General features: G+C 38.4%; 2 protein-coding genes and 1 pseudogene across 2 annotated transcripts; all 3 read right to left on the bottom strand.

Annotated features, from left to right (window-relative positions):
- Positions 1–5,586: 5,586 nt before the first annotated feature.
- LOC132556085 (uncharacterized) lies at positions 5,587–8,161 on the bottom strand. Its single transcript, XM_060220474.1, has 2 exons — positions 7,503–8,161; positions 5,587–6,640 (listed from the first exon to the last, which is right to left on the bottom strand). Exons 1-2 carry the CDS (start codon positions 8,159–8,161, stop codon positions 5,587–5,589), a joined length of 1,713 nt encoding a protein of 570 aa, XP_060076457.1.
- Positions 8,162–8,917: 756 nt separating this feature from the next.
- On the bottom strand, positions 8,918–9,379 carry LOC132556086 (uncharacterized). The gene has a single exon (XM_060220475.1). The coding sequence runs from the start codon at positions 9,377–9,379 to the stop codon at positions 8,918–8,920; it is 462 nt and encodes a 153-aa protein (XP_060076458.1).
- A 1,952-nt stretch (positions 9,380–11,331) lies between these two features.
- On the bottom strand, positions 11,332–54,206 carry LOC132556087 (uncharacterized; annotated as a pseudogene).
- Between the last annotated feature and the right edge of the window lie 17,883 nt (positions 54,207–72,089).

Raw genomic sequence — 72,089 nt, forward strand, 5'->3', positions numbered from 1 at the left:
ATCTCTGATGACGTCCGGGATCTCCGATCTAACGGTAAGATATCTCTGATGACGTCCGGGATCTCCAATCTCACGGTAAGATATTTCTGATGAAGTTCGTGGACTCCGATCTCACCGTCAGATATCTCTGATGACGTCCGGGATCTCCAATCTCACGGTAAGATATATCTGATGAAGTTCGTGGACTCCGATCTCACCGTCAGATATCTCTGATGACGTCCGGGAACTCCAATCTCACCGTCAGATACCTCTGATTACGTCCGGGAACTCCGAGCTCACCGTCAGATATCTCCAAGGACGTCCGGGATCTCCGATCTCACGGTCAGATACCTCTGATGACGTCTGGGAACTCCGAGCTCACCGTCAGATATCTCCAAGGACGCCCGGGATCTCCGATCTAACGGTAAGATATCTCTGATGACGTCCGGGAACTCCAGTCTCACCGTCAGATATCTCTGATGACGTCCGGGATCTCCAATCTCACGGTAAGATATCTCTGATGAAGTTCGTGGACTCCGATCTCACCGTCAGATATCTCTGATGACGTCCGGGAACTCCAATCTCACCGTCAGATACCTCTGATTACGTCCGGGAACTCCGAGCTCACCGTCAGATATCTCCAAGGACGTCCGGGATCTCCGATCTCACGGTCAGATACCTCTGATGACGTCCGGGAACTCCAGTCTCACCGTCAGATATCTCTGATGACGCCCGGGATCTCCGATCTAACGGTAAGATATATCTGATGACGTCCGGGAACTCCAATCTCACCGTCAGATACCTCTGATTACGTCCGGGAACTCCGAGCTCACCGTCAGATATCTCCAAGGACGTCCGGGATCTCCGATCTCACGGTCAGATACCTCTGATGACGTCCGGGAACTCCGATCTCACAGTCAGATATCTCTGGTAACGCCCGGGAACTCCAATCTCACAGTCAGATATCTCTGATAACGTCCGGGAACTCCAATCTCACCGTCACATATCTCTGATAACGTCCGGGAACTCCGAGCTCACCGTCAGATATCTCCAAGAACGTCCGGGAACTCCAATCTGTTATCAAGATATATCCGTATTGCATTGATTGATATTAAGATACATCTGTATCTTATTAATTGGTATTAAGACATATCCGTATTTTATTAATTGATATTAAGACATATCCGTATTTTATTAATTGATATTAAGACATATCCGTATTTTATTGATTGATGTTAAGACATATCCGTATTTTATTAATTGGTATTAAGACATATCCGTATTTTATTAATTGATATTAAGACATATCCGTATTTTATTGATTGATGTTAAGACATATCCGTATTTTATTAATTGGTATTAAGACATATCCGTATTTTATTAATTGGTATTAAGACATATCCGTATTTTATTAATTGGTATTAAGACATATCCGTATTTTATTGATTGATGTTAAGACATATCCGTATTTTATTAATTGGTATTAAGACATATCCGTATTTTATTGATTGATGTTAAGACATATCCGTATTTTATTAATTGGTATTAAGATATATCCGTATTTTATTAATTGGTATTAAGAGATATCTGTATTTTGTATTTTATTAATTGGTATTAAGAGATATCCGTATTTTATTAATTGGTATTAAGACATATCCGTAGTTTATTGATGGGTATTACGACATATCTGTATTTTGTATTTTATTAATTGGTATTAAGACATATATCCATATTTTATTAATTGGTGTTAAGATATACTTAACTACAGTGTCCTACTATGTGTTCAAAAGAGCTTTCAGAAATGATTTAAAAGAAAACAATCTTTAATTCCTTCAACTGACATTCTTTTGAATGGTCTAGATTGAGTATGAACCTGCCTTTTTGGTGACATCTATAATGCCACTATTATGTTTGTGATATCCAGATTACAACTGAATTCCGAAATTCATGGCAAGATTTCATACGATGCAGCAGATGGCAATATCTTACCAAATGTTGATTAATATCAAGCTGTAAGATTGCAGTACATCTTAGTTAGGACAAACGTTAAAATTCATATATATATAGATAATATTTAGAATATGAAAAGTCGTATTTTGGCGAAGTTGAAAAAAGAGGTCAGCCACTTTTGTCTTTCTGTCCCGAGCCAAAAATGCAGTCTATATTGTAAGACACTGACCATGTATTCTATTTATTCTGCAACATTTATTGAAAATCAGATCATCCAAACTTTAATTTACTCCACGCAGAAATATAACTCCAAACTTCAACGGATAAAACAGCGATATATGCATTTTGTTTTAAAATCGGTAATTTCAACAGTTATTTATACTAAACGTAATTTAAAGTAAGTTCTTTCGAATTAGCGCACGTTATAAAATCCGTTTTCTGTCACTGCCGAATACAGAAAAAATATATGTGGCAGGTGCATTCCACAATGGCATCGCCAGTTGATGGACTTATATAGAGAATTCACGGTCAGTGTCTTAAAATATAACTGTATTTTTGGCGTGGGTAAGGAAAGACAAAAGTAGCAAGCTACCCCCCCCCCCCCCCCCCTCTCTCTCTCTCTCTCTCTCTCTCTCTCTCTCTCTCTCTCTCTCTCTCTCTCTCTCTCTCTCTCTCTCTCTCTGTCTCTCTGTCTCCTCCTATCTCTGTCTCTCTTTGACTCTCTGTTTGTCTGTCTGTCTGTCTGTTTTTGGAATATTACTACAACACAACCATCGGATTAATGATCCCGACGTCCACGAACTGTTTTGATGTGCTGGGAAGGCTGAAGTGTAGGGATTTTGATGGGCTGGGAAAGCTGGGGTATAGGGACTTTGATGGGCTGCGAGGGCTGGGGTGTAGGGATTTTGATGGGCTGGGAAGGCTTGGGTATAGAGATTTTGATGGGCTGGGAAGCCTGAGATGTAGGGATTTTGATGGGCTGGGAGAGCTGCGGTAAAGGGATTTTGATGGGCTGGGAAGGATGGGTATAGGGATTTTGATGTGCTGGGAAGGCTGGGGTGTAAAGATTTTGATGGGCTGGGCAGGCTGCGGTTTTGATTGACTGGGAAGGCTTTGAAATAGGAATTTTGATGGTCTGGGAAAGCTGCGGTAAAGGGATTTTTTATGGGCTGGGAAGGCTGGGATGTAGGGATTTTGATGGGCTGGGAAGGCTTGGATATAGGGATTTTGATGGGCTGGGAAGCCTGGGGTATAGGGATTTTGATGGGCTGGGAAGGCCACGGTATAGCGATTTTGATGGGCTGGGAAGGCTGGAGTATAGGGATTTTGATGGGCTGGGAAGACTGGGGTGTATGGATTTTGATGGGCTCGGAAGACTGGGGTATAGGGACTTTGATGGGCTGCGAGAGCTGGGGTATAGGGCTGTTGATTGGCTTGGAAGGCTGCGATATCGGAATTTTGATGGGCTGGGAAGGTTTGGGTATAGGGATTTTGATGGGCTGGGAAGGCTGGGGTATAGGGACTTTGATGGACTGCGAGGTCTGTGGTGTAGGGATTTTGATGGGCTGGGAAGGCTTGGGTATAGAGATTTTGATGGGCTGGGAAGGCTGGGGTATAGAGATTTTGATTGGCTAGGAAGCCTGAGATGTAGGGATTTTGATGGGCTGGGAGAGCTGCGGTAAAGGGATTTTGATGGGCTTGGAAGGCTGGAGTATAAGGGATTTTGATGGGCTGGGAAGACTTGGGTAAAGGGATTTTGATGGGCTGGGAAGGCTGGGGTGTAGGGATTTTGATGGGCTGGGCAGGCTGCGGTTTTGATTGGCTGGGAAAGCTTTGAAATAGGAATTTTGATGGTCTGGGAAGGCTGCGGTAAAGGGATTTTTTGATGGGCTGGGAAGGCTGGGATGTAGGGAATTTGATGGGCTGGGAAGGCTAGGATATAGGGATTTTGATGGGCTGGGAAGGCTACGGTTTTTATGGGCTGGGAAGGCTTGGGTATGGGGATTTTTATTGGCTTGAAAGCCTGAGGTGTAGGGATTTTGATGGGCTGGGGAGGGGGGGGGGGAGGGGGCAGATGTATAGGGATTGTGATAGGCTGAGAAGGCTGTGGTAAAGGGATTTTTATGGGCTGGGAAGGATGGGTATAGGGATTTTGATGGTCTGGGAGGGCTTGAGTATAAGGGATTTTGATGGGCTGAGAGGACTACGGTATAGGGATTTTGATGGTCTGGGAGGGCTGGAGTATAAAGGATTTTGATGGGCTGGGAAGGCTGCGGTAAAGGGATTTTGATGGGCTGGGCAGGCTGCGGTTTTGAGTGGCTGGGAAGGCTTTGAAATAGGAATTTTGATGGTCTGGGAAGGCTGCGGTAAAGGGATTTTTTGATGGGCTGGGAAGGCTGGGATGTAGGGATTTTGATGGGCTGGGAAGGCTTGGATATAGGGATTTTGATGGGCTGGGAAGGCTGCGGTAAAGGGATTTTGATGGGCTGGGAAGGCTGCGGTTTTGAGTGGCTGGGAAGGCTTTGAAATAGGAATTTTGATGGTCTGGGAAGGCTGCGGTAAAGGGATTTTTTGATGGGCTGGGAAGGCTGGGATGTAGGGATTTTGATGGGCTGGGAAGGCTTGGATATAGGGATTTTGATGGGCTGGGAAGGCTGCGGTAAAGGGATTTTGATGGGTTGGGAAGGATGGGTATAGGGATTTTGATGTGCTGGGAAGGCTGGGGTGTAGAGATTTTGATGGGCTGGGCAGGCTGCGGTTTTGATTGGCTGGGAAAGCTTTGAAATAGGAATTTTGATGGTCTGGGAAGGCTGCGGTAAAGGAATTTTTTGATGGGCTAGGCTGGGATGTAGGGATTTTGATGGGCTGGGAAGGCTAGGATATAGGGATTTTGATGGGCTGGGAAGGCTGGGGTATAGGAATTTTGATGGGCTGGGAAGCCTGGGGTATAGGGATTTTGATGGGCTCGGTAGGCATCGGAATAGGGATTTATATGGGCAGGGAAGGCTTGGATATAGGAATTTTGATGGGCTGAGAAGACTACGGTATAGGGATTTTGATGGGCTGGGAAGGCCACGGTATAGGGATTTTTATGGGCTGGGAAGCCTGAGGTATGGATATTTTGATGGGCTGGGAATGCTGTGGTAAAGGGATTTTTATGGGCTGGGAAGGATGGGTATAGGGATTTTGATGGTCTGGGAGGGCTGGAGTATAAGGGATTTTGATGGGCTGAGAGGACTACGGTATAGGGATTTTGATGGGCTGGGAAGGCTTGGATATAGGGATTTTGATGGGCTGGGAAGGCCACGGTATAGCGATTTTGATGGGCTGGGAAGGCTGGAGTATAGGGATTTTGATGGGCTGGGAAGACTGGGGTGTATGGATTTTGATGGGCTCGGAAGAGTGGGGTATAGGGACTTTGATGGGCTGCGAGAGCTGGGGTATAGGGCTGTTGATTGGCTTGGAAGGCTGCGATATCGGAATTTTGATGGGCTGGGAAGGTTTGGGTATAGGGATTTTGATGGGCTGGGAAGGCTGGGGTATAGGGACTTTGATGGACTGCGAGGTCTGTGGTGTAGGGATTTTGATGGGCTGGGAAGGCTTGGGTATAGAGATTTTGATGGGCTGGGAAGCCTGAAATGTAGGGATTTTGATGGGCTAGGAGAGCTGCGGTAAAGGGATTTTGATGGGCTGGGAAGACTTGGGTAAAGGGATTTTGATGGGCTGGGAAGGCTGGGGTGTAGGGATTTTGATGGGCTGGGAAGGCTTGGATATAGGGATTTTGATGGGCTGGGAAGGCTGCGGTAAAGGGATTTTGATGGGTTGGGAAGGATGGGTATAGGGATTTTGATGTGCTGGGAAGGCTGGGATGTAGAGATTTTGATGGGCTGGGCAGGCTGCGGTTTTGATTGGCTGGGAAAGCTTTGAAATAGGAATTTTGATGGTCTGGGAAGGCTGCGGTAAAGGGATTTTTTGATGGGCTAGGCTGGGATGTAGGGATTTTGATGGGCTGGGAAGGCTAGGATATAGGGATTTTGATGGGCTGGGAAGGCTACGGTTTTTATGGGCTGGGAAGGCTTGGGTATGGGGATTTTTATGGGCTTGAAAGCCTGAGGTGTAGGGATTTTGATGGGCTGGGGAGGGGGGGGGGGAGGGGGCAGATGTATAGGGATTGTGATAGGCTGAGAAGGCTGCGATAAAGGGATTTTGATGGGCTGGGAAGGCTGGGGTATAGGAATTTTGATGGGCTGGGAAGCCTGGGGTATAGGGATTTTGATGGGCTCGGTAGGCATCGGAATAGGGATTTATATGGGCATTGAAGGCTTGGATATAGGAATTTTGATGGACTGAGAAGACTACGGTATAGGGATTTTGATGGGCTGGGAAGGCCACGGTATAGGGATTTTTATGGGCTGGGAAGGCTGGAGTGTAGGGATTTTGATGGGCTGGGAAGCCTGAGGTATGGAGATTTTGATGGGCTGGGAATGCTGTGGTAAAGGGATTTTTATGGGCTGGGAAGGATGGGTATAGGGATTTTGATGGTCTGGGAGGGCTGGAGTATAAGGGATTTTGATGGGCTGAGAGTACTACGGTATAGGGATTTTGATGGTCTGGGAGGGCTGGAGTATAAAGGATTTTGATGGGCTGGGAAGGCTGCGGTAAAGGGATTTTGATGGGCTGGGCAGGCTGCGGTTTTGAGTGGCTGGGAAGGCTTTGAAATAGGAATTTTGAACCTGCCTTTTTGGTGACATCTATAATGCCACTATTATGTTTGTGATATCCAGATTACAACTGAATTCCGAAATTCATGGCAAGATTTCATACGATGCAGCAGATGGCAATATCTTACCAAATGTTGATTAATATCAAGCTGTAAGATTGCAGTACATCTTAGTTAGGACAAACGTTAAAATTCATATATATATAGATAATATTTAGAATATGAAAAGTCGTATTTTGGCGAAGTTGAAAAAAGAGGTCAGCCACTTTTGTCTTTCTGTCCCGAGCCAAAAATGCAGTCTATATTGTAAGACACTGACCATGTATTCTATTTATTCTGCAACATTTATTGAAAATCAGATCATCCAAACTTTAATTTACTCCACGCAGAAATATAACTCCAAACTTCAACGGATAAAACAGCGATATATGCATTTTGTTTTAAAATCGGTAATTTCAACAGTTATTTATACTAAACGTAATTTAAAGTAAGTTCTTTCGAATTAGCGCACGTTATAAAATCCGTTTTCTGTCACTGCCGAATACAGAAAAAATATATGTGGCAGGTGCATTCCACAATGGCATCGCCAGTTGATGGACTTATATAGAGAATTCACGGTCAGTGTCTTAAAATATAACTGTATTTTTGGCGTGGGTAAGGAAAGACAAAAGTAGCAAGCTACCCCCCCCCCCTCTCTCTCTCTCCCCTCTCTCTCTCTCCCTCTCTCTCTCTCTCTCTCTCTCTCTCTCTCTCTCTCTCTCTCTGTCTCTCTGTCTCCTCCTATCTCTGTCTCTCTTTGACTCTCTGTTTGTCTGTCTGTCTGTCTGTTTTTGGAATATTACTACAACACAACCATCGGATTAATGATCCCGACGTCCACGAACTGTTTTGATGTGCTGGGAAGGCTGAAGTGTAGGGATTTTGATGGGCTGGGAAAGCTGGGGTATAGGGACTTTGATGGGCTGCGAGGGCTGGGGTGTAGGGATTTTGATGGGCTGGGAAGGCTTGGGTATAGAGATTTTGATGGGCTGGGAAGCCTGAGATGTAGGGATTTTGATGGGCTGGGAGAGCTGCGGTAAAGGGATTTTGATGGGCTGGGAAGGATGGGTATAGGGATTTTGATGTGCTGGGAAGGCTGGGGTGTAAAGATTTTGATGGGCTGGGCAGGCTGCGGTTTTGATTGACTGGGAAGGCTTTGAAATAGGAATTTTGATGGTCTGGGAAAGCTGCGGTAAAGGCTAGGATATAGGGATTTTGATGGGCTGGGAAGGCTACCGTTTTTATGGGCTGGGAAGGCTTGGGTATGGGGATTTTTATGGGCTTGAAAGCCTGAGGTGTAGGGATTTTGATGGGCTGGGGAGGGGGGGGGGGAGGGGGCAGATGTATAGGGATTGTGATAGGCTGGGAAGGCTGCGATAAAGGGATTTTGATGGGCTGGGAAGGCTGGGGTATAGGAATTTTGATGGGCTGGGAAGCCTGGGGTATAGGGATTTTGATGGGCTCGGTAGGCATCGGAATAGGGATTTATATGGGCAGGGAAGGCTTGGATATAGGAATTTTGATGGGATGAGAAGACTACAGTATAGGGATTTTGATTGGCTGGGAAGGCCACGGTATAGGGATTTTTATGGGCTGGGAAGGCTGGAGTATAGGGATTTTGATGGGCTGGGAAGCCTGAGGTATGGAGATTTTGATGGGCTGGGAAGGCTGCGGTAAAGGGATTTTGATGGGCTGGGAAGGATGGGTATAGGGATTTTGATGGGCTGGGAAGGCTGCGGTTTTGATTGGCTGGGAAGGCTTTGAAATAGGAATTTTGATGGTCTGGGAAGGCTGCGGTAAAGGGATTTTTTATGGGCTGGGAAGGCTGGGATGTAGGGATTTTGATGGGCTGGGAAGGCTAGGATATAGGGATTTTGATGGGCTGGGAAGGCTACGGTTTTTGATGGGCTGGGAAGGCTTGGGTATAGGGATTTTGATTGGTTGGGAAGGCTGCGGTTACAGGGATTTGGTTAGGCTTAAAAGCTTGAGGTGTTGGGATTTTGATGGGCTGTGAGGCGGGGTAAAGGGATTTTGTTGGGCTGGGAAGGCTTGGGTAAAGGGATTTTGATGGGTTGGGAAGGCTGGGATATAGGGACTTTGATGGGCTGTGAGGGCTGGGGTATAGGGATTTTGATGGGCTAGGAATCCTGGGGTATAGGGATTTTGATGGGCTGGACAGGCTGCGGTTTTGATTGGCTGGGAAGAATTGGATATAGGGATTTTGATGGTCTAGGAAGGCTGCGGTAAAGGGATTTTGATGGGCTGGGAAGCCTGAGGTGTAGGGATTTTGATGGACTGGGAGGGCGGGGTATTGGGATTGTGATGGGCTAGGAAGGCTGCGGTAAAGGGATTTTGATGGGCTGGGAAGACCAGGGTATAGGGACTTTGATGGGCTGGGAAGGCTGCGGTAAAGGAATCTTTATGGGCTTGGAAGGCTGGGATGTAGGGATTTTGATGGGCTGGGAAGGCTACGGTATAGGGACTTTGATGGGCTGGGAATGCTGCGGTATAGGGATTTTGATGCACTGGGAAGGCTTTGGTATAGGGATTTTGATGGGCTGGGAAGGCTTGGGTATAGGGATTTTGATTGGCTGGGAAATCTACGGTGTAGGGATTTTGATTGGCTTGAACATCTTCCAATAAATAAATTATAGGACAAGTATATGATTTTATACTAAAGTGCAATGGCATATTAACTACATATTTACGGGTATCACATTGCCCGATCGGATCTCACATGTCCCGAGCGAATCTCACATTGCCCGATCGGATCTAACATGTCCCGAGCGGATCTCACATGGCCCGAGCGGATCTCACATGGCCCGAGCGAATCTTACATGGCTCGAGCGGATCTAACATGGCCCGAGCGGATCTAACATGGCCCGAGCGGGTAATTAACCGTTGACGTTGCCTTTGGAAATAATATTCGGTTACTAGATCTAGTTTCGCAAGAATCATTGTGAGAACAAAGTCTTCATTAAAATTGTAACGTGCAATTTCCATAGGCTTTATCGAATATTTCGACTATGCTACGAATTGTAAGTATCCTACCTCTCCACAAACAGCTGTGACCCTACTCATGTCCAACATGACACATTGATACCTAATTACCCACTAAGATGATGGTCAGACTGTATTTCTAAGTGGTCAAGTGTCTCGGTGCGGTCCAGATACCAGCTGCTACATCACTGATTCATTAGTATGTCCAATTTCACTTATAAGGCCTTAAAATGTTTCGAGGGTCTTGAACTGATTAGTCTATATTGGGCACTCCAGCCGCAGTTCATCAATATACCATCTATCTTGATCAGTGGCACGGGAGCTCTGTAACGAGAAACAGATACTTATTTGTTCATAACAAATTAATTGATTTTCTCGCCATAAAGAGTATACGTGACAGTCAGAAAAAAAAACGAGTTATAATACTGTGCATAAAGTCACTGTTCGGAGTCAACGATATTTACATGAAAACGAAACTCATCATTTATCTTAAGGGAATGACATTTCTAATCTCGTTTATAATTACACGTGATGTTGGGAATATGTATAACAAGTGAAACCAAAAGAATTTACCAGGAAATGACATTATCAGAGTCTCTGTATATAACAGAGGATTGCATTGACATGTATTCCTACGTAAAGTAATTTTGAAATTAAAACAGTGGATAGACGAACGAAAACAATGGTTTCGTCAACAAACAGCATGTATACTGAAGCAAGCAAGCAAAAATACAACAGAGGACACTTCAACCTCCAGCAGCTTTCAGCTGCAGATAGGCTATTGACATTTGTAACCCACTATGTATACTTATCATGCATACCGCCAGAAACAAGCGTATACTGAATGAACAACCAAGATCACCTCTCTTCTTTTTTGTGACGAATAGTTGGTGATTCCTTTCTCCATGGTAACCAAACTTTGGTTAGCAATTCACAAAGCTTGGGGAATGTTTTCCAATCTTCTATGCCCCCTGATTGAAAAATCGAGGCCAATTTTTTGTTTTTTTGTTTGTTTGTTGGTCTGTAGTCAACTTTAACCTTGTTCATAACTATTGCATTGCAAGAGGTAGGGCTTTCGTTTGGCATGTGTGTTCCCTGTGTGAAGACCTTTCCGGAGATACCAAACTGTGTTTGACTATGTGATTTTGATATTGTTTCAACCGGTGGCATAGTGTTTCATACACACATCTTTTTTCCTGTTTTTTTGTTTGTTTTGTTTTTTGTTGCATTTAAGTTATAACAATAGCAACTGTCGTTGAAATACTTCATATCCTATATATATTCACTTCACATCGAGACGACAGGTCTTCTGCCAAATTGGTAAAATCGTGTCATCGTGAAAATATTGAAGTATTCAAAAATCAAATGTCACATTATGATATTAGTGTAATCTACATTACTTTTTTGATAATATATCTTTTCACCCAAGCGTCAGTGACAGTGGTATTTCAGACAAGACTGAAAGGATTATAGAATATAGAATACCGAGTGACTGAAATATCAAAAGTATGTACATAAGAGCTGACGATAATGAGAGTCTAAAACGAAAGCTAATGAAATGTCGTAATAGGGACATTTGCCACGTGACATATATTATCATCATTGATCCTACATCAATAAAATTGACTTCGACAAAGATGGTATCAGGGGACTGAAAAAATGGAAAAAAGCATAATTTTTCTACAAAAATGTGAAGAAAAATATAGAAAGGTGAAACCTGCGTTATGATACAAGCGTATTGTAACACACTTTGTTGTATACTGAAAAACGAAAATACACTTTATGTCATAGTTTTTTAAGTAATAGCAAAATTTTAACAAATCTTGGTAGATTGATTTGGTCTCTTTCATGAGTACGTAGCTCGAATAGTGTTATCAAGATTGGCCGAGTTTGATTTTTACAAGTCCCTGATTGGTCGGTTTAGAGTGAAAGTAGCAGAAAGCGGTGTTCGTCCACAGTATAAAACGGAACTTCCTTATAAACCATATAATTCATCACATATTTCACAGTCCACAGAGGAGTCTAAACGACAATTGATATCACAACAAAGAACAATTTAAAATAGCAAAACAAAACTCAACGACAAAAGTTGATAAGGAATTACACAAAGATATCACTGGATTTTATTATTAAAGTCAAAATACCATAACAACAACAGCGAAAAGGTGTCAAATTACCATAACAACAACAGCGGAAAGGTGTCAAAATACCCAAACAACTACATCGGTGTCAAAATACCATAACAACAACAGCGGCGTCAAAATACCATAACAACAACATCGGTGTCAAAATACCATAACAACAACATCAGTGTCAAAATACCATAACAACAACAGCGGCGTCAAAATACCATAACAACAACAGTGGAAAGGTGTCAAAATACCATAACAACAACAGCGGTGTCAAAATACCATAACAACTACATCAGTGTCAAAATACCATAACAACAACAGTGGAAAGGTGTCAAAATTCCATAACAACAACAGTGGAAAGGTGTCAAAATTCCATAACAACAACAGCGGTGTCAAAATACCTTAACAACAACAGTGGAAAGGTGTCAAAATTCCATAACAACAACAGCGGTGTCAAAATACCTTAACAACAACAGTGGAAAGGTGTCAAAATACCATAACAACAAAATCGGTGTCAAAATACCATAACAACTACATCGTTGTCAAAATACCATAACAACAACATCGGTGTCAAAATACCATAACAACAACAGTGGAAAGGTGTCAAAATACCATAACAACAACAGCGGTGTCAAAATACCATAACAACAACATCAGTGTCAAAATACCATAACAACTACATCGTTGTCAAAATACCATAACAACAACATCGGTGTCAAAATACCATAACAACAACAGTGGTAAGGTGTCAAAATTCCATAACAACAACAGCGGTGTCAAAATACCTTAACAACAACAGTGGAAAGGTGTCAAAATACCATAACAACTACATCGTTGTCAAAATACCATAACAACTACATCGGTGTCAAAATACCATAACAACAACAGCGGTGTCAAAATACCATAACAACAACAGTGGAAAGGTGTAAAAATTCCATAACAACAACAGTGGAAAGGTGTCAAAATACCATAACAACAACAGTGGAAAGGTGTCAAAATACCATAACAACAACAGCGGTGTCAAAATACCTTAACAACAACAGTGGAAAGGTGTCAAAATACCATAACAACAACAGCGGTGTCAAAATACCATAACAACAACATCAGTGTCAAAATACCATAACAACAAAATCGGTGTCAAAATACCATAACAACAACAGTGGAAAGGTGTCAAAATTCCATAACAACATCGGTGTCAAAATACCTTAACAACAACAGTGGAAAGGTGTCAAAATACCATAACAACAAAATCGGTGTCAAAATACCTTAACAACAAAATCGGTGTCAAAATACCATAACAACTACATCGTTGTCAAAATACCATAACAACTACATCGGTGTCAAAATACCATAACAACAACAGTGGAAAGGTGTAAAAATTCCATAACAACAACAGTGGAAAGGTGTCAAAATACCATAACAACAACAGTGGAAAGGTGTCAAAATACCATAACAACTACATCGTTGTCAAGATACCATAACAACTACATCGGTGTCAAAATACCATAACAACAACAGCGGTGTCAAAATACCATAACAACAACAGTGGAAAGGTGTAAAAATTCCATAACAACAACAGTTGAAAGGTGTCAAAATACCATAACAACAACAGTGGAAAGGTGTCAAAATACCATAACAACTACATCGTTGTCAAAATACCATAACAACAACGGCGGTAAGGTTTCAAAATACCATAACAACTACATCGGTGTCAAAATACCACAACAACAACATCAGTGTCAAAATTTAGTCCTTTACTGGAAAACTGTTTCACTACAATAGCTACAGAAGTGTATTGGTTTAGTCCTGCGGTGGAAATCTGTTTCACTACAATAGCTACAGAAGTGTATTGGTTTAGTCCTTTAGTGGAAATCTGTTTCACTACAATAGCTACAGAAGTGTATTGGTTTAGTCCTGGAGTGGAAATCTGTTTCACTACAATAGCTACAAAAGTGTATTGGTTTAGTCTTGGAGTGGAAATCTGTTTCGTTACAATAACTAGAGTTATTTTAGTCCTGGAGTGGAAATCTGTTTCGTCACAATAGCTACAGAAGTGTATTGGTTTAGTCCTGGAGTGCAAATCTGTTTCACTACAATAGCTACAGAAGTGTGTTCTTTTAGTCCTGCAGTGGAAATCTGTTTCACTACAATAGCTACAAAAGTGTATTGGTTTAGTCCTGCAGTGGAAATCTGTTTCACTACAATAGCTACAGTTGTTTTAGTTAGTGGAAATCTGTTTCGCTACAATAGCAACAGACGTGTATTGCTTTAGTCCTGGAATGGAAATCTGTTTCACTACGATAGCTACAGTTGTTTTAGTCCTGGAGTGGAAATCTGTTTCGCTACAAAAGCAACAGACGTGTATTGGTTTAGTCTTGGAGTGGACATCTGTTTCACTACAGTAGCTACAGAAGTGTGTTGTTTTAGTCCTGGAGTGGAAATCTTTTTCACTACAATAGCTACAGATGTGTATTGTTTTAGTCCTGGAGTGGATATCTGTTTCACTACAATAGCTACAGATGTGTATTGTTTTAGTCCTGCAGTGGATATTTGTTTCACTACAATAGCTACAGTGGTTTTAGTCCTGGAGTGGAAATCTGTTTCACTACAATAGCTCAAAAGTGTATTCCTTTAGTCTTGCAGTGGAAATCTGTTTCACTGAAATAGCTACAGAAGTGTGTTGGTTTAGTCCTGGAGTGGAAATCTTTTTCGCTACAATAGCTACAGAAGTGTATTGGTTTAGTCCTGGAGTGGAAATCTGTTTCACTACAATAGCTACAGTTGTTTTAGTCCTGGAGTGGCAATCTGTTTCACTACAATAGCTACAGAAGTGTATTGGTTTAGTCCTGAAGTGGAAATCTTTTTCGCTACAATAGCTACAGAAGTGTATTGCTTTAGTCGTGGAGTGGAAATCTGTTACGCTACAATACCTACAGAAGTGTATTGGTTTAGTCCTGGAGTGGAAATATGTTTCACTACAATAGCTACAGAAGTGTGTTGTTTTAGTCCTGTATTGGAAATCAGTTTCACTACAATAGCTACAGAAGTGTGTTGTTTTAGTCCTGAAGTGGAAATCTGTTTTACTACAATAGCTACAGTTGTTTTAGTCCTGGAGTGGAAATCTGTTTCGCTACAATAGCTACAGTTGTTTTAGTCCTGGAGTGGAAATCTGTTTCACTACAATAGCTACAGAAGTGTATTGGTTTAGTCCTGAAGTGGAAATCTGTTTCGCTGAAATAGCTACAAAAGTGTATTGGTTTAGTCCTGGAGTGGAAATCTGTTTCACTACAATAGCTACAGTTGTTTTAGTCCTGGAGTGGAAATCTGTTTCACTACAATAGCTACAGAAGTGTATTGGTTTAGTCCTGAAGTGGAAATCTGTTTCGCTGAAATAGCTACAGAAGTGTATTGGTTTAGTCCTGGAGTGGAAATCTGTTTCGCTACAATAGCTACAGAAGTGTATTGGTTTAGTCCCGGAATGGAAATCTGTTTCACTGCAATAGCTACAGAAGTGTATTGTTTTAGTGCAATAGTGGAAATCTGTTTCACTACCATAGCTACAGTTGTTTTAGTTCTGGAGTGGAAATCTGTTTCACTGCAATAGCGACAGAAGTGTATTGGTTTAGTCCTGGAGTGGAAATCTGTTTCGCTACAATAGCTAAAGAAGTGTATTGGTTTAGTCCTGGAGTGGAAATCTGTTTCTCTACAATAGCTACAGAAGTGTGTTGTTTTAGTCCTGGAGTGGAAATCTGTTTCTCTACAATAGCTACAGAAGTGTGTTGGTTTAGTCCTGGAGTGGAAATCTGTTTCTCTATAATAGCTAAAGAAATGTGTTGTTTTAGTCCTGGAGTGGAAATCTGTTTCACTACAATAGCTACAGAAGTGTATTGGTTTAGTCCTGGAGTGGAAATCTGTTTCACTACAATAGCTACAGAAGTGTATTGGTTTAGTCCTGGAGTGGAAATCTGTTTCACTACGATAGCTACAGTTGTTTTAGTCCTGGAGTAGAAATCTGTTTCACTACAATAGCTACAGAAGTGTATTGGTTTAGTCCTGGAGTGGAAATCTGTTTCACTACAATAGCTACAGAAGTGTGTTGGTTTAGTCCTGGAGTGGAAATCTGTTTCTCTACAATAGCTACAGAAGTGTGTTGTTTTAGTCCTGGAGTGGAAATCTGTTTCACTACAATAGCTACAGAAGTGTGTTGGTTTAGTCCTGGAGTGGAAATCTGTTTCACTACAATAGCTACAGAAGTATATTGGTTTAGTCGTGGAGTGGAACTCTGTTCCGCTACAATAGCTACAGAAGTATATTGGTTTAGTCCTGGAGTGGGAATCTGTTTCGCTACAATAGCTAGAGTTGTTTTAGTCCTGGAGTGGAAATCTGTTTCACTACAATAGCTACAGAAGTGTGTTGGTTTAGTCCTGGAGTGGAAATCTGTTTCACTACAATAGCTACAGTTGTTTTAGTCTTGGAGTGGAAATCAGTTTCACTACAATAACTACAGAAGTGTGTTGTTTTAGCCCTGGAGTGGAAATCTGTTTCACTACAATAGCTACAGAAGTGTATTGGTTTAGTCCTGGAGTGGAAATCTGTTTCACTACAATAGCTACAGAAGTGTATTGGTTTAGTCCTGAAGTGGAAATCTGTTTCTCTGAAATAGCTACAGAAGTGTATTGGTTTAGTCATGGAGTGGAAATCTGTTTCACTACGATAGCTACAGTTGTTTTAGTCCTGGAGTAGAAATCTGTTTCACTACAATAGCTACAGTTGTTTTAGTCCTGCTACAGTTGTTTTAGTCCTGAATTGGAAATCTGTTTTGCTACAATAGCTACAGAAGTGTGTTGGTTTAGTCCTGGAGTGGAAATCTGTTTCACTACAATAGCTACAGAAGTGTGTTGGTTTAGTGCTGGAGTGGAAATCTGTTTCGCTACAATAGCTACAGAAGTGTATTGGTTTAGTCCTGGAGTGGAAATCTGTTTCTCTACAATAGCTACAGAAGTGTGTTGTTTTAGTCCTGAAGTGGAAATCTGTTTCGCTACAATAGCGACAGAAGTTTATGGGTTTAGTCCTGAAGTGGAAATCTGTTTCACTACAATAGCTACAGAAGTGTATTGGTTTAGTCCTGGTGTGGACATCTGTTTCACTACAATAGCTACAGAAGTGTATTGGTTTAGTCCTGGAGTGGGAATCTGTTTCACTACAATAGCTACAGTTGTTTTAGTCCTGGAGTGGAAATCTGTTTCACTACAATAGCTACAGAAGTGTATTGGTTTAGTTCCGGAATGGAAATCTGTTTCACTACAATAGCTACAGAAGTGTGTTGTTTTAGTCCTGTATTGGAAATCTGTTTCTCTACAACAGCTACAGAAGAGTATTGTTGTAGTCCAATAGTGGAAATCTGTTTCACTACCATAGCTACAGTTGTTTTAGTCCTGGAGTGGAAATCTGTTTCACTACAATAGCTACAGAAGTGTATTGGTTTAGTCCTGCAGTGGAAATCTGTTTCATTGGAATAGGTACAGTTAGTTTAGTCCTGGAGTGGAAATATGTTTCGCTACAATAGCTAAAGAAGTGTGTTGTTTTTTAGAAATCTGTTTCTACAATAGCTACAGAAGTGTGTTGGAAATCTGTTTCGCTACAATAGCGACAGAAGTGTATTGGTTTAGTCCCGGAATGGAATTCTGTTTCACTGCAATAGCTACAGAAGTGTATTGTTTTAGTGCAATAGTGGAAATCTGTTTCACTACCATAGCTACAGTTGTTTTAGTTCTGGAGTGGAAATCTGTTTCACTACAATAGCTACAGTGTTTTAGTCCTGGAGTGGAAATATGTTTCACTACAATAGCTACAGAATTGTGTTGTTTTAGTCTTGTATTGGAAATCTGTTTCGCTATAATAGCTACAGAAGTGTATTGTTTTAGTCCAATAGTGGAAATCTGTTTCACTATCATAGCTACAGTTGTTTTAGTTCTGGAGTGGAAATCTGTTTCACTACAATAGCGACAGAAGTTTATGGGTTCAGTCCTGGAGTGAAAATCTGTTTCACTACAAATGCTACAGAACTGTATTGGTTTAGTCCTGGTGTGGACATCTGTTTCGCTACAATAGCTACAGAAGTGTGTTGTTTTAGTCCTGGAGTGGAAATCTCTTTCACTACAATAGCAACAGAAGTGTGTTGGTTTAGTCCTGGAGTGGAAATCTGTTTCGCTACATTAGCTACAGAAGTGTATTGGTTTAGTCCTGAAGTGGAAATATGTTCCGCTACAATAGCTACAGAAGTGTATTGGTTTAGTCCTGGAGTGGCAACCTGTTTCACTACAATAGCTACAGAAGTGTGTGTTTGTTGAAATCTGTTTAGTCAATAGCTGTTTTAGTGGAAATCTGTTTCACTACAATAGCTACAGAAGTGTGTTGGTTTAGTCCTGGAGTGGAAATCTGTTTCTCTACAATAGCTACAGAAGTGTGTTGTTTTAGTCCTGAAGTGGAAATCTGTTTCACTACAATAGCTACAGAAGTGTGTTGGTTTAGTCCTAGAGTGGAAATCTGTTTTACTACAATAGCTACAGAAGTGTGTTGGTTTAGTCCTGGAGTGGAAATCTGTTTCACTACAATAGCTACAGAAGTGTGTTGTTTTAGTCCTGGAGTGGAAATCTGTTTCGCTACAATAGCTACAGAAGTGCATTGGTTTAGTCGTGGAGTGGAAATCTGTTCCGTTACAATAGCTACAGCAGTGTATTGGTTTAGTCCTGGAGTGGAAATCTGTTTCACTACAATAGCTACAGTTGTTTTAGTCCTGGAGTGGAAATCTGTTTCACTACAATAGCTACAGAAGTGTATTGGTTTAGTCCTGGAGTGGAAATCTGTTTCACTACAATAGCTACAGAAGTGTATTGGTTTAGTCCTGGAGTGGAAATCTGTTTCACTACAATAGCTACAGAATTGTGTTCTTTTAGTCCAGGAGTGGAAATCTTGTTCAGTACAATAGCTACAGAAGTGTGTTGGTTTAGTCCTGGAGTGGAAATCTGTTTCACTACAATAGCTACAGAAGTGTGTTGTTTTAGTCCTGGAGTGGAAATCTGTTTCACTACAATAGCTACAGAAGTGTGTTGGTTTAGTCCTGGAGTGGAAATCTGTTTCACTACAATAGCTACAGAAGTGTGTTGTTTTAGTCCTGGAGTGGAAATCTGTTTCACTACAATAGCTACAGAAGTGTATTGGTTTAGTCCCGGAATGGAAATCTGTTTCACTACAATAGCTACAGAAGTGTGTTGTTTTAGTCCTGTATTGGAAATCTGTTTCACTACAATAGCTACAGAAGTGGTAATTGTTTCACTACAATAGTCAGAATAGTGAGTGGAAATCTGTTTCACTTCAATAGCTATAGAAGTGTATTGGTTTAGTCCTGGAGTGGAAATCTGTTTCACTACAATAGCTACAGAAGTGTGTTGTTTTAGTCCTGGAGTGGAAATCTGTTTCACTACAATAGCTACAGAAGTGTGTTGGTTTAGTCCTGGAGTGGAAATCTGTTTCACTACAATAGCTAAAGTTATTTTAGTCCTGGAGTGGAAATCTGTTTCACTACAATAGCTACAGAAGTGTGTTAGTTTAGTCCTGGAGTGGAAAGCTACAATAGCTACAGAAGTGTGTTGGTTTAGTCCTGGAGTGGAAATCTGTTTCGCTACAATAGCTACAGAAGTGTATTGGTTTAGTCCTGTAGTGGAAATCTGTTTCGCTACAATAGCTACAGAAGTGTGTTGTTTTAGTCCTGGAGTGGAAATCTGTTTCACTACAATAGCTACAGAAGTGTGTTGTTTTAGTCCTGGAGTGGAAATCTGTTTCACTACAATAGCTACAGTTATTTTAGTCCAGGAGTGGAAATCTGTTTCGTTACAATAGCAACAGACGTGTATTGGTTTAGTCTTGGAGTGGAAATCTGTTTCACTACAATAGCTACAGAAGTGTGTTGTTTTAGTCCTGGAGTGGAAATCTGTTTCACTACAATAGCTACAGAAGTGTGTTGTTTTAGTCCTGGAGTGGAAATCTGTTTCACTACAATAGCTACAGACGTGTATTGGTTTAGTCCTGGAGTGGAAATCTGTTTCTCTACAATAGCTACAGAAGTGTGTTGTTTTAGTCCTGGAGTGGAAATCTGTCTCACTACAATAGCTACAGAAGTGTGATGGTTTAGTCCTGGAGTGGAAATCTGTTTCGCTACAATAGCTACAGCAGTGTATTGGTTTAGTCCTGTAGTGGAAATCTGTTCCGCTACAATAGCTACAATTGTTTTAGTCCTGGAGTGGAAATCTGTTTCACTACAATAGCTACAAAAGTGCATTGGTTTAGTCGTGGAGTGGAAATCTGTTCCGTTACAATAGCTACAGCAGTGTATTTGTTTAGTCCTGGAGTGGAAATCTGTTTCACTACAATAGCTACAGAAGTGTATTGGTTTAGTCCTGGAGTGGAAATCTGTTTTGCTACAATAGCAACAGACGTATATTCGTTAATCCTGGAGTGGAAATCTGTTTCGCTATAATAGCAACAGATGTGTATTGCTTTAGTACTGGAGTGGAAATCTGTTTCACTTTAATAGCTACATAAGTGTATTGATTTAGTCCTGGAGTGGAAATCTGTTTCACTACAATAGCTACAGAAGTGTATTGGTTTAGTCCTGCAGTGGAAATCTTATTCAGTACAATAGCTACAGTTGTTTTAGTCCTGGAGTGGAAATCTGTTTCGCTACAATAGCTAAAGTTATTTTAGTCCTGGAGTGGAAATCTGTTTCACTACAATAGCTACAGAAGTGTGTTAGTTTAGTCCTGGAGTGGAAATCTGTTTCACTACAATAGCTACAGTTGTTTTAGTCCTGGAGTGGAAATCTGTTTCACTACAATAGCTACAGAAGTGTATTGGTTTAGTCCTGGAGTGGAAATCTGTTTCACTACAATAGCTACAGAAGTGTATTGATTTAGTCCTGGAGTGGAAATCTGTTTCACTACAATAGCTACAGAAGTGTGTTGTTTTAGTCCTGGATTGGAAATCTGTTTCACTACAATAGCTACAGAAGTGTATTGGTTTAGTCCTTGAGTGGAAATCTGTTTCACTACAATAGCTACAGTTATTTTAGTCCTGGAGTGGAAATGTGTTTCTCTACAATAGCAACAGACGTGTATTGGTTAATCCTGGAGTGGAAATCTGTTTCGCTACAATAGCAACAGACGTGTATTGCTTTAGTCCTGGAGAGTAAATCTTTTCCACAACAATAGCTACAGAATTGTGTTCTTTTAGTCCATTAGTGGAATTCTGTTTTACTACAATAGCTACAGAAGTGTATTGGTTGAGTCCTACAGTGGAAATCTTATTCAGTACAATAGCTACAGAAGTGTGTTGGTTTAGTCCTGGAGTGGAAATCTGTTTCACTTCAATAGCTACAGTTATTTTACTCCTGGAGTGGAAATTTGTTTCGCTACAATAGCAACAGACGTGTATTGGTTTAGTACTGGAGTGGAAATCTGTTTCACTACAATAGCTACAGTTGTTTTAGTCCTGGAGTGGAAATCTGTTTCACTACAATAGCTACAGTTGTTTTAGTCCTGGAGTGGAAATCTGTTTCGCTACAATAGCAACAGACGTGTATTGGTTAATCCTGGAGTGGAAATATGTTTCGCTACAATAGCAACAAATGTGTATTGCTTTAGTCCTGGAGAGTAAATCTGTTCCACAACAATAGCTACAGAAGTGTGATGGTTTAGTCCTGGAATGGAAATCTGTTTCACTACAATAGCTACAGAAGTGTGTTGTTTTAGTCCTAGATTGGAAATCTGTTTCACTACAATAACTACAGTTATTTTAGTCCTGGAGTGGAAATTTGTTTCGCTACAATAGCAACAGACGTGTATTGGTTTAGTACTGGAGTGGAAATCTGTTTCACTACAATAGCTACAGAAGTGTGTTGTTTTAGTCCTGGAGTGGAAATCTGTTTCACTACAATAGCTACAGTTGTTTTAGTGCTGGAGTGGTAATCTGTTTCACTACAATAGCTACAGAAGTGTGTTGTTTTAGTCCTGGAGTGGAAATCTGTTTCACTACAATAGCTACAGTTGTTTTAGTCCTGGAGTGGAAATCTGTTTCACTACAATAGCTAAAGACGTGTATTGGTTTAGTCCTGGAGTGGAAATCTGTTGCACTACAATAGTTACAGACGTGTGTTGTTTTAGTCCTGGAGTGGAAATCTGTCTTACTACAATAGCTACAGAAGTGTGATGGTTTAGACCTGGAGTGGAAATCTGTTTCGCTACAATAGCTATAGAAGTGTAATGGTTTAGTCCTGGATTGGAAATATGTTTCACTACAATAACTACAGTTATTTTAGTCCTGGAGTGGAAATCTGTTTCACTACAATAGCTACAGAAGTGTGTAGTTTTAGTCCTGGATTGGAAATCTGTTTCACTACAATAGCTACAGTTATTTTAGTCCTGGAGTGGAAATCTGTTTCGCTACAATAGCAACAGACGTGTATTGGTTTAGTCCTGGAATGGAAATATGTTTCACTTCAATAGCTACAGTTATTTTAGTCCTGGAGTGGAAATCTGTTTCGCTACAATAGCAACAGATGTGTATTGCTTTAGTCCTGGAGAGTAAATCTGTTCCACAACAATAGCTACAGAATTGTGTTCTTTTAGTCCAGGAGTGGAATTCTGTTTTACTACAATAGCTACAGAAGTGTGTTGGTTTAGTCCTGCAGTGGAAATCTTATTCAGTACAATAGCTACAGAAGTGTATTGTTTTAGTCCTGGAGTGGAAATCTGTTTCCCTACAATAGCTACAGAAGTGTGTTGGTTTAGTCCTGGAGTGGAAATCTGTTTCGCTACAATAGCTACAGAAGTGTGTTGGTTTAGTCCTGGAGTGGAAATCTGTTTCACTACAATAGCTACAGTTATTTTAGTCCTTGAGTGGAAATCTGTTTCGCTACAATAGCAACAGAAGTGTATTGGTTTAGTACTGGAGTGGAAATCTGTTTCACTTCAATAGCTAAAGAAGTGTATTGATTTAGTCCTGGAGTGGAAATCTGTTTCACTACAATAGCTACAGAAGTGTGTTGTTTTAGTCCTGGAGTGGAAATCTGTTTTACTACAATAGCTACATAAGTGTATTGGTTTAGTCCTGGAACGTAAATCTGTTTCACTACAATAGCTACAGAAGTGTATTGGTTTAGTCCTGGAGTGGAAATCTGTTTCACTACCATAGCTACAGAAGTGTGTTGTTTTAGTCCTGTAATGGAAATCTGTTTCGCTACAATAGCTACAGAAGTGTATTGTTTTAGTCCTATAGTGGAAATCTGTTTCACTAAAATAGCCACAGAAGTGTGTTGGTTTAGTCCTTGAGTGGAAATCTGTTTCACTACAATGGCTACAGTTATTTTAGTCCTGGAGTGGAAATCTGTTTCGCTACAATAGCAACAGACGTGTATTGGTTTAGTACTGGAGTGGAAATCTGTTTCACTACAATAGCTACAGAAGTGTGATGGTTTAGTCCTGGAGTGGAAATCTGTTCCGCTACAATAGCTGCAGAAGTGTGTTGTTTTAGTCCTGGATTGGAAATCTGTTTCACTACAATAGCTACAGAAGTGTATTGGTTTAGTCCTTGAGTGGAAATCTGTTTCACTACAATAGATACAGAAGTGTGTTGGTTTAGTCCTGGAGTGGAAATCTGTTTCGCTACAATAGCTACAGAAGTGTATTGGTTTAGTCCTGGAGCGGAAATCTGTTTCGCTACAATAGCTACAGGAGTGTATTGGTTTTGTCGCGGAGTGGAAATCTGTCTCACTACAATAGCTACAGAAGTGTGTTGTTTTAGTCCTGGAGTGGAAATCTGTTTCACTACAATAGCTACAGAAGTGTGTTGTTTTAGTCCTGGAGTGGAAATCTGTTTCACTACAATAGCTACAGAAGTGTGTTGGTTTAGTCCTGGAGTGGAAATCTTTTTCGCTACAATAGCTACAGAAGTGTGTTGGTTTAGTCCTGGAGTGGAAATCTGTTTCACTACAATAGCTACTGAAGTGTATTGGTTTAGTCCTTGAGTGGAAATCTGTTTCACTACAATAGCTACAGTTATTTTAGTCCTGGAGTGGAAATTTGTTTCGCTACAATAGCATCAGACGTGTATTGGTTTAGTCCTGGAGTGGAAATATGTTTTGCTACAATAGCAACAGATGTGTATTGCGTTAGTCCTGGAGAGTAAATCTGTTCCACAACAATAGCTACAGAATTGAGTTCTTTTAGTGCAGGAGTGGAAATCTGTTTTACTACAATAGCTATAGAAGTGTATTGGTTTAGTCCTGCAGTGGAAATCTTATTCAGTACAATAGCTACAGAAGTGTATTGTTTTAGTACTGGAGTGGAAATCTGTTTCCCCACAATAGCTACAGAAGTGTGTTGTTTTAGTCCTGGATTGGAAATCTGTTTCACTACAATAGCTACAGAAGTGTATTGGTTTAGTCCTGGAGTTGAAATCTATTTCACTTCAATAGCTACAGTTATTTTAGTCCTGGAGTGGAAATCTGTTTCGCTACAATAGCAACAGATGTGTATTGCGTTAGTCCTGGAGAGTAAATCTGTTCCACAACAATAGCTACAGAATTGTGTTCTTTTAGTCCAGGAGTGGAAATCTGTTTTACTACAATAGCTATAGAAGTGTATTGGTTTAGTCCTGCAGTGGAAATCTTATTCAGTACAATAGCTACAGAAGTGTATTGTTTTAGTACTGGAGTGGAAATCTGTTTCCATACAATAGCTACAGAAGTGTGTTGGTTTTGTCCTGAAGTGGAAATCTGTTTCGCTGAAATAGCTACAGAAGTGTATTTGTTTAGTCCCGGAGTTGAAATCTGTTTCACTACAATAGCTACAGAAGTGTATTTGTTTAGTCCCGGAGTTGAAATCTGTTTCACTACAATAGCTACAGTTATTTTATTCCTGGAGTGTTAATCTGTTTCCCTACAATAGCAACAGAAGTGTATTTGTTTAGTCCCGGAGTTGAAATCTGTTTCACTACAATAGCTACAGAAGTGTGTTGGTTTAGTCCTGGAGTTGAAATCTGTTTCACTACAATAGCTACAGAAGTGTGATGGTTTAGTCCTGGAGTGGAAATCTGTTTCGCTACAATAGCAACAGATGTGTATCGGTTTAGTCCTGGAATGGAATTCTGCTTTACTTCAATAGCTACAGCAGTGTATTGTTTTAGTCCTGGAGTGGAAATCTGTTTCACTACAATAGCTACAGTTATTTTATTCCTGGAGTGTTAATCTGTTTCCCTACAATAGCAACAGAAGTGTATTGGTTTAGTCTTGGAATGGAAATCTGTTTCACTAAAATAGCTACAGAAGTGTATTGGTTTAGTCCCAGAGTGGAAATCTGTTTCACTACAATAGCAACAGACGTGTATTGGTTTAGTCCTGGAGTGGAAATCTGTTTCACTACAATAGATACAGAAGTGTGTTGTTTTAGTCCTGGAGTGGAAATCTGTTTCGCTTCAATAACTACAGTTATTTTAGTCGTGGATTGGAAATCTGTTTCACTACAATAGTTACAGAAGTGTATTGGTTTAGTACTGGAGTGGGAATCTTTTTCACTGCAATAGCTACAGAAGTGTATCGGTGCTGCTAGAGTTCACTGGGTTGGTAAGGATATTTTTCCTGATAATTCCTCATTATATCTCGGAAGATTTTCTTCGAGTAGGTTATGTCAATAGAAATAAGTTCTCATAACACAACCACTACATGGTCACCTCCATCAGGCAAATGACCAGTGTGGAGCATACTAGCGCTGGCGTTACTCAAATTTTCTAGTTGCGATACAAGAACGTCTATTCTAAGTACATCATGTCATAAAATGATGACCGATACCAACATACTTCCTTACATTTCATTCCGGCCACTCTATGATATCAACGCCTTGATATTGTCGTTAGGTCTGAATCACTTTTGTCCGTTTTACCATTTAGGATCATTTAAAGTTCTTCTAGGCGTTCTGTCAATCTTTTCAACGATGTGCATATTCTATATGTTGTTTTACTAGTGTATACATACCGTGGCCGGATCAGCCCTGTTACGACCACATACGATAAATCTACTAAAACAGCGCTACATGATAACGACTACAGTGATAAGACACTTCCTCTCACGCTTAATCAGCACCACACCTGATCAGAAAACTGTCATATTCATTAATTATAAAGGCACGCCATTTTCAGGTGTAGTGATATCAGCATCGAAATCTAAAATGTCTTCATATCCATCGGATTGTTGTACATTCGAAAACAACCGAGGCGTTACTTCCGGTTTGACCCAAATGTCTAACGAATCTTGTATTACGGTTTTTTCATTTTAAAAGCTTAAAGTTTTAATTACGACGATCTGTAAGTGTAATGGTGTATTAAGCGTGAAGAATATGGCGTAATATTAAAGACGCAAATCACGTTATCATTGGTCTTATACAGGTGTCTATTGAGTGACAATCATCCACGTCTGGTGTCTTATCATACGATTGTCGTATCAGTTTCAGATAGGCGATTGATACAACGCCACGTAGCCTATCTATTACCTGCTGGGTAGATTCGGAATTGGTGTTTTCAAAAGAGTTTATTCAATATGTATAACAATATCAAAAAACAAAAAAATAAAAACAGAAATTATAGAAATCAATCGATATACTGATTCTTTATTATAGAACGGAGTTTCTTTGTTTGATAGGAAGCTGGATCTGCTCGTTAGTTTGCCTGCTGGTTCCATTGTTTCATAGATAGTTGTTATTCGAGAACATGACATTACTATTTGGATTGACCAAGGCGACAAACCTTAGGCACAGCAGTGTCTACCACTTGTTATCTCGAATATTGTACAAAAGATAGTGGAAAGTTGATAGCACCTTTAAAGCCCCAATATACGTAAAAATCACTATAAAAAACAAACTTTATCTTATTTTCCCCGTAATATATGTAACAAAACAGATACTTTCCTTTAATTAAAGAAAATAAAACTGTTTTCAATTTAAATAAAAATTGAAAAAATCGGAAAATAAACAATGTGGGACCCACAATAATTCATACATTACCGCTCGTAGCGATGACATTGCGCATGCGCATATTCCGCGTGTGTAAACATTGACAGACACAGTACAGACGTTCACCAGTCGCTTCCTTTTTTTCCAATCATACATCAGGCCAATTCTGAATTCTTACGTTATAATTGTGCGTCGTATCGTTTCTAAACTAATTATTCCTTCTAATAATTTCCCAAAAACTGAATGTTTATCACAGGAATACCTCAAGTCTTCGCAAACAATGTTTGTAAACAAAAACTCACTGTAGACATATCTGCATGTGCTTCCTCTAGAAGTAGAAACCTTAACTCTCGCGAGATCAAGTCATGAACTTTCCGACGTGGTTCGGCAACAATCGTAATTTCGATGGCGGCGTGTTTAAAATGGGTGTGTTTACAAATAGCGAGTTTCAACTGCTCATATATCAATACTTTATGCACAAAGTCATGGTAACTATTGTTTGAATAACTTAATTTTAACTACATCTTAGAGAATATCTCAATAATTATGTGTGATTCTACACTAAATTTTTGGTGAATGTTACGTATATTGGGGCTTTAATACAACTGAGTTAGATACTAAGTTGATTTAAACTACGTCATACTGCTGTTCCATCCTTCTAGGACCCGTCAGTGATGCTACATCATACTATTGTTCCATCCTTCTAGGACTCGTCAGTGATGCTAAATCATACTGCTGTTGCATCCTTCTAGGACCCGTCATTGATGCTACATCATACTGCTGTTGCATCCTTCTAGGACCCGTCATTGATGCTACATCATACTGCTGTTCCATCCTTCTAGGACCCGTCATTGATGCTACATCATACTGCTGTTCCATCCTTCTAGGACTCGTCAGTGATGCTAAATCATACAGATGTTCCATCCTTCTCGGACTCGTCAGTGATGCTACATCATACAGCTGCTCCATCCTTCCAGGACTCATCAGTGTCGTAGTATTTGTAAATCTCACATTTTTAAAACAACGCCAGGTACATGTGTATATTCAGTTTGAAGTATATTGGATACAACTGACACGCGGAAGAGAAAACCATGTCATATCTATGATGAAAAAAATGATACCTGCAAGGTATGGGACAAGAGCGTCCGTACACAAATCCACAAAACGCCATAATAATGACTGAAGGCAAGAGTGATATATTTCAAATACTATCAAGTCAGCGAAAAATGTCATCTAGGTCAGGATAAATAATGTTATTGATTTGTTTGAAAAATAAAATACTTTAAGTAGGAAATCTGAACAAAATACTACCGGTTGAATGATGACCGCATGAGTAATGAATGATTATATTAAAGCTTAAGGTGATGTTATCACAGCGATGCCATTGATAGGTGCCTTAATAGCAGGTAAGTGTTTGATAGTCCTATCAATCATCCATCATACTAATTATAGGCCTAGAAGCTTACTGGGGACTGCCAACTCGCCAAGTCATAATCCGATGGAGATATATCCCTGATCGATGTTACTAGACAAGGGACCTGGTACGTGTACAGGTAACACACATACAAATACCTTTGATTATTGACTGATACGTTCTCTTCTGCATGTAACATATTCTAGATTTACCTTAAACCGTCAAAAAAGCCCCAAAAAAACATGTAATTATATAAATCTAAAAATTAAACAAAGGATTATCTTATAACAGATAACTAAGCATAACAGCTTGCGTGACGTCATTGACAACGCCATTTTAAGTCTTTCAAAATTCATACATGATTAGACTCGCCAAATTCCAAGCGGACGGAGAGGCTGCAAGAGCATAGGCGTGACAGGTGGTTTGTTTACAGTGTTAGTTGGAAAGAGTGTTGTTGGATTAAAAGCAGTAGCTATTTGTGCAACTTGACTAGCGACTTCGCTGACTCTGATACAACAGAGAATGTTCTTTGATTGTCATCCGAGTCTCTAGTCAGAAAATCATCTTCGGCATCAAATCCAAAGACACTACCGAGATTGAACTTTATCATTAAATTCATGCTCAATTCGTGCTTACCTTCTAATTTGTAATTAAACTCGAGCTTACATTCTAATTCATCATTAAACGCGTGCTTACCTTCTAATTTATCAGTAAACTAGTGCTTAAATCGTGCTTACCTTCTAATTTATCATTGAACCCGTGCTAACCTATTTTTTCAGTAAACTCGTGCTTACATTCTAATTTATCATTAAATTCGTGATAAACTCGTGCTCACATTCTAATTTATCAGTAAACTCTTGTTCACGTTCTAATTTATCATTAAATTCGTGATAAACTCGTGCTCACATTCTAATTTATCAGTAAACTCGTGCTCACATTCTAATTTATCAGTAAACTCGTGTTTAACTTCTTATTTATCATTAAACTCGTGCTCAATTCGTGCTTTCCTTCTAATCAAACTCGTGATTTCCTTCTACTTTATCATTTAAATCGGGATTAACTCGTGCTCACCTTCTGATTTATCAGTAAACTCGTGTTTACCTTCTAATTAATAATGAAATTCGTACTTACCTTTTTATTATTTATCATTAAATTCGTTCTTATCTGCTATTTTATCACTTAATCATGCTTACCTTATTTCTCATTCAATTCGTGTTCATCTTCCTATTAAGAATTGTACCCTTTCTAGCCTTCCCATCTACCACTTTGCTTTCGCTGGATTTAATTTGATGAATGCCCTGCTGAAGTGTTATTATTGAATCTGTCATTAGACGTTGCAAGTAGTATGATGTGCTGGAGGACAGCTATCATGAATTTCGGACCAATGCTTTTAGGTCTCGTGTTTTTGCTTTACAAAACAATAATATCAGTGAAATTGATAAAATTTCTCCGAAAACGACTTTATTGGACACAAAATTTAATCAAAGGGCAATAATTCTGTAATTAAGAAGTTGCAGGTCTTGAATGTGTTATACTGCACATTCTCCTAGTATGACTAATGTATACAACAAGTTTCAATAACTCCTAAACTATGCAAAAGAGAATAAGGGTTCTTGAACACTGCACTTCTCATTTTCGAGATCTAAATACCTCTTATAGTTTTTGTGATATGCTAAGGACAAAATCATGACTGACGGACGGACGGACAAAACAGCGACTATATGCTCCCCATAAGCATGTGTGATATATAAACAATATATCGGACACTAAAGCTACCTCATGGCAGAACTCTTACTTGTTACCGTTATCCAATTGCGGCTCTTAATCAGTTATCACTAGTTTTCTACACAAACACCAATTATTTTGACAATGAAATAGTACACATTTTGCAATAGTGAGTTTCTTTGTCTCTTTGAAGTCATTACTTCACCCAAAACACTGAAATATATGTAAAAATATAACTATACTAAAAGGATAAAGAAACGCAGGGTGAACTTTAAACCAGAAATTAAGTATGATATCGGGCTTCATTTAAAACGAAATTTTGTATACTTACAGATAAATTAAAGCTTAAAAATTTCCAAAGTCTGTATTTTGCATCTGACAATTGGTTTAGAGGTACTAACGATTAAATTGAATGGACCCATAGGATTTTGAAATTGAACTGAGTCATCAATATCTTGTGTGTCCGCCGTTTGCTGTGGTCACGGCCCTTCTTCTTCTGGTCATAGAGTTCATGAGAGCGTTAATCCGTCTTATGGAGATGTTGTCCTACTCTTCAATCAGAGCTCTGGTCAACTGCTCTCGAGTAGCAGGGGGTGGCTGGCGCTTTCGAACCTGTCTATCCAACTGGTCCCAAAGATGCTCGATCGGGGACAAATCAGGGCTATATGGCGGCCAATCTAGTGGTTGAATGTTGTTGTTGGCCAGAAAGACTTGGCAAATCCTTGCTACGTGGGGCCTAGCATTATCCTGCTGGAGGTTTAGATTGTGCTACTGTAAGAAAGGGATAACATGGGGTCGGAGGATCTCATCTCTATACTTAGCTGCTGTTAAATTACCATCAATAACAACCAATTGTGATTTGAACCCGTGTGAGATTCCTCCCCACACCATTACTGAACTGCCCCCAAACATATCCCTCTCTACAACGCAAGCGTCCGTAAAACGTTCGCCACGGCGTCGGTAGACACGTTGACGGCCGTCAGATCGATAAAGACAGAATCGAGACTCTTCCGTGAAGAAAACTTGTCTTCACTGCCTCAGTGGAAACCGTCGTGGAGCATGTGCAGCGACCCAGGCCATACGACGCTGACGTCGAGCAGGGGTAAGGTGTGGACTTACGTAGGGGCGACGTGCTCTTACACCAAATTCTCGTAATCGATTCCTTACTGTTTTTGATTTTATAGGACACCCATGATTTCCACGAACATTAAGTGCACTCTCAACGGCAGTGAGGCGCCGATTACGCACATGAGAGACGACGATATAGCGATCCTGACGTAGTGACGTTACGCGCGGACGTCCTGACCTAGGTCGATCGGCCAATCGCCCAGTTTCCCGAAGACGTCTTACAAGACGTTCTATGGTGGAAACATTAAGACCAAAGTGCCTAGCAACCTGATTTTGCAGCTGTCCTTGCATCAGCATCTGAATGGCCTGACCCCTCTGAACTTCTGCGAGTCGTGCCATTCTTAAAACGAATCAAATTCTCAGTTGATTTTAGGGAAGCAGTTGGTCTGTATAAAGACTAACGAAGAGTGACTTGACCGACGCTACATGAGACCAGAACAACACGGTGCACGAGATTCTTGTTTTTTTCATTCCTCCATTTACCAGAGCTGCGCACTGTACCGTGACTAAATTTTCGATACATGACAAGGTGTAATATGACCTAATTACTCAATCCACAAAGTTTCACTTTATTTGGAGAACGTGTTTTCAAAATATCGGAATAAATATTACCCTGCGTTTCTTTATCCTTTCAGTATATGATATAACTAAAAATACAAGAATTTGTATCTAAAAATCCTGAAGCGCTTTCAATTGACAATATTGTAGGCGTCGGTAATTGCGGGTAATTGGATAGACATTTAATTACAGGTTTGCCCTTGTTAATGATGGCACATTATAATAGGAAGAAACATAATCAAGCGAAAGTTCTAACGATGTGACACCTTAGTTAAGCGGCATTGCCATATTTGTCTAAAATGGGGTTCCGCGAAAGAATAAAAAAAAAAAAAAAAAAAAACGTTAAGCAAATTAATTCTTTACTCGATGGACGCTATCTAACGATAGACAAGATCAATGTCTTATTGCGCGTGAATTTGTTCGCACCTTAACCTTACCTGTATGTAACCTTAACTTATCCTTAACATTTATAGATTCTTAGCGAAAAAAGTGGAAAATTTGTTATTGTGTTTCCAAAAAAAAATTATCTACAAATAATACGTTTGTTTTTCAGCAAACTGCTCTTTACTTCAACTTGCCCCATTCTGGCACAGTTTTGTTAAGAAATCATTGAAAATGACGTTTTAAATGATATAACATTATTAGTATTTTTGATAAATTCATGGGGTGACAATTTCAATTGCAATCTCTTCAGTTTATCAACCCAAAGTATACATAACAGCAGAATTGAATTACATATCGACCAACAGAACGGTCAAATATAACATCAAGTAAAACCAATTTAGGCAAATATGGCAGACATTTATCTCAAGAAATGGTATTGATGAGAAGTGTGATCATTGCAACGTTTGTTACTTAATAAGTCATTATGTATATAATTGAACCTCTCATTTTGTAGACAACACCATCAATTTCTTATTCACGACATCACCCAAAAGACACAAAGAAATGTTTCACCAATATCTATGACATTAAATACAGGGAACGTAGTCAGATCTAATGGAAAATTAACGCCACAAATGGCTCCCCAATTACTGCGAGAGTAACAAGACAAATGCTCACTTCACTAAAACATACTCTGTCCTTTTGGCCCATATTTTGAAATAACAAGATATTCTTCAAAAGGTCAAACCAATTTTTTACTAGTCATGTAAGCCGTGCACACATTATGTGGAACACCATTCAGTTTTACCTTTCAGTTTGATATTCCGCATCGACATTAAATGCTGCATGTAAGACATCAATACCATACGATGTAAACAAAAATACCATACCATGTAAACAACAATATCATACAATGTCAACAACATTATCATACAATGTAAACAACACTACTATACAATGTAAACAACAATATCATACCATGTAAACAACAATACTATACGATGTAAACAACAATATCACACAATGTAAACAACAATACTATACAATGTAAACAACAATACTATACAATGTAAACAACAATACTATACGATGTAAACAACAATAAAATACAATGTAAACAAACATATACAATGTAAACAACAATATTATACAATGTAAACTACAATAAAATACAATGTAAACAAACATATCATACGATGTAAACAACAATACTATACAATGCAAACAACAATACTGTACAATGTAAACAAACATATCATAGAATGTAAACAACAATACAATGTAAACAACAATACTATATAATGTAAACAAAAATAACATAGAATGTAAACAACAATACTACACAATGTAAACTACAATAAAATACAATGTAAACAACAATATCATACAATGTAAACAACAATATCATACAATGTAAACAAAAATACTATACGATGTAAACTACAATAAAATACAATGTAAACAACAATATCATACAAAGTACACAACAATACTATACGATGTAAACTACAATACTATACAATGTAAACAACAATAAAATACAATGTAAACAACAATATCACACAATGTAAACAACAATACTATACAATGTAAACAACAATACTATACAATGTAAACAATACTAAACAATGTAAACAACAATTGCATATAAAGTGTTTTCAAGTTGATGTATTGTTGATGTATTTGTTGTTTATTTAACAGATCTTGAAAAAGTCAGTCTGACGGCGACATCAAATCCGGTGACTATGTGAACATTCGACAGTATATTTCGCTTTATGATCACGGATGAAATTCGCTACCAGTCAGTCTTTCTTTTCAACCACGTTTTGTCTCTATAAAGCATCGGGTTATGATCAGAAGACGGTCTTTGTAAACCTAACTGTAACTTCTTAGATCAAGGGAAATATTGATGCTGATGTTGATCCATAAACTATACAACACCCTCACCAACACTACACCCACAAAAACAATCTTCAAGCTAAAAGGCGAGATAAGCATTATTTTAGATTAATTCCTCATCACACAAGTCGCAATATTTTGCTGTAAAATTCACAGAGTAATGCATGATTACAATGGACCTTAAGATCTTTATCAGATTTGTATCAAACAATCGTTCCATCAACAGTATCAATGACCACTTGTTTTGGTAGTGTTAAGTTGAGCACTGGGTTTTCTTGTGCCTTATTTGGTAGTGTTAAGATTTGTACTTGGTATTCCCAGGTCGTTTTGGGTAGTGTTAAGATTTGTACTTGGTATTCTAGGGTTGTTTTGGGTAGTGTTAAGATTTGTACTTGGTATTCTAGGGTCGTTTTGGTAGTGTTAAGATTTGTACTTGGTATTCCAGGGTTGTTTTGGTAGTGTTAAGATTTGTACTTGGTATTCCAGGATTGTTTTGGGTAGTGGTAAGATTTGTACTTGGTATTCCAGGGTTGTTTTGGTAGTGGTAAGATTTGTACTTGGTATTCCAGGGTTGTTTTGGGTAGTGTTAAGATTTGTACTTGGTATTCCAGGGTTGTTTTGGTAGTGTTAAGATTTGTACTTGGTATTCCAGGATTGTTTTATTCCAGGATTGTTTTGGGTAGTGGTAAGATTTGTACTTGGTATTCCAGGGTTGTTTTGGGTAGTGTTAAGATTTGTACTTGGTTTTGGGTAGTGTTAAGATTTGTACTTGGTATTCCAGGGTTGTTTTGGGTAGTGTTAAGATTTGTACTTGGTATTCTAGGGTCGTTTTGGGTAGTGTTAAGATTTGTACTTGGTATTCCCAGGTCGTTTTGGGTAGTGTTAAGATTTGTACTTGGTATTCCAGGGTTGTTTTGGGTAGTGTTAAGATTTGTACTTGGTATTCCTGGGTTGTTTTGGTAGTGTTAAGATTTGTACTTGGTATTCCAGGGTTGTTTTGGGTAGTGTTAAGATTTGTACTTGGTATTCCAGGGTTGTTTTGGGTAGTGTTAAGATTTGTACTTGGTATTCCCAGGTCGTTTTGGGTAGTGTTAAGATTTGTACTTGGTATTCCAGGGTTGTTTTGGTAGTGTTAAGATTTGTACTTGGTATTCCCAGGTCGTGTTGGGTAGTGTTAAGATTTGTACTTGGTATTCCAGGGTTGTTTTGGTAGTGGTAAGATTTGTACTTGGTATTCTAGGGTCGTTTTGGGTAGTGTTAAGATTTGTACTTGGTATTCTAGGGTCGTTTTGGTAGTGTTAAGATTTGTACTTGGTATTCCAGGGTCGTTTTGGTAGTTTTAAGATTTGCACTTGGTATTCCAGGGTCGTTTTGGGTAGTGTTAAGATTTGTACTTGGTATTCCAGGATTGTTTTGGTAGTGTTAAGATTTGTACTTGGTATTCCAGGGTTGTTTTGGGTAGTGTTAAGATTTGTACTTGGTATTCCAGGGTTGTTTTGGGTAGTGTTAAGATTTGTACTTGGTATTCCAGGGTTGTTTTGGGTAGTGTTAAGATTTGTACTTGGTATTCCAGGGTTGTTTTGGTAGTGTTAAGATTTGTACTTGGTATTCCAGGGTTGTTTTGGGTAGTGTTAAGATTTGTACTTGGTATTCCAGGGTTGTTTTGGGTAGTGTTAAGATTTGTACTTGGTATTCCAGGATTGTTTTGGTAGTGGTAAGATTTGTACTTGGTATTCCAGGGTTGTTTTGGGTAGTGTTAAGATTTGTACTTGGTATTCCAGGGTTGTTTTGGTAGTGTTAAGATTTGTACTTGGTATTCTAGGGTTGTTTTGGTAGTGGTAAGATTTGTACTTGGTATTCCCAGGTCGTTTTGGTAGTGTTAAGATTTGTACTTTGTATTACAGGGTTGTTTTGGTAGTGGTTAGATTTTTTAATGGTATTCCCAGGTTGTTTTGGGTAGTGTTAAGATTTGTACTTGGTATTCCAGGGTTGTTTTGGGTAGTGTTAAGATTTGTACTTGGTATTCCAGGATTGTTTTGGGTAGTGTTAAGATTTGTACTTGGTATTCCAGGGTTGTTTTGGGTAGTGTTAAGATTTGTACTTGGTATTCCAGGGTTGTTTTGGGTAGTGTTAAGATTTGTACTTGGTATTCCAGGGTTGTTTTGGTAGTGTTAAGATTTGTACTTGGTATTCCAGGGTTGTTTTGGTAGTGTTAAGATTTGTACTTGGTATTCCAGGGTCGTTTTGGTAGTGTTAAGATTTGTACTTGGTATTCCCAGGTCGTTTTGGTAGTGTTAAGATTTGTACTTGGTATTCCAGGGTTGTTTTGGGTAGTGTTAAGATTTGTACTTGGTATTCCAGGGTTGTTTTGGGTAGTGTTAAGATTTGTACTTGGTATTCCAGGGTTGTTTTGGTAGTGTTAAGATTTGTACTTGGTATTCCAGGGTTGTTTTGGTAGTGTTAAGATTTGCACTTGGTATTCCAGGGTTGTTTTGGTAGTGTTAAGATTTGTACTTGGTATTCCAGGGTTGTTTTGGGTAGGTAGTGTGGTAAGTTTTTTAAGATTTGTACAGGGTTGTTTTGGTATTTAAGATTTGTACTTGGTATTCTAGGGTTGTTTTGGTAGTGTTAAGATTTGTACTTGGTATTCCAGGATTGTTTTGGTAGTGTTAAGATTTGTACTTGGTATTCCAGGGTTGTTTTGGGTAGTGTTAAGATTTGTACTTGGTATTCTAGGGTTGTTTTGGTAGTGTTAAGATTTGTACTTGGTATTCCAGGATTGTTTTGGGTAGTGTTAAGATTTGTACTTGGTATTCCAGGGTTGTTTTGGGTAGTGTTAAGATTTGTACTTGGTATTCCAGGGTTGTTTTGGGTAGTGTTAAGATTTGTACTTGGTATTCCAGGATTGTTTTGGGTAGTGGTAAGATTTGTACTTGGTATTCCAGGGTTGTTTTGGTAGTGTTAAGATTTGTACTTGGTATTCCCAGGTCGTGTTGGGTAGTGTTAAGATTTGTACTTGGTATTCCAGGGTTGTTTTGGGTAGTGTTAAGATTTGTACTTGGTATTCCAGGGTTGTTTTGGGTAGTGTTAAGATTTGTACTTGGTATTCCAGGGTTGTTTTGGTAGTGTTAAGATTTGTACTTGGTATTTTGTTTTGGGTAGTGTTAAGATTTGTACTTGGTATTCCAGGATTGTTTTGGTAGTGTTAAGATTTGTACTTGGTATTCCAGGGTTGTTTTGGGTAGTGGTAAGTTTTGTACTTGGTATTCCAGGGTTGTTTTGGGTAGTGTTAAGATTTGTACTTGGTATTCCAGGATTGTTTTGGTAGTGTTAAGATTTGTACTTGGTATTCCAGGGTTGTTTTGGTAGTGTTAAGATTTGTACTTGGTATTCCAGGGTTGTTTTGGGTAGTGTTAAGATTTGTACTTGGTATTCCAGGGTTGTTTTGGGTAGTGTTAAGATTTGTACTTGGTATTCCAGGGTTGTTTTGGGTAGTGTTAAGATTTGTACTTGGTATTCTAGGGTCGTTTTGGGTAGTGTTAATATTTGTACTTGGTATTCTAGGGTCGTTTTGGTAGTGTTAAGATTTGTACTTGGTATTCCAGGGTTGTTTTGGGTAGTGTTAAGATTTGTACTTGGTATTCCAGGGTTGTTTTGGGTAGTGTTAAGATTTTTACTTGGTATTCCAGGGTTGTTTTGGGTAGTGTTAAGATTTGTACTTTGTATTCCAGGGTTGTTTTGGGTAGTGTTAAGATTTGTACTTGGTATTCCAGGGTTGTTTTGGGTAGTGTTAAGATTTGTACTTGGTATTCCAGGGTTGTTTTGGGTAGTGTTAAGATTTGTACTTGGTATTCCAGGGTTGTTTTGGGTAGTGTTAAGATTTGTACTTGGTATTCCAGGGTTGTTTTGGTAGTGTTAAGATTTGTACTTGGTATTCCAGGGTTGTTTTGGGTAGTGTTAAGATTTTTTATTTGTATTCCAGGGTTGTTTTGGGTAGTGTTAAGATTTGTACTTGGTATTTTGTTTTGGTAGTGTTAAGGTACTTGGTATTCCAGGGTTTTGGTAGTGTTAAGATTTGTACTTGGTATTCCAGGGTTGTTTTGGGTAGTGTTAAGATTTAAGATTTGTACTTGGTATTCCAGGGTTGTTTTTTGTTAAGATTTGTAGTATTTAGGGTTGTTTTGGGTAGTGTTAAGATTTGTACTTGGTATTCCAGGGTTGTTTTGGGTAGTGTTAAGATTTGTACTTGGTATTCCAGGGTTGTTTTGGGTAGTGTTAAGATTTGTACTTGGTATTCCAGGGTCGTTTTGGTAGTGTTAAGATTTGCACTTGGTATTCCAGGGTTGTTTTGGTAGTGGTAAGATTTGTACTTGGTATTCCCAGGTCGTTTTGGGTAGTGTTAAGATTTGTACTTGGTATTCCAGGGTTGTTTTGGGTAGTGTTAAGATTTGTACTTGGTATGGGTAGTGTTAAGATTTGTACTTGGTATTCCAGGGTTGTTTTGGGTAGTGTTAAGATTTGCACTTGGTTTTCCTGGGTTTTTTTGGTAGTGTTAAGATTTGTACTTGGTATTCCAGGGTCGTTTTGGTAGTGTTAAGATTTGTACTTGGTATTCCAGGGTTGTTTTGGGTAGTGTTAAGATTTGTACTTGGTATTCCAGGACTGTTTTGGTAGTGTTAAGATTTGTACTTGGTATTCCAGGGTTGTTTTGGGTAGTGTTAAGATTTGTACTTGGTATTCCAGGGTTGTTTTGGGTAGTGTTAAGATTTGTACTTGGTATTCTAGGGTTGTTTTGGGTAGTGTTAAGATTTGTACTTGGTATTCCAGGGTCGTTTTGGGTAGTGTTAAGATTTGTACTTGGTATTCCAGGGTTGTTTTGGGTAGTGTTAAGATTTGTACTTGGTATTCCAGGGTTGTTTTGGGTAGTGTTAAGATTTGTACTTGGTATTCCAGGGTTGTTTTGGTAGTGTTAAGATTTGTACTTGGTATTCCAGGGTTGTTTTGGGTAGTGTTAAGATTTGTACTTGGTATTCCAGGGTTGTTTTGGTAGTGTTAAGATTTGTACTTGGTATTCCAGGGTTGTTTTGGGTAGTGTTAAGATTTGTACTTGGTATTCCAGGGTTGTTTTGGTAGTGTTAAGTTTTGTACTTGGTATTCTAGGGTGGTTTTGGTAGTGTTAAGATTTGTACTTGGTATTCCAGGGTTGTTTTGGGTAGTGTTAAGATTTGTACTTGGTATTCCAGGTTGTTTTGGGTAGTGTTAAGATTTGTACTTGGTATTCTAGGGTTGTTTTGGTAGTGTTAAGATTTGTACTTGGTATTCTAGGGTCGTTTTGGTAGTGTTAAGATTTGTACTTGGTATTCCCAGGTCGTTTTGGGTAGTGTTAAGATTTGTACTTGGTATTCCAGGGTTGTTTTGGTAGTGGTAAGATTTGTACTTGGTATTCCCAGGTCGTTTTGGGTAGTGTTAAGATTTGTACTTGGTATTCCAGGGTTGTTTTGGGTAGTGTTAAGATTTGTACTTGGTATTCCAGGGTTGTTTTGGGTAGTGTTAAGATTTGTACTTGGTATTCCAGGACTGTTTTGGTAGTGTTAAGATTTGTACTTGGTATTCCAGGGTTGTTTTGGGTAGTGTTAAGATTTGTACTTGGTATTCCAGGGTTGTTTTGGGTAGTGTTAAGATTTGTACTTGGTATTCCAGGGTTGTTTTGGTAGTGTTAAGATTTTCGTACTTGGTATTCTAGGGTTGTTTTGGGTAGTGTTAAGATTTGTACTTGGTAGGGTTGTTTTGGTAGTGTTAAGATTTGTACTTGGTATTCTAGGGTTGTTTTGGTAGGTGTTTTGTTTTGGTAGTGTTAAGATTTGTACTTGGTATTCCAGGGTTGTTTTGGGTAGTGTTAAGATTTGTACTTGGTATTCCAGGATTGTTTTGGTAGTGTTAAGATTTGTACTTGGTATTCCAGGATTGTTTTGGGTAGTGGTAAGATTTGTACTTGGTATTCCAGGGTTGTTTTGGGTAGTGTTAAGATTTGTACTTGGTATTCCCAGGTCGTTTTGGGTAGTGTTAAGATTTGTACTTGGTATTCCAGGGTTGTTTTGGTAGTGGTAAGATTTGTACTTGGTATTCCAGGGTTGTTTTGGGTAGTGTTAAGATTTGTACTTGGTATTCCAGGGTCGTTTTGGGTAGTGTTAAGATTTGTACTTGGTATTCTAGGGTCGGTTTGGTAGTGTTAAGATTTGTACTTGGTATTCCAGGGTTGTTTTGGGTAGTGTTAAGATTTGTACTTGGTATTCCAGGGTTGTTTTGGTAGTGTTAAGATTTGTACTTGGTATTCCAGGGTTGTTTTGGGTAGTGTTAAGATTTGTACTTGGTATTAGTGTTAAGATTTGTACTTGGTATTAGGGTCGTTTTGGTAGTGTTAAGATTTGTACTTGGTATTCCAGGGTTGTTTTGGGTAGTGTTAAGATTTGTACTTGGTATTCCAGGGTTGTTTTGGGTAGTGTTAAGATTTGTACTTGGTATTCCAGGATTGTTTTGGTAGTGTTAAGATTTGTACTTGGTATTCCAGGGTTGTTTTGGTAGTGGTAAGATTTGTACTTGGTATTCCAGGGTTGTTTTGGGTAGTGTTAAGATTTGTACTTGGTATTCCAGGATTGTTTTGGGTAGTGTTAAGATTTGTACTTGGTATTCCAGGATTGTTTTGGTAGTGTTAAGATTTGTACAGGGTTGTTTTTGGTATTCTTGGTATTCCAGGGTTGTTTTGGGTAGTGTTAAGATTTGTACTTGGTATTCCCAGGTCGTTTTGGGTAGTGGTAATATTTGTAATTGGTATTCCAGGGTTGTTTTGGGTAGTGTTAAGATTTGTACTTGGTATTGTAGTGTATTAATTCCAGGGTTGTTTTGGTAGTGTTAAGATTTGTACTTGGTATTCTAGGGTTGTTTTGGGTAGTGTTAAGATTTGTACTTGGTATTCCAGGGTTGTTTTGGGTAGTGTTAAGATTTGTACTTGGTATTCCAGGGTTGTTTTGGTAGTGGGCAGATTCGTACTTGGTATTCTAGGGTTGTTTTGGGTAGTGTTAAGATTTGTACTTGGTATTCTAGGGTCGTTTTGGTAGTGTTAAGATTTGTACTTGGTATTCCAGGATTGTTTTGGTAGTGTTAAGATTTGTACTTGGTATTCCCAGGTCGTTTTGGGTAGTGGTAAGATTTGTACTTGGTATTCCAGGGTTGTTTTGGGTAGTGTTAAGATTTAAGATTTGTACTTGGTATTCCAGGGTTGTTTTGGGTAGTGTTAAGATTTGTACTTGGTATTCCAGGGTTGTTTTGGTAGTGTTAAGATTTGTACTTGGTATTCTAGGGTCGTTTTGGTAGTGTTAAGATTTGTACTTGGTATTCCAGGGTTGTTTTGGGTAGTGTTAAGATTTGCACTTGGTATTCCAGGGTTGTTTTGGTAGTGGTAAGATTTGTACTTGGTATTCCCAGGTCGTTTTGGGTAGTGTTAAGATTTGTACTTGGTATTCCAGGGTCGTTTTGGTAGTGGTAAGATTTGTACTTGGTATTCCAGGGTTGTTTTGGTAGTGGTAAGATTTGTACTTGGTATTCTAGGGTCGTTTTGGTAGTGTTAAGATTTGTACTTGGTATTCCAGGGTTGTTTTGGGTAGTGTTAAGATTTGTACTTGGTATTCTAGGGTTGTTTTGGTAGTGGTAAGATTTGTACTTGGTATTCTAGGGTTGTTTTGGTAGTGTTAAGATTTGTACTTGGTAGGGTTGTTTTGGGTAGTGTTAAGATTTGTACTTGGTATTCTAGGGTCGTTTTGGTAGTGTTAAGATTTGTACTTGGTATTCTAGGGTCGTTTTGGTAGTGTTAAGATTTGTACTTGGTATTCTAGGGTTGTTTTGGTAGTGTTAAGATTTGTACTTGGTATTCTAGGGTTGTTTTGGGTAGTGTTAAGATTTGTACTTGGTATTCTAGGGTCGTTTTGGTAGTGTTAAGATTTGTACTTGGTATTCTAGGGTCGTTTTGGGTAGTGTTAAGATTTGTACTTGGTATTCTAGGGTCGTTTTGGTAGTGTTAAGATTTGTACTTGGTATTCCAGGGTTGTTTTGGGTAGTGTTAAGATTTGTACTTGGTATTCTAGGGTTGTTTTGGTAGTGTTAAGATTTGTACTTGGTATTCTAGGGTCGTTTTGGGTAGTGTTAAGATTTGTACTTGGTATTCCAGGGTCGTTTTGGGTAGTGTTAAGATTTGTACCTGGTATTCTAGGGTTGTTTTGGTAGTGTTAAGATTTGTACTTGGAATTCCAGGGTTGTTTTGGGTAGTGTAAAGATTTGTACTTGGTATTCCAGGGTCGTTTTGGGTAGTGTTAAGATTTGTACTTGGTATTTCCAGGTCGTTTTTGGTAGTGTTAAGATTTGTACCTGGTATTCTAGGGTTGTTTTGGTAGTGTTAAGATTTGTACTTGGTATTCCAGGGTTGTTTTGGGTAGTGTTAAGTTTTGTACTTGGTATTCCCAGGTCGTTTTGGGTAGTGTTAAGATTTGGTCTTGGCAGATATATTAATCATAATATTGATGAAACAACAAGAAACTTATTGACAAAGTCCATGGTACATATCCTTCTGAATTGCAAATCAAGGACAAGACAGACTCTTCTACATCAGCTATCTACTTCGATCCTTTTTTCACCGTACAGCATTTTTTAACAAGCTGGGTGATTAGCATCGTGATTTCCCTACTGTAAATTTTCTATTTCTGGAGTACAACCTTCTTGCATCCTCATGCTATGGTGTTTGACATGTAGCAGTTGATTTGATATTCAATTGTTTGATCACAATACCTTAATTATCTTCGGCGACTGACAAAGTCACCACAATTCGAGAGGTGCAAGTTGATGAAAATAACGAGGAAGTCTTATGGTCGTCATACCAATCTGAATATATTGTTTCTTTATGCGAAGCTGGACGTATATGATACTCGTTGGTTAGCCTGTTGGTTCCGTTGTTGTATGTTTACATTGTTCTTATTTGGGAACGTGACATTACTTACTTACTTGTGCGTCGTCGATGAAGCAGAAGACGCTTACTCTCCTGGAATTCATGACTTATTCTCCTTGTTCATTTTCTCTCCGTGTAAGTCTTATGATCATAACTTTCCCCTCGGTCCATTGAATTTGAATTTGGACTGTGATTCTTTTGAAATATAAGTAATTTCTTTCTTGTTTTTCTGTGATGTGTGGTAGTGTACGCAGTGGAGAAATCAAACGTTTTAAGAGATTAATCAAAAGATATTTCACATCGAAGTGTGATTCAAGTTTTGGTATGTTTCACTGAAATAGCTATTTTTTCCAAGGCCTAGAATTACGTTATCGAGTCAAAGAAACCGATGCAAACGGTAAAATAGGTCAGGTTTAATGCATTAGAAATCTGTGATTTATGGTGATAATTCATACAAAGTGTTGGCCTTCATCGACATCGTCAAAAATATAGTTCACAAGCAAATAATCTAGAAATCGTACACTAAAGTGTATAAAAATGTCCATCCTCGATACTTCAGGGGTTACGATCACTTTCACTCTCTGTACTCCTGGAACCACCCTCGATACATCAGGGGTTACAATCACTTTCGCTCTCTGTACTCCTGGAACCATCCTCGATACAACAGGGGTTACAATCACTTTCGCTCTCTGTACTCCTGGAACCATCCCCGATACTACTGGGGTTACAATCACTTTCGCTCTCTGTACCCCTGGAACCATCCTCGATACTTCAGGGGTTACAATCATTTTCATTCTCTGCACTCCTGGAACCATCTTCGATACTCAAGGGGTTACAATCACTTTCGATCTCTGTACCCATGGAACCATCCTCGATACTACAGTGGTTACAATCACTTTCGCTCTCTGTACCCCTTTAGCCATCCTCGATATTCCAGGGGTTACAATCACTTTCGCTCTCTGTACCCATGGAACCATCCTCGATACTACAGGGGTTACACTCACTTTCGCTCTCTGCACCCCTGGAACCATCCTCGATACTCCAGGGGTTACAATCACTTTCGCTCTCTGCACCCCTGGAACCATCCTCGATATTCCAGGGGTTACAATCATTTTCATTCTCTGCACTCCTGGAACCATCCTCGATACTCAAGGGGTTACAATCACTTTCGATCTCTGTACCCATGGAACCATCCTCGATACTACAGTGGTTACAATCACTTTCGCTCTCTGTACCCCTTTAGCCATCCTCGATATTCCAGGGGTTACAATCACTTGCGCTCTCTGTACCCATGGAACCATCCTCGATACTACAGGGGTTACACTCACTTTCGCTCTCTGCACCCCTGGAACCATCCTCGATACTTCAGGGGTTACAATCACTTTCACTCTCTGTACTCCTGGAACCACCCTCGATACATCAGGGGTTACAATCACTTTCGCTCTCTGTACTCCTGGAACCATCCTCGATACAACAGGGGTTACAATCACTTTCGCTCTCTGTACTCCTGGAACCATCCCCGATACTACTGGGGTTACAATCACTTTCGCTCTCTGTACCCCTGGAACCATCCTCGATACTTCAGGGGTTACAATCATTTTCATTCTCTGCACTCCTGGAACCATCCTCGATACTCAAGGGGTTACAATCACTTTCGATCTCTGTACCCATGGAACCATCCTCGATACTACAGTGGTTACAATCACTTTCGCTCTCTGTACCCCTTTAGCCATCCTCGATATTCCAGGGGTTACAATCACTTTCGCTCTCTGTACCCATGGAACCATCCTCGATACTACAGGGGTTACACTCACTTTCGATCTCTGCACCCCTGGAACCATCCTCGATACTCCAGGGGTTACAATCACTTTCGCTCTCTGCACCCCTGGAACCATCCTCGATATTCCAGGGGTTACAATCACTTTCGCTCTCTGTACCCATGGAACCATCCTCGATACTAAAGGGGTTACAATCACTTTCGCTCTCTGTACCCATGGAACCATCCTCGATACTACAGTGGTTACAATCACTTTCGCTGTCTGTACCCCTAGAACCATCCTCGATGGAGTATCGAGGATGGTTCCAGAGATACAGGGAGTGAAAGTGATGGAATCTTGTGGAGTATCGAGGATTCAAAAAGTCAGAAGTCAGAAAGTTGCTACGATGATATTTTGTATGCCATACCTCCGGTCAAATATGACGTCACACACCAATATCTATCAATCTGATTGTTCGTATGATTAAAGTTTGGTTTGTCTTTATTTTTGTATCCATTCATAGGAGGGAATAAAGAGAAAATCTGTTTTCACTATTGTACAATTTGGAACACCTTTTCTCTAATGTCTACACTTTGGGTGATCGAGGGGTGCAGTGGTAACGTACTCGCCTGTCACTTATCGGTCCGGGGCTCGATTCTCGGAACGGACGTGAAAAGGTAAGGGGTCACCTGTCACAGTAGGACCCTTCGCGCGCTTACATACGGATTACTAAGAGTGATTAGTATAAGTTGAAATAACTATATATAGATGTCTACAATTTAAGTAATATCATCATTGGAATTTAGTTATGGATATGGAGTTAAGAAATACAAAAGTAACAACTGTGAAATCAGTCTGTTATCATGGTAGGATTAAAATTAGTTTTGATATGAAAAATCGAGGAAAAACCGACAACTGGGATTGCAATACAAAATAAGAATTCCCGAGAATTGTGACTGGAAGGTCAACAGATTTAAAGAGCATGTGTACTCTCCTGCTCTAATAAAATGTCAGATTCGATGAAACTGGACCAAGTAATTAATGAGTATATGAATATTTCATGAAAATATTTTTGAAGATCAAATAGAGTTATGAATCTGAAGCAATTAAGCTGACAAAATCCATAATTCCAATGGTATTTGTTTCTGATAACTCAATTCTACGTGTGTTTACAATAACAGAGGCTTTAATTTGTTAACCTTTATTCTGGACTTTCATCCTGTATCCAGTTAGGAGGCTGTCTAATGAAGTCTTACGTACTTCTGCACAGGAGACGATTTGCTACCTATAGTAACATTTACCTTGAACATTGTCCTTCAAATCTAGATTATTTTCTATAACCTCAGATAATATATAAATTCCGATTTAGATCGGCCAAACTATTATTATAGAAAACATCCTTTTAATTTAGATATATTCAACTATATAATTGTTAATGATTTGAAATGAAATAAACTATTTGGAAACAGAAATCGACTGACGACACACACAAACCCAAACCCTTACACACACACACACACACACACGCACGCACACGCGCACGCGCACGCGCACACGCACACGCACACACACACACACACACACACACAAATAGTATCCATTACACAAGTATGATCTCTTACTGGAGAAGCGAAGTTTGTATTCATTGTGGTTTTTTTAAGATAACCTGTATTACAGTGAAAGAAGACGCTTTCAGTGTGCGTTTGCATTTTCCATGAATTATGTATAATCGTTACAAAAGCTCATCCTGGATTTAATTATCTGATAGTAGCTGATCACGTGTAATTAAATGAAATATGAAAAAGTTCATTTTAACATTTTACTACGATTCAATAATAATTTTTAAAAAAGGTTAATAGAAAAAGAAAAGGTAATACATACATCTACTGTTCTTTTCACTCGCATATTAAAAACTAACCTTTCTAGTCCTTGTGTATTACTTTCTTTTTACAATATGTAGTCTTTGATCAAGCGAAGACCGGAAATATAGCGTAAAATCCAATTTGCATATTCAAATAACCCATTTAAATATGTTGTACAGTATGGACATAGTGACGTTTTAAATGTCTCCTTTTGAGACAGTCTCTCGCCCACCGTCTCCCTTAAGTATTTTTCTCATATTGGTCTCATGAAATCGTCTATGTGGGTGTAGCATACACGGTGCTGATTCACTTAAAATTCAATGCAACCTATGAAAGCAACCTATCGAAAGGGATTCACATCTAAAATAACCAGCTACGAAGCAGTATTTTCGTAAAAAATTAAAAGGAAAAATAAAGCTGAAATATGGGGAGATTTGAAGCTAGTGGGTTCTGGTGTAGTGAATCTGTTTTACATACGTTCAATATACGTTACCTTTCTCATGATACACAATGATATCATCTAAACATAGTTAAAAACAATTAGTTGAAGGAGTGTGGAAACCGAATATAATTGGCACAATTTACAAAATGTAATACCCGACGTAACTTTGCTGTCTTATTCCGTTAGTATTCTTAAAGCGGCGTATTTTGAAATGAATGGTTTGAAACACCGTGTTTAAGATTTTTTCCTGTTGTGTATATAGAATACAAAAGCAGGATTTCGACACGTCTTCAAAACGAAGCCAAGTGTGATTTTCCTGACAAGCCTGGGTTGTCACATGAACAAAGCTCCCAAAGGTAGTGTTCTATTTGTCCCCTATATTCCTAATCGTCGTTAAAAAGGCGAACGTGTTAAGTCCGTTACGATCTGCTGAATTTCGATACACTCTTGAGGATTTTGTGTAGTTAGTAAAGCTTTTTTTTAGACTGTGGTATTTATCAATTTATTTCCGTTCTTTTCTGTGCCTGATGTTAATCTATATGCGTGGTTCCAACAGGCGTTTTTAATCCGTTTATTGAATTTTTAATTAGTGGTATGATCTAAGGACAGTAAGTATGGGTGTCATTCGCATTAGTTTATGAAGACAGATCTAATATAACTTGGAAACATTGATGACGTCACGACAGTATGTGTTCCCCTAATATAGAGAACATTCTGTTTTTGTATTTAGGTACATCGTTAAAAACCCGAATATTTCGATAATACCAAACCCTGTAACCTATGCCCCCACCCCACCACCCACACCCACACCCACACCCACGCACACGCACACCAACATAAACACCAACACCCACGCACACACACATGCACACGCACACGCACACCCCCCCCCCCCCCCCCCCACACACACACTTACACACACACACCAACATCCACACACCCACACTCAAACACCCTCACTCCCCCCCCCCCCCCCCCCCCTGACTTTTTATGTTGATACCTTTGAAGGGACTCATTAAAGTTAAGCCAAAAATCGGCTGATTACCATCCCTTATCAAATGTTAGATTTTATGGCAAGAATGCACCGGAAGTGAACTCATATACAATTGTGACTGTCAGTAACTCGTGGTGTAGGAGTGCCTGGGCAAACCCTTACGTTGATGAAGGTCAAAGGTCACAATGTAAGTGAAAGTGACCTGCATTTGATACAAGACACGATGCGTCTACCCAAGTTGGGCCCCTTTCCAATGCATAAAGTTCCAGTGACAAGTAATGTAAGACACAGAGCCTGGATAAGATAACGGATGGACTGACGGACAGTTGAACGAACGAATGGAACTGTAATTGTCCGGTTGCCGGTACAGGGTATTATACCCTATCATTCAAGTATCATCAAAAGTGCCAAAACCACTCGCACATACACTAATTTAAATTGTAACCAAATACGTATTAACATACTGTGTCATATCAATATATAACCATATCAGCAGTGTAACAAAATGAGCTCTATTACACAGGGACACTTGCGAATAACAACCTATGCAGTTCTCGTAGTTCTACAGGAGTGACGTTTTCGGTAATTTCATGGAATTCCTTTGTTTCAACTTGGTATTAAATCCTACGTACAGGTACATCCATGTCTGTGTATGTCCTGTATTGCTATCTAACTTAAGTCCAGTATTTTATCAACAGGTCCCTGTGCGATAGAGAGCACCTGCTGCTTCGTATCAAGTGACATCTGCCATTAATTTTGCGTTAAGGAGGTATAAAATGTCAGTTCTGTTTAGTTTTGTTTCTTATCCCTGATCAGTTATACTTGCGTTGATCTGAACCTAACTCGAGGTGGAGAACGTGACTTGCTGTACTGTATTGTTTTTAAGGTTATTTCTCGACGGGTTGAACCATGAATTAAGAGCTATATGAAACAAAGAGACTAACGAGCGTTAGTATTTGTTTAGGTTAAGTAAATGTGCATGAACAGTCGCACTTATTTGAAACACACTGGATGAATGTGTGTATAGTTGTTACACGTGATCGTGTAATTCTGACTCTAACGTCACAAGGCCTTCTACAGTACTCATACAATCAGTTGCCGTGTGAGTTTTATTTTTTTAAAAAAGCCACACAGAAGGCAGGCTGTAAAAAACATGAATTCGGAACGAGACTGAGTTTTTACTATTTTGAAAACAGGAAAAACTAAAGATTGATTTGAAAACGAAGATTGTAGTCAATTTTTTTCATGTAGATTGATTTTTGTATTACTGTGAACATCAGTCAATGTAAATCTCCAACTTTTCAATATCCCAACATTTTAAAGATGCCGGAGCGTAAAATCTGGAGGTTATATTGTACATTTGGTCAAGCTACATGTATGTACCAGATCTGGTTCAAGTTTCACTATAAGTTTTCTAAATAACAGATCTAAACACAAATGTTGCCGACCGCGAATTCGCCCATGCCAGAGGTAGTACCACCATAATGTTGTTTTCGCGACTTTTCGTCGCAGGAAAGAAAAAAAAAAAAAAAACCCAAACAAACAAGATACACAAGAAGAAACAGTAATCGATCGTCAGTAGATCATTTGTGACATGTGTTCTTCATTCTCGTATAAAAATGCCAAATAAGCGTGTCTATCTGGTTATAATGTCCATATGGTACATGTGCCAGGGAACAGAACTCACCATATATTAAAAAATCACTTTTTTAATTAAGTGTCTACATACAAAACGTTACTCTCCATGGAGTGAAAACAACTACAGGACGATATTGATCTCCTTTATTTTCTCAATTAACCTCGTTCACCGCGTATCAATTTACGGAATGCAAAGGAAAGTATAATGTATATTTTGTCCATACCTATCAAGTATTGGTCCATTTCAATTAAAAGCTTGTGCACATTGGTGGAACGATTGATGAGAAGACTGGCATTAGGTCACGTTAGGCCGACTGCGTTCGTCAGTCATTGACGGACAGCGCTCATAAATCATAGAGGAATCCGAAAAGTTTGATATATATTAAAAAAAAAAACTATTTATATACATAACCTTAGGTTATTTAATGGTATAAACCTCATCAATATCCCTTTCGTACATAAACGACAACCTTCAAGCACATAAACGACAACCCTTAGCACATAAACGACAACCTTTAAGCACATAAACGACAACCCTTAACACATAAACGACAACCCTTAACACATAAACGACAACCCTTTAGCACATAAACGACAACCCTTAGCACATAAACGACAACCCTTAACACATAAACGACAACCCTTAACAAACGACAACCCTAAGCACATAAACGACAACCCTTAATATATAAACGACAACCCTTAACACATAAACGACAACCCTTTAGCACATAAAGGACAACCCTTAACATATAAACGACAACCCTTAACACATAAACGACAACCCTTTAGCACATAAACGACAACCCTTAGCACATATAAACGACAACCCTTAGCACATAAACGACAACCCTTAACATATAAACGACAGTCCTTAACACATAAACGACAACCCTTAGCACATAAACGACAACCCTTAACATATAAACGACAACCCTTAACACATAAACGACAACCCTTTAGCACATAAACGACAACCCTTAGCACATAAACGACAGCCCTTAACACATAAACGACAACCCTTAACAAATAAACGACAACCCTTAGCACATAAACGACAACCCTTCAGCACATAAACGACAATCTTTAAGCACATAAACGACAACCCTTAGCACATAAACGACAACCCTTAACACATAAACGACAACCCTTTAGCACATAAACGACAACCCTTAGCACATAAACGACAACCCTTAACACATAAACGACAACCCTTAACAAACGACAACCCTAAGCACATAAACGACAACCCTTAATATATAAACGACAACCCTTAGCACATAAACGACAACCCTTTAGCACATAAAGGACAACCCTTAACATATAAACGACAACCCTTAACACATAAACGACAACCCTTTAGCACATAAACGACAACCCTTAGCACATATAAACGACAACTCTTAGCACATAAACGACAACCCTTAACATATAAACGACAGTCCTTAACACATAAACGACAACCCTTAGCACATAAACGACAACCCTTAACATATAAACGACAACCCTTAACACATAAACGACAACCCTTTAGCACATAAACGACAACCCTTAGCACATAAACGACAGCCCTTAACACATAAACGACAACCCTTAACAAATAAACGACAACCCTTAGCACATAAACGACAACCCTTCAGCACATAAACGACAATCTTTAAGCACATAAACGACAACCCTTAGCACATAAACGACAACCCTTAACACATAAACGACAACCCTTTAGCACATAAACGACAACCCTTAGCACATAAACGACAACCCTTAACACATAAACGACAACCCTTAACAAACGACAACCCTAAGCACATAAACGACAACCCTTAATATATAAACGACAACCCTTAGCACATAAACGACAACCCTTTAGCACATAAAGGACAACCCTTAACATATAAACGACAACCCTTAACACATAAACGACAACCCTTTAGCACATAAACGACAACCCTTAGCACATATAAACGACAACCCTTAGCACATAAACGACAACCCTTAACATATAAACGACAGTCCTTAACACATAAACGACAACCCTTAGCACATAAACGACAACCCTTAACATATAAACGACAACCCTTAACACATAAACGACAACCCTTTAGCACATAAACGACAACCCTTAGCACATAAACGACAGCCCTTAACACATAAACGACAACCCTTAACAAATAAACGACAACCCTTAGCACATAAACGACAACCCTTCAGCACATAAACGACAATCTTTAAGCACATAAACGACAACCCTTAGCACATAAACGACAACCCTTAACACATAAACGACAACCCTTTAGCACATAAACGACAACCCTTAGCACATAAACGACAACCCTTAACAAACGACAACCCTAAGCACATAAACGACAACCCTTAATATATAAACGACAACCCTTAGCACATAAACGACAACCCTTTAGCACATAAAGGACAACCCTTAACATATAAACGACAACCCTTAACACATAAACGACAACCCTTTAGCACAAAAACGACAACCCTTAGCACATATAAACGACAACCCTTAGCACATAAACGACAACCCTTAACATATAAACGACAGTCCTTAACACATAAACGACAACCCTTAGCACATAAACGACAACCCTTAACATATAAACGACAACCCTTAACACATAAACGACAACCCTTTAGCACATAAACGACAACCCTTAGCACATAAACGACAGCCCTTAACACATAAACGACAACCCTTAACAAATAAACGACAACCCTTAGCACATAAACGACAACCCTTCAGCACATAAACGACAATCTTTAAGCACATAAACGACAACCCTTAGCACATAAACGACAACCCTTAACACATAAACGACAACCCTTTAGCACATAAACGACAACCCTTAGCACATAAACGACAACCCTTAACATATAAACGACAGTCCTTAACACATAAACGACAACCCTTAATATATAAACGACAACCCTTAGCACATAAACGACAACCCTTTAGCACATAAAAGACAACCCTTAACATATAAACGACAACCCTTAACACATAAACGACAACCCTTTAGCACAAAAACGACAACCCTTAGCACATATAAACGACAACCCTTAGCACATAAACGACAACCCTTAACATATAAACGACAGTCCTTAACACATAAACGACAACCCTTAGCACATAAACGACAACCCTTAACATATAAACGACAACCCTTAACACATAAACGACAACCCTTTAGCACATAAACGACAACCCTTAGCACATAAACGACAGCCCTTAACACATAAACGACAACCCTTAACAAATAAACGACAACCCTTAGCACATAAACGACAACCCTTCAGCACATAAACGACAATCTTTAAGCACATAAACGACAACCCTTAGCACATAAACGACAACCCTTAGCACATAAACGACAGCCCTTAGCACATAAACGACAACCCTATGCACATAAACGACAACCCTTAGCACATAAACGACAACCCTTCAGCACATAAACGACAAGCCTTTAGCACATAAACGACAATCCTTAGCACATAAACGACAACCATTTAGCAAATAACAACTCAAATGCTACATCTGCCAACTAGCGTGCAGCATACGATAGAAACGCAACTATTGGGGTGGCCGTGGTGAATGGAAATCTCAAATAAGCAACTACAGCTTTAAAGACCTGGAAACCTCTAACCTTTTGTCAACAGTGTCCACAACATACCCACCCTTGCTGCTATCGCTCTTCTAGCGGCCATGCCACTCCCAGCATCTATCGTTTATATCAAATTAAGCAGCGGCAGTGGCGCCAACTGCACGTAAAGAATGCTATCCCAAATTGGATTCCCCTCCAACCAAACGAAGTCTCCCGATAATAGTTTCTCTGGCCCTTGTTTAACTTTTTGTTTTTATAAATGAGTTTGCACGCGTTTTTCGATCTGAAAATCGGACGAAAAATAAAAAGCTCCGATAAAAGCAAAATACCTGATAATCCCACGTACCATAGAAACATAGGACAAGCGATGTTATCGCCCTTGCTGATGAGCACCTCATTGCCGTTTCTATATTGATCGGTTTTACTTTTCCGTATATATAGTAAAATATGATTTTGTTGGCTTTTAACATCGATTCCACGTAATGCATTTACTTCGTCATATCTCAAAAGTCCTGTAAAACTGAACAATATCATACATACATCTCTTACAACAAGTAAATCATTAGAATCTTTGAACACACAGATTAGCTAGCATTTCCACTCTCACTGGGTCTTTTTTGCACGCTTTTGGCGATTCTTCGGGCGGAGTTCTTCAACATTGACACAAACGCGTTTTCAGTTGAATCTTTACAATTATTTAGTTCATAAACCCAACAAATGCTGTAAATGGCGGAATTTATGGATTAACTGGAAAAGTTATTGTCCAGTAGATGAGTAATGTACAAGGTCACATGGACCGGCTGTGCTGGTAAAGCTTTAAACCCCTGACCTTTAATAAATGATTCCCATCTCTTGAAACTGTTGAAATACGATTTAGAAGTATTGCCACTCCTTGATTTTAGCATGAAACGTGCCATCTTCCCGGCTAAACTGCTAAAGCACTGCCCGTGGGTATTCCTCTTCCGACCACTGCCAATGTCACCGTGTTATGGAAACACTGAAACAGCACTTCTTCGCGTACACAACGATATTGTTTCAGCCTTAGACAACAAGTGCAGGGCAGTGCTTGTCATCCTGGACCTATCCGCGGCATTTACGTCATTGATCATGGTAAACTTTTTAAACGTCTGGATTACTCTTATGAAGTCACTGGGGACGCTTTACGCTGGATCCAGTCCTATCCGAGTGACAGACGACAGTGTGTGGCCATAGGATCAGCCACATTCGATGATAAAATCCTTGAATTTGATGTTCCACAAGGGTCGGTGCTTGGACCTCGCAAGTATTGTCTATACTCGAAACCAATTGGTGAGATATGTCGTCGCCATAACCTGCTTTACCATTGTTATGCAGACGACACACAGATCTATATGGTTATCAGACCCCAACATAACTGGGATATCATCGCGCATGACATGGAGGCCTGCCTGGTAGACATCAGTTCCTGGATGAACGCCAGTATGCTTAAGCTTAACCAGGATGAGACGGAACTCATTGTTTTCGCACCAAAACAGCAACAGACACACGATATGCTGCTTAAAGTTGGTACAAAAACCATTAAGGCAACCCCAGTTGTTAAAAACATGGGCGTACACTTCAACAGTTCAATGACCATGGAAAAGCAGGTGAATGCTATCGCAAAAAGCTGATACTACCAACTTCGGAATATTGGACGTATTCGGCAGTTCATCACTACGGATGCATGCAAGACACTGTTACATTCACTTGTGACTTCTCGCCTGGACTTTGGGAACGCCCTTTTATGTGGAATCTCTGACTCGGCAACTAGGCGTCTGCAGAAAGTCCAGAACACTGCTGCACATCTGGTTTCCAGTACTAGAAAACGTGAGCACATTACACCCGTGCTACATTCTTTACATTGGTTACCTGTGCATTATAGGTCACACTACAAGATTCTGATGCACACCTACAAAGCACTCGATGGAACAGCTCCTGGTTATCTAACAGAGCTGGTCACTTCCTACCAGCCTTCACGTTCATTACGGTCAGAGGCTGAGTCCCTGCTATGTGTGCCTACGTGTGACTTGTGGTGACCGATGTTTTGAGAAGGTTGCCGCCACGCTGTGGAATAACCTACCATCACAAACCAGGAAAGCAACACCACTCGCCACTTTCAAAAAGGATGTTAAGAACCATCTGTTCAGATGTGCTTTTTCTTAGACTAGTAATTTTTGCTACATGTACATACATGTGGTGTTTTTCTGGTGATCATGCGGACACAATGATCAGCATATCATACATATATGTAGATGTATAATGTATTATTGATACCATGACTGAAATTTTACATACACTGTAAAGTGCCTTAGAGTAATTTGTGAAATTATATAGGACGCTATGTAAACGTATATCATTATTATTATGGAGGTCTAGGCCTTCTTCAACTTCAGGCACTTTCTCATCAGAAATGGATGAAACCATAGTCTCTACTTCTTTAAAATTGTTCAACACTTTCACATTATGTTTATGCTGCTCTCCGTCTCCACGTTTCATAACTTTTCCAGTAATAGACTCGGCCAGTCTGGCGTTCTGCGTTGACATCAAGTTAAAAAAGTTTTTGATTTCACTCTTAATGACGGTCTAAGACTGGGCTATAGCTGCAGAAATCTGCCTTTGAACCAAATCCAAGCTCTCCATGGTGAACACTCTGGCGTGTCGTATGGAACGGCTGTTCCCTAGATAATGACCACGTCCCTACACTAATACCCGTACTACACCTGAGTCACGTGACCCGACACCTACACATACCCGTACCTAAAGCGACGAGACGGTTTATACAACATTTTCCAGGCTATTACTCGCGAAAAACGGGAAAACTACATTCAAATAACGCCATCAATAATACCCATGACGGTCCTAAAAATTGTAGATTAAGAGCTGACAATGGTAGTTGTGTGTACATTGTATGTGTGAGAGGTTAGAGTTGACTGTGGTCATTGTGGGTACATTGTATGTGTGAGACGTTACAGTTGACTGTGGTCATTGTGGGTACATTGTATGTGTGTGGGGTTACAGTTGACTGTGATTGTAGTGTGTACATTGTATGTGTGAGGGGTTAACGTTGACTGTGGTCATTGTGTGTACATTGTATGTGTGAGGGGTTACAATTGACTGTGGTCATTGTGTGTACATTGTATGTGTGTGGGGTTACAGTTGACTGTGATTGTAGTGTGTACATTGTATGTGTGAGGGGTTAAAGTTGACTGTGGTCAATGTGTGTACATTGTATATGTGAGAGGTTACAGTTGACTGTGGTCATTATGTGTACATTGTATGTGTGAGGGGCTACAGTTGATTGTGGTCATTGTGTGTACATTATATGTGTGAGGGGTTACAGTTGACTGTGGTCATTGTGGGTACATTGTATGTGTGAGAGGTTACAGTTGACTGTGGTCATTGTGGGTACATTGTATGTGTGAGGGGTTACAGGTGACTGTGGTCATTGTGTGTACATTGAAGGTGTGAGGGGTTAAAGTTGACTGTGGTTATTGTGTGTACATTGTATGTGTGAGGGGTTACAATTGACTGTGGTTATTGTGTGTACATTGTATGTGTGAGGGGTTACAGTTGACTGTGATTGTTGTGTGTACATTGTATGTGTGAGGGGTTACCGTTCATTGTGGTCATTGTGTACATTGTATGTGTGAGAGGTTACAGATGACTGTGGTCATTGTGAGTACATTGTATGTGTGAGGGGTTTAAGTTGACTGTGGTCAATGTGTGTACATTGTATGTGTGAGAGGTTACAGTTGACTGTGGTCATTATGTGTACATTGTATGTGTGAGAGGTTACAGTTGACTGTGGTCAATGTGTGTACATTGTATGTGTGAGAGGTTACAGTTGACTGTGGTCATTATGTGTACATTGTATGTGTGAGAGGTTACAGTTAACTGTGGTCATTGTGTGTACATTGTATGTATGAGGGGTTACAGTTGACTGTGATTGTTATGTGTACATTGTATGTATGAGGGGTTACAGTTGACTGTGATCATTGTGTGTACATTGTATGTATATGTATTAGGGGTTAAAGTTGACTATGGTCATTGTGTGTACATTGTATTTGTGAGGGGTTACAGTTGACTTTGATTGTTTTGTGTACATTGTATGTGTGAGGGGTTACAGTTGACTGTGGTCATTGTGTGTACATTGTATGTGTGAGGGGTTAAAGTTGATTATGGTCATTTTGTGTACATTGTATTTGTGAGGGGTTACAGTTGACTGTGATTGTTGTGTGTACATTGTATGTGTGAGGGGTTACAGATGACTGTGGTCATTGTGTGTACATTGTATGTGTGAGGGGTTACAGTTGACTGTGATTGTTGTGTGTACATTGTATGTTTGAGGGGTTACAGTTGACTGTGATTGTTGTGTGTACATTGTATGTGTGTGGGGTTATAGTTGACTGTGGTCATTGTGTGTACATTGTATGTGTGAGGGATTACAGTTGACTTTGATTGTTGTGTGTACATTGTATGTGTGAGGGGTTACAATTGACTGATCATTGTGTGTACATTGTATGTGTGAGGGGTTATAGTTGACTGTGGTCATTGTGTGTACATTGTATGTGTGAGGGGTTACAGTTGACTTTGATTGTTGTGTGTACATTGTATGTTTGAGGGGTTACAATTGACTGTGGTCATTGTGTGTACATTGTATGTTTGAGGGGTTACAGTTGACTGTGGTCATTGTGTGTACATTGTATGTGTGAGGGGTTACAGTTGACTTTGATTGTTGTGTGTACATTGTATGTGTGAGGGGTTACAATTGACTGTGGTCATTGTGTGTACATTGTATGTGTGAGGGGTTACAGTTAACTGTGGTCAATGTGTGTACATTGTATGTGTGAGGGGTTACACTTGACTTTGATTGTTGTGTGTACATTGTATGTGTGAGGGGTTACAGTTAACTGTGGTCATTGTGTGTACATTGTATGTGTGAGGGGTTACAGTTGACTTTGATTGTTGTGTGTACATTGTATGTGTGAGGGGTTACAACTGAGTGTGGTCATTGTGTGTACATTGTATGTGTGAGGGGTTACAGTTGACTGTGGTCATTGTGTGTACATTGTATGTGTGAGGGGTTACAGTTGACTGTGGTCATTGTGTGTACATTGTATGTGTGAGGGGTTACAGTTGACTGTGATCATTGTGTGTACATTGTATGTGTGAGAGGTTACAGTTGACTGTGATCATTGTGTGTACATTGTATGTGTGAGAGGTTACAGTTGATTGTGATTGTTGTGTGTACATTGTATGTGTGAGGGGTTACAGTTGACTGTGATCATTGTGTGTACATTGTCTGTGTGAGGGGTTACAGTTGACTGTGGTCATTGTGGGTACATTGTATGTGTGAGGGGTTACAGTTGACTGCGGTCAATGTGTGTACATTGTATGTGTGAGAGGTTACAGTTGACTGTGGTCATTGTGTGTACATTGTATGTGTGAGGGGTTACAGTTGACTGTGATTGTCGTTTGTATATTGTATGTGTGAGGGGTTACAGTTGACTGTGGTCATTTTGTGTACATTGTATGTGTGAGGGGTTACAGTTGACTGTGGTCATTGTGTGTACATTGTATGTGTGAGAGGTTACAACTGAGTGTGATTGTTGTGTTGGCGTATATCTGTGTTGATGTTGATGGTGTATATCTTTGTTGATGTTGATGGTATATATCTGTGTTGATGTTGATGGTGTATATCAGTGTTGATGGTGTATAGCTGTGTTGATGGTGTATATCTGTGTTGATGGTGTATATCTGTGTTGATGTTGATGGTGTATATCTGTGTTGATGGTATAGATCTGTGTTGATGGTGTATAGCGGTGTTAATGGTGTATATCTGTGTTGATGGTGTAGATATGTGTTGATGGTGTATATCTGTGTTGATGGTGTATAGCGGTGTTTTGATGATGTATATCTGTGTTAATGGTGTTGATCTGTGTTGATGGTGTATAGCGGTGTTGATGGTGTATATCTGTGTTGATGGTGTATAGCGGTGTTGATGGTGTATATCTGTGTTGATGATGTAGATCTGTGTTGATGGTCTATAGCGGTGTTGATGGTGTAGATCTGTGTTGATGGTGTATATCTGTGTTGATGGTGTATAGAGATGTTGATGGTGTATAGCGGTATTGATGGTGTGATGCTGTATATCTGTGTTGATGGTGTAGATCTGTGACCTTTTCACCTGATGAATTAGATATTTTATGTACCCGTGAATGGTTGTTCATTCAGTTGGCTTGGATATAAACCTGTGATTACTCCGCCCATTGCGATAAATAAATGTCCTCACCCTTTTATCGATCTTGGCCTACAAGTAAAATAAAGGAAATCAGGTGGACTCCAGTTTGAGATGATTCTGTTACCCAGTCGCATTCGTGCAGGTGTTATATCTAACTAAGACTACCAGAGAAGTTTCGAATGCAAAACCGTGAGAATAAAATATTGAATATGATATCCACGAGCTATAAGGATTGTATTTAAAGTCCTGATTCCCCTGATAACATTTAGAAACAATAAATTTGAAATTTAATCGAATTACCGTTATATACAAGACAACACGACACTATATAAGCAATTCAATTACTGTGAAGTCTCGCAAGGAGCAAAGCATGTATCGATTTCCCTTCCGAAAATCTTTACTTAAGACTTCGACCGACTTTATACTAACTTGTTTGTAGAGAGATTCTTCATGGAGTGATGAAAATCACGTGCATCATGCACTATTTATTTATTTTGATATACTTATGGAGTTATATGAATGTATACATAATCAGTCTTTATATAAATATATATACATCTATACGTCGATATACAATGTAGTGATTGAATGACGACATACCGAGCAGAAAGAGCCATGCTGACACTGGAACTATGATGTTCGTTGTCTTCAATGTAGTTTACAGCAACCTTAAACATCAAACAAGTGACATAACTATTGCCTACATACCACATAACTATTGCCTACATACCACATAACTATTGCCTACATACCACATAACTATTGCCTACATACCACATAACTATTGCCTACATACCACATAACTATTGCCTACATACCACATAACTATTGCCTACATACCACATAACTATTGCCTACATACCACATAACTATTGCCTACATACCACATAACTATTGCCTACATACCACATAACTATTGCCTACATACCACATAACTATTGCTGAAATGAAGCCGCCTTCTAATTTCTCCTCGATTTACAGCTATAGTTTGTTGGACGATATCAGTACATCAGTACACTAATCTGAAGTAAATTCTATAGTGTAAATATATACGCCAGTGGAATGACTCGTTCTGTCAATTTCACGATTTGAAATATGTGACACTCCTTCGCTAGTGTATGTTTCTTATGATAAATGCAGGAAAATGATTTCAAAATAAAGTATAACTTTGTAAATTGTAAACTGTTACTGTAAACTGTAAAATGTAACTGTAAATTATACTGTAACTATAACTGGTAACTATCACTGTAAACTTTAACTGTAATTATAACTGTAACTATAACTGTAACCATAACTGTAACTATTACTGTAACTATAACTGGTAACTATAACTCTATCCATAACTGTAACTATCACTGTAAACTCTAACTATAACTGTAACTATCACTGTAAACAATAACTATAACTGTAACTATAATTGGTAACTATAACTGTAACTATAGCTGTAACTATAACAGTGACTATAACTGGTAACTATAACTGTAACTATAACTGCAACTATAGCTGTAAACTATGACTCTAAACTATAGCTGTTAACTATAACAGTAACTATAACTGGTAGCTATAACTGTAACTATAACTGTAAACTATAACTGTAATTATGACTGTAACTAAAACTGTAAACTATAACTGTAAACTATAACTGTAACTATAACTGTAACTATGACTGGTAACTATAACTGTAACTATAACTGTAAACTATAGCTGTAACTATGACTGTAAACTATAACTGTAACTATAACTGTAACTATAACTGTAACTATGACTGTAACTATAACTGTAACTATAACTGTAAACTATAACTGTAAACTATAACTGGTAACTATAACTGTAGCTATCATTGTACACTATAACTGTAACTTTAACTGTAAACTATAACTGTAAACTATAACTGGTAACTATAACTGTAACTATAACTCTAACTATAACTGTAACTATAACTGTAAACTATAACTGTTAACTATAACTGTAACTATGACTGTAACTATGACTGTAACTATAACTGTAAACTATAACTGGTAACTATAACTGTAACTATGACTGGTAACTATAACTGTAACTATAACTATAAACTATAACTGTAACTATAACTGGTAGCTATAACTGTAACTATAACTGTAAACTATGACTGTAATTATGACTGTAACTATAAATGTAACTATAACTGTAAACTATAACTGTAAACTATAACTGTAACTCTAACTGTAACTATAATTGTAACTATAACTGTAACTATAATTGTAACTATAACTGTAACTATAACTGTAAGCTATAACTGTAACTATAACTGTAAACTATGACTGTAATTATGACTGTAACTATAAATGTAACTATAACTGTAAACTATAACTGTAACTATGACTGGTAACTATAACTGTAACTATAACTGTAAACTATAGCTGTAACTATGACTGTAAACTATAACTGTAACTATAACTGTAACTATGACTGTAACTATAACTGTAACTATAACTGTAAACTATAACTGTAAACTATAACTGGTAACTATAACTGTAAACTATAACTGTAACTGTAACCATAACTGTAACTATTACTGTAACAATAACTGTAAACTAAAACTGTAGCTATCATTGTACACTATAACTGTAACTTTAACTGTAAACTATAACTGTAAACTATAACTGGTAACTATAACTGTAACTATAACTCTAACTATAACTGTAACTATAACTGTAAACTATAACTGTTAACTATAACTGTAACTATGACTGTAACTATGACTGTAACTATAACTGTAAACTATAACTGGTAACTATAACTGTAACTATGACTGGTAACTATAACTGTAACTATAACTGTAAACTATAACTGTAACTATAACTGGTAGCTATAACTGTAACTATAACTGTAAACTATGACTGTAATTATGACTGTAACTATAAATGTAACTATAACTGTAAACTATAACTGTAAACTATAACTGTAACTCTAACTGTAACTATAATTGTAACTATAACTGTAACTATAACTGTAAACTATAACTGTAACTCTAACTGTAACTATAATTGTAACTATAATTGTAACTATAACTGTAAACTATAACTGTAACTGTAACCATAACTGTAACTATTACTGTAACAATAACTGTAAACTAAAACTGTAGCTATCATTGTACACTATAACTGTAACTTTAACTGTAAACTATAACAGTGACTATCACTGTAACTATAACTGTAACTATAACTATAACTGTAACCATAACTGTAACTATTACTGTAACTATAACTGGTAACAATAACTGTAAACTAAAACTGTAACTATCACTGTAAACTATAACTGTAACTGTGACAGTAAACTTTAACAGTGACTATAACTGTAACTATAACTGTAACTATAACTGTAACTATAACTGTAACTATAACTGTAAACTATAACACTGACTATAACTGGTAACTATAACTGTAACTATAACTGCAACTATAGCTGTAAACTATGACTGTAAACTATAACTGTAACCTATAACTGTAACTATAACTGTAACTATGACTGGTAACTATAACTGTAGCTATAACTGTAACTATGACTGGTAACTATAACTGTAACTATAACTGTAACTATAACTGGTAACTATAACTGTAAACTATAGCTGTAAACTATAACTATAACTGTAACCATAACTGTAACTATTACTGTAACTATGACTGGTAACTATAACTGTAAACTAAAACTGTAACTATCACTGTAAACTATAACTGTAACTGTGACAGTAAACTTTAACAGTGACTATAACTGTAACTCTAACTGTAACTATAATTGTAACTATAACTGTAAACTATAACTATAACTGTAACCATAACTGTAACTATTACTGTAACTATGACTGGTAACTATAACTGTAACTATAACTGCAACTATAACAGTAAACTTTAACTGTAAACTATAGCTGTAACTATAACTGGTAGCTATAACTGTAACTATAACTGTAACTCTAACTGTAATTATGACTGGTAACTATAACTGTAACTATAACTGTAACTATAATTGTAAACTATAACTGTTAACTATAACTGTAACTATAACTGTAACTATAACTGTAAGCTATAACTGTGAACTCTAACTTGATTTGTAATTATTAAACCTTATTAGAAACTGTAATTGGAAATTCGGTGTGGTACGAGTAGAGGAGCGGATTCTGTCCCGTCATATCACACGAAATGACAGGCATCATTTATATCAGTTCGGATATATTTGGCCATGGTCTTGAAATGATCATTTACATCGGGTTCTGTGAACATTACCAGAGCTGCATATCATGCCTTGTTCTACTTGGTCCAACTTTTGTGCTTACGTCATTTATAAATTGTGTCGCTGTAGTGAGTTCCTAGTATTAAGAAACGACCCCGGTTCGAAATTCATAGACTACAAAACTGAATTTCAGTCTTTGTTGAGCTGCACCATAACCAAAATGTTGTATTGGAAACTGCGATCTCACTATACTCATTGTTAAAAAAATTCTGAATGGTCTTCAACCCATATAGATTGTACAAATGGCCGACAAGTGAATAGAACATTTCAATCCAAATTCAGAATGTAACACTGTCAAACCAAATAACAAAATGAACACAGTACACACTTCCTACACACCGATTCCCCTTCAAAGCAAATGAGGCCTAAATCAAACCATTTGTACTTGAGGAACATGTTTATTTTTATTTTTTTATTTTTATCAGCATCTTGCCTATTTAAACCATTCCTATCAACAACAAAGCCACATGGGACACATATCCGTGGATGCTACTAAAACGTATTCCTATAATTAATTCAGAATTGTTCAAGGCATATCATTACAATGATTTATTGTCGTGGTATTTTGCCTGTTGGACTCGACGTGCCTCCAAGACCACTGACAGCAATACTCCATGTGTTTTGATTGTCCGTTGTCGTAAAAACAAAGATGTATAGCTGATCCGAGGTTGTAAATGTATATTGGAAACAAAGACAGATAGCGCGTGGTACCGACGTCGTAACAACCCGTGCAATCATTTGTTTATAGTAAATACGGTACAGATACAGCAGTATATATGTGTACTCTGATCTGTAAACAAGTATGTCTATCTTCTAGTAGGATATATACACACGTACAAATATTCCGATAACATTTGTATTTGATCGGAAACATTCACTTTATCAAAGACAGCAGAGTTTGTTGACCCGACAATGCCTCACTTGTTTGAGCATGAAATGGCGTTGATAGCAACGCCTGCCCTATAGAGTAGATGTCCAGTTTGTAAGTCCCCGGAGTACTAGCCGGTTTTGTATCTCCGATATTATTCGACTTAATTATATTCATACAATCGAATGTATTTTTAATGAAAAATCATAATATAAACACCATGATTCAGCTTGATGTCACAATGAAAAACATTCGACGATCGGGCCAATAGAGAAGAGGCAATCGAACGCGCCGAGATAGTGGTCTTTTAGAGAGGAGGCAATCGAACGCGCCGCGATAGTGGTCTTTTAGAGAGGAGGCAATCGAACGTGCTAGAGATAGGGAAATTTTACACACCAAGACTAGTTATCTGTCGTGTTACGCATGGCTACACAAAGCAAGGCGATTTCATGTTACAAATTCCGGCATGGTTAGTGTAAAACTCGTTCTAATTAAAACCCCAGATAAACTCATACATCCCACTTAAAACCAATCGAACCTTTCATTTGATGACTGTGCGGGACATGCATCATTCAGATTGTCTGAAGACATCTAGACCTCATTTCAAACACAATCTAAAAACAAATTCGCCTTATTCTTTCAACATCTGTTTTGAATACTCCATTTCGTGATCGCCTCAAAAAAAAAAAAAAAAATCGGTCTTTGCGAAAATATCAACTAAATCTCATGTGAACGATTTGCTCCCATAAGAACTCACCGCGCTGTCATCATACGTCAATGTAGTGTACTTCTGTTTAAGTGGTTTTATATTGATACTGTGTACAAAGATAGCTGGTGTTAGTGCACTTCTGTTTAAGTGGTTTGATATTGCTATTGTGTACAAAGATAGTTGGTGTTAGTGCACTTCTGTTTAAGTGGTTTGATATTGCTATTGTGTACAAAGATAGTTGGTGTTAGTGTACTTCTGTTTAAGTGGTTTGATATTGCTATTGTGTACAAAGATAGTTGGTGTTAGTGCACTTCTGTTTAAGCGATGGAGACGTCTCCCGCTTTATCAACGACATATTAATGCATAGCTAGATTCATCTATAATACTTACGATCACCCAGTGTATGAAATAATAGTATTGAGCATCTAACATTCTGTAAAAGCTTGTTATCTTTTAGAGTAGGGGGAGAAAGATTTTGGGCAGAGAGATGGATTGAGTGCCCAGTGATTCGAACTAATTGGCTGATGTGACAGCAGGGTCAAAATAGCCAGCAGTGTAAAACAGAGTGTTTAGTGATGTGAAGTGGATGTCTATTGTTTTAAGATAAGTAGTAGGATAATTATTAAGAAAGTAATGTAACTTGATTTTATGGAGGTTAACAGTTAATTAATAGGAAATTACACAAGGATGTATACAAGGTTTTACACAAGGATTTACACAAGGATGTATACAAGGTTTTACACAAGGATTTATACAAGGATTTACACAAGGTTTTATACAAGGATTTACACGAAGATTAACACAAGGATTTACACAAGGATTTACACAAAGATTAACACAAGGATTTACACAAGGATTTATACAAGGATTTATACAAGGATTTACACAAAGATTAACACAAGGATTTATACAAGGATTTACACAAGGATTTATACAAGGATTTACACAAAGATTAACACAAGGATTTACACAAGGATTTACACAAGGATTTATACAAGGATTTACACAAAGATTAACACAAGGATTTACACAAGGATTTATACAAGGATTTACACAAAGATTAACACAAGGATTTACACAAGGATTTATACAAGGATTTACACAAAGATTAACACAAGGATTTACACAAGGATTTATACAAGGATTTACACGAAGATTAACACAAGGATTTACACAAGGATTTATACAAGGATTTACACAAGGATTTATACAAGGATTTATACAAGGATTTAAACAAGGTTTTACACAAGGATTTACACAAGGATTTACACAAGTATTTACACAAGGATTAACACAAGGATTTATAGAAGGATTTATACAAGGATTTACACAAGGATTAACACAAGGATTTATACAAGGATTTATACAAGGATTTACACAAGGATTTACACAAGGATTTATACAAGGATTTATACAAGGATTTATACAAGGGTTTATACAAGGATTTACACAAGGATTTACACAAGGTTGTATACAAGGATTTATACAAGGATTTATACAAGGATTTACACAAGGATTAACACAAGGATTTATACAAGGATTTATACAAGGATTTACACAAGGATTAACACAAGGTTTTATACAAGGTTTTACACAAGGATTAACACAAGGTTTTATACAAGGTTTTACACAAGGATTTATATAAGGATTTATACAAGGATTAACACAAGGATTTATACAAGGATTAACACAAGGTTTTACACAAGGATTTACACAAGGATTTATACAAGGTTTTACACAAGGATTTATACAAGGATTTATACAAGGATTTACACAAGGATTTATACAAGGATTTATATAAGGATTTACACAAGGATTAACACAAGGTTTTACACAAGGATTTACACAAGGTTTTACACAAGGATTTATACAAGGATTTATACAAGGATTTACACAAGGTTTTACACAAGGATTAACACAAGGTTTTACACAAGGATTTATACAAGGATTTATACAAGGATTTACACAAGGATTTATACAAGGTTTTACACAAGGATTTACACAAGGATTTATACAAGGATTTATACAAGGATTTATATAAGGATTTACACAAGGATTAACACAAGGTTTTACACAAGGATTTACACAAGGTTTTACACAAGGATTTATACAAGGATTTACACAAGGATTTACACAAGGATTTATACAAGGTTTTACACAAGGATTTATACAAGGATTTATACAAGGATTAACACAAGGTTTTATGCAAGGTTTTACACAAGGATTTATACAAGGATTTATACAAGGATTTACACAAGGATTAACACAAGGTTTTACACAAGGATTTACACAAGGATTTACACAAGGATTTATACAAGGATTTACACAAAGATTAACACAAGGATTTATACAAGGATTTATACAAGGTTTTACACAAGGATTTACACAAGGATTTATACAAGGATTTACACAAGGATTTATACAAGGATTTAAACAAGGTTTTATACAAGGATTTACACAAGGATTAACACAAGGATTTATACAAGGATTTATACAAGGATTTACACAAGGATTTATACAAGGATTTATACAAGGGTTTATACAAGGATTTATACAAGGATTAACACAAGGTTTTACACAAGGATTTACACAAGGATTTACACAAGGATTTATACAAGGTTTTACACAAGGATTTATACAAGGATTTATACAAGGATTTACACAAGGATTTATACAAGGATTTATATAAGGATTTACACAAGGATTAACACAAGGTTTTACACAAGGATTTACACAAGGATTTACACAAGGATTTATACAAGGATTTACACAAGGATTTATACAAGGATTTACACAAGGTTATACACAAGGATTTACACAAGGATTAACACAAGGTTATACACAAGGATTTACACAAGGATTAACACAAGGTTATACACAAGGTTATACACAAGGATTTACACAAGGATTTACACAAGGTTTTACACAAGGATTTACACAAGGATTTATACAAGGATTTATACAAGGATTTACGCAGAGTGTTTTAAAAGGATTGATACAATGATATATACAATTATCTATAAAAGGATATATGAAAAATCCATGCTGTTCGTCAACTCTTATAAACGTGTGTCGCAACATTTGTTTAGACATCCATTTATATCAAGGAAATTTGGGTGTTTAAAACAAAGCTGAACATACCGAATTATTTACAGCATATCAACAGCTAGTTAGGGAAGCATGGAGCCATTTACGGCATAGTCTAAAAATGGCTTGAATAGTGTTGCTAAGGTTTTGGAATCGGTATGGCTTAAATAGTGTTGCTAAGGTTTTGGGATCGGTATGGCTTAAATAGTGTTGCTAAGGTTTTGGGATCGGTATGGCTTAAATAGTGTTGCTAAGGTTTTTGGGATCGGTATGGCTTAGATAGTGTTGTTAAGGTTTTGGGATCGGTATGGCTTAAATAGTGTTGCTAAGGTTTTGAGATTGGCATGGCTTAAGTAGTGTTGGTTATGTTTTGGGATAAGTATGTCTTAAATAGTGTTGCTAATGTTACCACGGCGACTTACCTGGCTTGACGTGTGCTCTATCGGCAGCTAACGAACGTGTTAGTTACAGCATAATGGTTGTGTTGTAAGCTTATACTATACTCCATCGACGGACTCAAGAAAAATGATAAACTGATTGTACAACATGGAACTAGGGCTATTTCAGCGATTTTCTGCATTATTATACTATATATTCTATATATAGCATACACACCTGTATACAGGTGAGTAGCCTCCAGGTAAACACTGCACGTGACGCCTATTGTCCACTTCCCTGTTGAGTATGCCGGCCAGCCCTTTTAAACGTACACAACCGGCTACTAGCCCTGTGTATTCCGTACCCAAGAGAAGAGGTTCTCTACCAGACTTGTCATGTCCTCACTTATTTCCATCGTCTCAAGAAAGTGCTTCTAGTACCGGACTAACTCTCCAGCTATCTAAAGGAAAGACAGTTCATCTTGACCAGATAATAAGTACCAAATTAACCGATTCTATATCTATACAAACCCTTTGTAAGGTAGTCACGGAAGCTATTATGCCCAGCATGAATGCTGCCGTTCAAAATGGTGTTAAAGAGGCTGCCGATCCTCTCGTAGAACGTTCAACATCACAATCGGAAAAAAAAGACTTACTCGAGGAAAAAAACAAAAACTAATGAATGAGAATGCGACCCTAGTTGAACAGGTCTCCGAAGTTCAAACCCGTTTGGAAGAGTTGGAACAGTATGGGCTGAGGAATTCTTCACGCTTCCACAATGTTCCGCTCCAATTCGGGGATTTACAGAAAACAGATTCCATCATAGTTCTGATAGTGCGCGTCAAACTCGGTGTGGAAATAACTGAAGATGTCATCGATCGGTCTCATATAATTGGAAATTTCCAACAAGGTACAGGTAAAGCACAGCTTATTGGCCGTTTTCGGAACTGGAAAATAAAAAAACAGAATACACATGTCCAAGTCCAAACTAGCGCGCAACGCCAATAAAACATTTATTACCGAAGATCTTACCAAATACCGCCATCTACTACAACTTAAGAAAAATCATTCCGTTGATGCTTTTAGGACATCGGATGAACGCATATTTGTCAAGGAAATCCCAACAGCCGGAAACGGATCATTTACACTCATAATGACATCGATATTCTTGATCCCAGAGTTTAAACTTGAACATTCTGCAATGAAAACAGTTTAACCACTTGTACTACCGTAAATAAGTTAACCATGTGTAATTTTCCACTTGCATGCCTCCTGTTTGTCTGCATAAGTTCTAGTGACGAGTATCTCCGTGTGTGTAAGTAACAACACACAAGAGGAAAACAAAATCTTATATGTAAACATTTCTGAGTTCAAGTGTAATTAGAACTTTCCTGGTTACACTACTCATTCTTATAACGAATTAATACATATTCCTGTATATAAACTAGTGGTGAGTTGCCGTTTCATGTGCCTATTGAAACATCTATTTTTGACATTTTGAATGTGTTTGTCTGTCAGCCTGAATAGATATGTCTATTTCTAACGTCTTTACGAATCCCTATTTTTATGCGTTTCGCCGTCCGTCGTCCGTCCATTAACTTCTCCTGGCTAGTGCATATTTTTACGTTGAGGCAGTGCGGTTTATATCCACCCTGATACTAACAATAGTTATATTTGTGAATTGTTACGTTGAGGCAGTGCGGTTTATATCCATCCTGATATTGACGATAGTTGTATTTGTGAATTGTTACGTTGAGGCAGTGCGGTTTATATCCATCCTGATACTGACGATAGTTGTATTTGTGAATTGTTACGTTGAGACAGTGCGGTTTATATCCATCCTGTTACTGACGATAGTTGTATTTGTGAATTGTTACGTTGAGGCAGTGCGGTTTATATCCATCCTGTTACTGACGATAGTTGTATTTGTATTTGTGAATTGTTACGTTGAGGCAGTGCGGTTTATATCCATCCTGTTACTGACCTGATACTGACGGTTTATAGTTGTATTTGTGAATTGTTACGTTGAGGCAGTGCGGTTTATATCCATCCTGTTACTGACGATAGTTGTATTTGTGAATTGTTACGTTGAGGGAGTGCGGTTTATATCCATCCTTACTGACGATAGTTGTATGAATTGTTATTTGTGAATTGTTAGTTATAGTTGTATTTGTGAATTGTTACGTTGAGGCAGTGCGGTTTATATCCATCCTGTTACTGACGATAGTTGTATTTGTGAATTGTTACGTTGAGGCAGTGCGGTTTATATCCATCCTGATACTGACGATAGTTGTATTTGTATTTGTGAATTGTTACGTTGAGGCAGTGCGGTTTATATCCATCCTGATACTGACGATAGTTATATTTGTGAATTGTTACGTTGAGGCAGTGCGGTTTATATCCATCCTGATACTGACGATAGTTGTATTTGTGAATTGTTACGTTGAGGCAATGCGGTTTATATCCATCCTGTTACTGACGATAGTTGTATTTGTATTTGTGAATTGTTACTTTGAGGCAGTGCGGTTTATATCCATCCTGATACTGACGATAGTTGTATTTGTGAATTGTTACGTTGAGGCAGTGCGGTTTATATCCATCCTGATACTAACGATAGTTGTATTTGTGAATTGTTACTTTGAGGCAGTGCGGTTTATATCCACCCTGATACTGACGATAGTTATATTTGTGAATTGTTACGTTGAGGCAGTGGGGTTTATATCCATCCTGATACTGACGATAGTTGTATTTGTATTTGTGAATTGTTACGTTGAGGCAGTGCGGTTTATATCCATCCTGTTACTAACGATAGTTGTATTTATGAATTGTTACGTTGAGGCAGTGGGGTTTATATCCATCCTGATACTAACAATAGTTATATTTGTGAATTGTTACTTTGAGGCAGTGCGGTTTATATCCATCCTGATACTGACGATAGTTGTATTTGTGAATTGTTACGTTGAGGCAGTGGGGTTTATATCCATCCTGATACTGACGATAGTTGTATTTGTGAATTGTTACGTTGAGGCAGTGCGGTTTATATCCATCCTGTTACTGACGATAGTTGTATTTGTATTTGTGAATTGTTACGTTGAGGCAGTGCGGTTTATATCCATCCTGTTACTAACGATAGTTGTATTTGTATTTGTGAATTGTTACGTTGAGGCAGTGCGGTTTATATCCATCCTGTTACTGACGATAGTTGTATTTGTGAATTGTTACGTTGAGGCAGTG

This window comes from Ylistrum balloti, unplaced genomic scaffold (assembly GCF_031769215.1).
Source record: "Ylistrum balloti isolate Yb309-2 unplaced genomic scaffold, AGI_CSIRO_Ybal_v1 Utg370544, whole genome shotgun sequence".
NCBI classification, from domain to species: domain Eukaryota; kingdom Metazoa; phylum Mollusca; class Bivalvia; order Pectinida; family Pectinidae; genus Ylistrum; species Ylistrum balloti.

Coding starts and splice junctions, on each gene's coding strand:
- LOC132556086 (XM_060220475.1), bottom strand. CDS start 9,379: ATGCCATTGCACTTTAGTATAAAATCATATACTTGTCCTATAATTTAT.
- LOC132556085 (XM_060220474.1), bottom strand. CDS start 8,161: ATGCCTACCGAGCCCATCAAAATCCCTATACCCCAGGCTTCCCAGCCC. Junction 6,641..7,502: donor TCGGGATCATTAATCCGATG/GTTGTGTTGTAG, acceptor CCTATTTCAAAG/CCTTCCCAGCCACTCAAAAC.